At 42.1% G+C, this 72,089-nt stretch overlaps 1 protein-coding gene and 1 pseudogene across 1 annotated transcript; both read left to right on the top strand.

Annotated features, from left to right (window-relative positions):
- Positions 1-16,757: 16,757 nt before the first annotated feature.
- On the top strand, positions 16,758-17,354 carry LOC132220075 (ferritin, heavy subunit-like; annotated as a pseudogene).
- Positions 17,355-22,134: 4,780 nt separating this feature from the next.
- Positions 22,135-51,903, top strand: BPNT2 (3'(2'), 5'-bisphosphate nucleotidase 2). The gene is made up of 5 exons (XM_059673143.1): positions 22,135-22,779; positions 35,314-35,476; positions 37,225-37,320; positions 44,040-44,201; positions 45,946-51,903. The coding sequence occupies exons 1-5, from the start codon at positions 22,393-22,395 to the stop codon at positions 46,215-46,217; spliced, it is 1,080 nt and encodes a 359-aa protein (XP_059529126.1). The 5' UTR covers positions 22,135-22,392; the 3' UTR covers positions 46,218-51,903.
- The last annotated feature ends 20,186 nt before the right edge of the window (positions 51,904-72,089 follow it).

Raw genomic sequence — 72,089 nt, forward strand, 5'->3', positions numbered from 1 at the left:
TAGTCTCTCCGAGCCTCAGTTTGTTCAATGGTAAAATGGCAAGGGTGTTATTCTGAGGTCATTGTGGGGATAAGGAAGCCTCAATGTACCTTAGCAATTTTTATGATGAATGTTATGGATAATGAGCAAAATGTATCAACTAGAATATTTGATTGTGAGCATTAAAAATAGATTCTGATTAAGACCGAAAGATGGGGGGAGGAGTGGAATAACTAAACAAAAGTGAAAAATGAAACTATAAAAAAAAAATTAGAAAGCAGGGCAGTTCTGGAAACCTACATTTCATGAATTAAAAGCAATCTCTTCAAGGAGCCATTCTTAGAATAATTCAGCTCTTAATAATGGTTTTCCCACCCTGTGCTTTAGATTAGATATAGAAATTTTAAATTCCTAAAAGAGAGAGTCTGACTGACCTGGCCTAGGTTTTGGACCAGCCTGTTGGCATGAGCGATGGAGGTGTCTGGACTGCAGCACCTTGATTGACAGTTCCTCCAAGGACATTTTCAAAGGGGTGTGGCTTATTCTTCAAAATAAAATTGGAGTGCTGCTATCAAAAAAAGTAATGCTTTGCAAATAAAAAGAGCAGATATCCTCTAGTTTTATTATGTCATAAATTACACAGGCAACCAAAGGACCTGGATGCATGCCTATTAGCATAACCAATGGACACAGACACTGGGGCTGTGGGGGCTTGCCCGGGGTGGGAATGGCTGAGGTGGGGGGCGGGGGGAGAATCAATTGGGGAAAAAGGAGACTTATGTAAAACTTTAGACAAAAAAAAAAAAATTACACAGGCTGCAGTATTGCATAAGGTATAGATACATTTCTGTTATCTAATTCTGAAACGGAAGTAAGATGGGTAGGAAAGCTGCCTGCCCAGGATGTGGCTCTGAGATAAGGATTCCTGGAGTGGTTGAGCTGGGAGGGATGGTTCAACTTGAATTACGTTGGAAGGGGAGCCAAGATCCTAGATGGGAAGATCTGGGCATTGAATGCTAAAGAATGTGAATGAAAAATAAAGAGGTTGTGTAGACAGTAACAAGGGTGATCTGATCATAAATTCCTAACTGGGCAGGCCATGACCGGTAGTCACGCCCCAGGCATATAACTTCTTTAGGAGACGGCGTATCTTTGCCTTAAATAAAGCCCTGTCCATTGTTTCCATGCATCTAGGTTAACACACCTTTGAAATGCCTCTTTTCAGACCTCTTCTTTAACTCTTCCTAATTCAGCAATTTTCAACTGGTGTGCTGCGGCAAGCACACTGGTGTTTCCCAAGAATTTCTAAAACATGCAATACTGGACTATTTAGTCAGGGGCACTGACCTCTTTTCCCTTTGATTGTCAAAAAAATAAATAAATAAATAAATAAATAAATGACAACAGCCAACACAGCAATAGCTATCTGATGTGGATGAGTCAAAATTATACTTTTTTTTTTCAGAACATCAAAAAATACATTTTTTTGTGTGCCACAGAATTTTAATAGTTTATGTGTGCCATGAGATGAAAGAAGTTGAAAATCGCTAATCTTCACCTTGCTTTCCTCCCTCCTTCATGTAATCTTCCTTATGTTCCCTTCTTTATTCCAAATGCATAAAAGAAACTCCAAACTTATTCTTCTAAGCATTTTTTTTTCAGTCTTTTGAGATCTGGCTTCCAGGCATATTCTCTGTTTGACTCAAATAAATCTTTATGAAAATTCTCTACAGGTTTGGACATTCTTATATTGACAAGAACAACATCAAATACTAGTAAGACAATGAGGGAAAATTAGAGACTTTGAAAATAGAGAACAAGATAAATTGCTTTTGAAAGAGAGCATCCAGTTCAGAATTAAATCCATTCCTAGGAATAAGGGGATATATTTCTTGTTTTTCTGGTTCCCAGAGCATTTCTAATGGACAGAGATAGATGCTTTAAGGCATCACAAAAGGAGGTCCTACAGGGCTAGACAGATATTAACTTCTCTGACTCCAAACAGAACTGTGCAAACACTTCACCAGGTTGAAGCTGCTGTCCTTGTCTTTTCCAGATTCTTCACATCTTTCATAGTAAATTTCTCCATTAGCCTCGAACTAGCGTTTTCCAAATGCCACTCTGTAGACCAGTGCTGATCTGTGACAACATTTTGAAAGGGCGAGGACTGCGCCCTCCATCCTGCCCTGCGTCCTCCATTTGTGGGCAGAGCCATGTGCTCCGCGGGGCTTCTTCCCGGAAGAAGCCTCTGCTAGCCACACCCAGGATTTCTCTGGACTAACCAATGATAATCAAGGGAAGTGCACGCCATCACTATGACCACATCCTGTGTAATGAGACACCGACTCGCGCCTGGCCAATCGGCGGGGCCCACAGTCCCCTCTCCTGCCCTCACTCCACCCCCCTATAAAACCCACAGTCCCATCAGGCTTCGCTCTCTCGGCCACTGGGCTTACCGTTGCATCGGTGAGTGTGGTCGGGGAGCCGAACTAGTTCGAAATGAAGGACTCTTTGCTTTTGCATCGGACTGGCTGGCTCCCTGGTGGGCCCTTGAGAATCTTGAAATCTGGGCACAACAATTTCACTGATTGATAGTAAAAAAAAAAAGAGAGAGAGAGAAAGAAAAATTAAGATTACTGCTGTAATGTTTTTATAAAACTTGATTTATTCAATTTAAAGGGTTTTCTTTTATTCTAAAATTATATTCTTATGTATTCTGGTGTTAAAATATTTTTATTTTATAAAATAATGATGAAAATAGACGGCACAATAAATACTAGCAGCTCTATATTGTATTGCTTCTCTCTTCCTTTTTTTTCCCCCTTCAATAATGTTGATCTACAAAATACAAAATCTGGCAACTATATTTCTAAATGCTTCTGGGTCTCTGACCATTGGCTTCCCCCATGGTCATGCATGGGGAAATGTTGCTTCCGACAGTACCATCAGTGGTGACGGGCGTGTGCAGACCTAAATTCAAATCCTGGTTCTATATCCAGACAGGATTAGATCCATGGTATCTGGGCAAATAAGTATCAGTTTTTCACCAATAAGTATGACGTTGGCATCAGAATGAGCAGCAAGGGACCTGCAACCTAGAAAACAGAAAAGGCAGAAATAACCGGAATGAAACAAGGGACTATGAGCCCAGAGAGATGGTTCAGGAAGCATACACAGGGCTCTAACAAGAAGGAGACCTTGACCACAAACCATGTGTAGCTCAAAAGTCTGCACAGGTTTCTCGTAAAGACAATAACCAAATCCCAAACACAATAAGCCTGGGGCTGGCTGGAAGAGATAATATAAACACTTGGCTGGGACAAAAGACAAGTTATAATGGGCCGGGCACTTGTTCATTCATTTTTTTCATTTAACAAGTAAAATGTAGAGTTGTTATGTGCCAGAAAATAGATTTTATGTGCTGAGGATACAACAGCGAACAAAATAGATGGTTGCCCTGCCCATGAGGAATTTATGTTTTATTGAGAGTCAGATAATAAGCAAATGACAAATAATGCAACACATAATTTTAAGTAGAGATAAGTGCTAAAAAGAAAACTGAATAAGAACCAGGGAATGAAGATAATGGGGAGGAAACAAGTCATTTCTAATATGCTTATCATATCTGAGGGATAGCCACTCTGGAGTAATTTGAGGTGCGGCCTGAGTAAAGGGAAGATGCTGTGTGGAGGTCCCACGGAAGAGTGCTGCCGAGAGAACAGCCCGTGCAGAGGTCCTGTGGTGGAACTGAGTGTGGCACACTCTAGAAATAGTAAGAAAGCGTGTGCTGAAAACAGATGGAGCAAGTGCTGAGTTTGGAGAGAGGTAGTGGGCAGGCCCTGGTTAGGAGTGGGGATTTCATCACTGAGCTGTTTTCCTCCTTCATTCTTTCTTAAAATTAAAGCCCACCATTTCTTTTTCTTTAACAGTTTTTTTTTTAATTTATTGGGGTGATATTTTATTGTGACATTCACAAAACCATACAGGTTTCAAGTGTACAACTCAACAAAACATCGTCTGCACACCGCATCATGCACCCATTGCCCAAAGCAAGTCTATTTCTGTTCCCATTTTGTCCACCTCCACCTCCACCCCCCCCCCTCTTTCCCTCTGGCTATCATCACTCTGTTGTCTGTGTCTACACTAGAGGCCCGATGCATGAAATTCAAGCAAGGGGCTCGGCCCTCACAGCTTCGGCATCTGTGTCGGCCCTCACAGCCCTGGCTTTGTCTGGAAGGTTGTTCAGAAGGACATCCAGTCTAATTAGCATATTATGCTTTTATTATTATAGATATATGGTTTTTCACTTAATCCCTTCACCTTCTTTCATCCAGCTGTCAGTCTGTTCCATGTGTCCATTCCTCTGTTTCTATTTTGTCTGTAGTTTATTTTGTTCATTAGATTCCACATATAAGTGAAATCATGTGGTATTTGTTTTGTCTTCCTCTGACTGACACCATTTCTTAGTCACCACAGAATTTCACTCTCAGCCTAAGGACTCTTCATTGTTGTCACATGCAGCATAGCTACACCAGCAAATGATCAAAATCAGCATCAGTCACCCAGTGGGGCTCTGAGCAACAAGTCCATTTAGCTCCCTCTGCACCCCACAGGGGTCCCCAAATGGTAGTGCTGATGCCCAGCATGACATAGCTAATGCTATGTTCAGGATGCAATTACAAAACCCCAAACCAGTCTGGCTAAACAAGTGGGCCAGAGGGAAGCATTCCAGAAACACACAATTCCCATGGCCCATTTTATATTCTCAAGTGCATTCCCGTGAATTTAAAAAGGAAAAAAAAAAAAAAAAAAGCGGGATTAGAAGTCCCAGAATCCTTCTGTTTAAACTTATGGGGAAAAAATTGATTTATATGCTCTCCTGGATATAAGATATATCTAGAAAAGTAAAGCAAAAACAAAATAACTTCTAGGCCAGGATAGAAACTCAGAATTTACATATCAAAAGAAGAAAGTTGGGCCACAGTTAATTAACAAATGGAGTTAGATTAAGTAAGTGATTATGTTCTGCCTTCATTTTGGTATGTTTAGCTGTGGAGACCTCTGGATCTGACAAAATTTAGCCACCTGTTTTTATATGTGTAGGTGTCAGAGCTCCTACTGGGCATACAAGTATTTCAAGTTCTGGTACTTTTCTTTTGCTTTCTTATCCGAATAATAACAATTTACCAAGTGGTAGTAGGTGCTAAAGTGATAGGTTGTTGTTTAGAAAATATAGGGTAGACATATAGATAAGTGAGAAGATAGGGCTTGTGGAATCAGATTAACTTGAATCCATCACTTTCTAGTTTTGTGGTCTTCATTGTATTATTGTGTCTTTCAAATCCTTACTTTCCTCATCTGTAAAACTCAGACAAAAATACCCACCTTATCATGTTGTGAAGATTAGGGAGAGCACAGGAAAAGCACTTGGAGCCTAACAGGCAGCAAGGATTTCATCAATGGAGGTTGTTTTATAACAATTATAGATTCACAGGAAGTCACCCAGTTTTCCTTAATGGCTTTATCTTGGGTAGTTTGATAGAAAATTAACATCACTACAATGTATGGATATAGTCCTGTGTCATTTTATCATATCATATCATCACCACCACAATCAAAATACAGAACAAGTACATCACTACAAAGATCTCCCTTATGCAATCCAGAAGTCAAACCCACCCTCTTTGCCCCCACATGTTTACTCTTTGACAACTACTACTAATCTATTTTATCTCTATAATTTTGTCATCTACACTAATAAAAGAGAAAAATGGTAATTGATGTACGGCGATACCCTTTTCATTGGCTAATCAGGGCTATATGCAAATTAACTGCCAACTAAGATTGACAGTTAACTGCCAACTAAGATTGGCAGTTAACTGCCAACTAAGATTGGCGGTTAATTTGCATATGTAGGCACAATGCAGGGAGGCGAAAGGGAAAGCAGGAAGAAGCCCCCTGCCACTGACAGTGATTGGAAACCCAGGGGGGAGCTAAGAGCTGGGGGGCAGGGCAAAGGGGGCCCTGGGGCCGCCTTTGCTCTGCCCCCCAGCCATGATCAGAGAATCAGGTGCCTTTGCCGCCCTGGCCAGTGATAGCAGGAAGTAGGGGTGGAGCCAGCGATGGGAGCTGGGCATGGTCGAAGCTGGCAGTCCCAGGAGCTAGGGGTCCCTTGCCTGGGCCTAAAGCGAAGCCCACGATCGTGGGGCCGCTGCAGCTGTGGGTCCCCGCTGCCCGGGCCGGACGCCTAGGCCAGAGGTGTTAGGCCTGGGCAGGGGTGGAGCCTGCAACCGCGGGGAGCTGGGGGTCCCCTGCCCAGGCCTGACACCTCTGCCGGAGGCCTCAGGCCTGGTCAAGGGGCCGATCCGGTGATTGGTGATCGGAGGGTGATGAGGGTCAACTCCTCTGGCTGAGGCATCAGGCCTGGGCGGGGGCCAGAGCCAGTGATTGGAGGGGTTTGGGGGTCCCCTGCCCAGGCCTAATGCCTGGGCCAGAGGCATCAGGCCTGGGCTGGGGGCAAAACCAGTGATGGGGGGAAATGAGGGTCCCCTGCCCAGGCCTGACGCCTCTGGCCCAGGCGTCAGGCTGGGCAAGGGGCTGATCCTGCGATTGGAAGGTGATGGGGGTCAACGCCTGAGGGCTCCCAGTATGTGAGAGGGGGCAGGCTGGGCTGAGGGACACTCTCCCCCACACAGTCAGTGCACGAATTTCATGCACCGGGCCCCTAGTGTTTTATATAAATGGAATAATACAGTATTTCACCTTCTGTGATTGGCTTTTTTCACTCAACACAATGCCTTTAAAATCTATCCGAGTCATTGTATGTATCAATAGTTTGTTTCTTTTCATTCCCGAGCAGTGTTCTATGGTATGGATGGAACAGTTTGTTTAACCACTCATCACTTGAGAGCCATTTTGGTTGTTTCCACTTTGTGGCTGTGACAAATAAAGCTGTACTTATAAACAATCCTGTGCAGGTTTTTGTCTGGATATAAATTTTTATTCCTCTGAAATAAATACTCAGAAGTGTGATTTCTGGTTTTGTGAACTATTTTAACAATTTCTCCTTATTGTTATAACTAAGAGCCATGGATTTGCAACTGTTACAATATACAAGAGGTTGTCAAAAAACTCCATTAAAAAAACAAGTAGTGGAAGTTGAGTAAAATCCTTGAGTAGAACTTCAAAGTTATTTTAGTCAGGATAAGGAAGGCTGCTGTAATAGACAGCCTCAAAATTTCTGTAGCTCAAAACAATAACAGTTTATTTCTTGCTCATTCGATATCCATTGTGGGTCAGGCAGTGCTTCTAAGGGGCTCTTTTTCTATTCTGGGACCCCTTGTATGGTAGAGTTCCAGCATCTCTGCTTTCTTTGCTTGTAGTTGGACTTATAGGATTGGGGAGGAGTGGATATAAACAATAACTCTAAATGTTTGAGGATTCAGACCTACATATGGCTTATCTTGGTTTTGGCTGCATTCCATTGGCCAAAACCAGTCACATAATCTCTACCTAACTGTGGAGGAGGTTAAGACATGTGGTTTTCCAAGAAGAGGTGATGCAGCATCTATCTGGCTGGGCTTTGCATCTGTAGTGAACCTGTCTGAACAGATGGAAAGATAGACCATTCCAGGTTTGCTATCAACACATTGAAGGTTGAAGCACAAAACCTTGCTTGAGGACAACTCAGAAGTAATCCCCAAATCACTTCCTATGAAGATAATGCAGAGTTAAAGAAGAGGTAACAACTCTGTAATGTGCATCCTTATTTGGTAATTAGAGGCCCGATGCACAGATTTGTGCACTGGTGGGGTCCCTCAACCTGACCCGTGCCCTCTCGCAATCCGGGACCCCTCAGGAGATGTCAGACTGCTGGTTTCGACCAATCCCTGCAGGCTGACATCCCTCAGGGATCTAGTAGTGTGAAAAACTGCAGGCTGCTCCCGCTCATCCCAGCCCCACTGAACCTCCCTCTGCTGCTGGGTAGCACGCTGCTGTGGAGATGGGAAAGGCTCCGGCCGCCACTGCACTCACCAGCCATGAGCCTGGTGTCTGGTGCCCACTGTGGAAGCACACTGACCACCGGGGGGCAGCTCCTGCATTGAGCGTTCGGTTCTTCGGTCACTTAGGCTTTTATATATATAGATAATATTGTTAAAAGAGTTGATCATGCTGCATATATTAAACTCCCCTGACCAGAAGCTAACAATCTGTGGGAAGTACAGAAGTCATGAGGGGATACAGAAAGAAGAGGTGAGAATGTGTCAAAATAAGTCTCACAGATCTCACCTGCCGGCTCTCAATGGCTACGCTCATTGTACATGCTATGGCCAGGCTTCCGTTAGGTTAAGCCAGGATCAACAAACCACAGTCTGCGGGTCACAGCCAGCCCTCTGCCTATTTTTGTATGGCCTGTGTGTACGTTTTATATATTTAAATGTTTGAAAAAATCAAAGGAAAGAATTCTATTTTGTGACACTGGAAATTATGTGAAAATCAATTTCATCGTCCATAGATAAAGTTGTGTCTGAACACAATCATACTCTTTTGCTTATACACTGTCTATGATTGCTTTCACACCACAATAACAGAGTTGAATAGTCACAACAAAGACTATATGTAGGCCTACAAAGCCTAACATGTTTATTATCTGGTCCTAGTTTGCTAGTCTCAAGCATAAAACCATCTGGGCCTCACAGTTTTTCAATGGTTTTGAAAATATTAAGTTTATAGAAAGCTGTGCCCCTTTTAAAGCTAACATTGTTTAATGACTTTTTCACATTGGAAAAGTAGCCTTGTTATTTTTTTTTAAATCCACTTTAAACAGAACTTCATCATTTATTTGTCACAAGAGCGGTTTTCCGAGAACTAACAGTCTTATTGCTGAGCCTGAAGGGATAATGGTCTTATCCCTGAAATCCATCAGCATTGAGTCTTCAGTCTAGAAAAAGAACTGCCGCACGTCCAACTTTGAAGAGTCCTAAAGTATTACATAACCGTAGCGTAGTTATATCATGTGACTGAACCCTTAACATGAAACAATTTTCCCCAGGCATAGAATGTTCAGGTTTTGACCTGCAGTTAGAAATCTCTAGCTTTTTAAACTCGCTTGTTTTCCCATTGAGCTCAAAGAGTGTCAGCAAAAAACCAAAGTTTTCCCCCGAAAGAAAAAAAGAGTTCCCATTCCATTAGTGCTGTGAAATTCTTCATTTTAAAAACTAGCCTACAGAGTCTCAGCTTTAACATCACAATTTGCAGAAATGAACAAAAAGCAGCTGGGTTATTTTGATATCCTAGGAAAAGCACGTGAATCTTTTCCTCTAGCACCTTAGAAAAATCACCACATTTCCTGCCTCCTTAGCAACTTGCTGGATTTGTTTTTCTCTCCACATCTGATTTTGCATTTACATGTGTAGTTAATCAGAGCACTGGCTTGGAACTCAGACTGCCGACATCCAAATGCCCCTCTGGTACTTACACTGTGTGGCTTTGGGTAACAACATGATGTTCTATAATACAGTTTCCTTATCTGAAAAAATGGGGTCATCTAATGCCAACTTCATAGGCTTGTTCTAAGAATTAAACGGGGTATGACATGGAAAGTGCTTAACAGACTGGCTGACATGCAGAAAATGGTTAATAATATTGTCTAGAATTAAGAATTGCTATTGTCTCACTGGAGAATGGATAGACCAAAAAGAGTCTTTTGTTTTGATGCTGTAGCAAACGCCATGCCGCATGGCTGTAAATGTAGAAGTAGTGTCAGAGACAAACAGCAGTCTTTGTCAACAAGTCCATCTGTCAGTGGATTAAGCAAATTCAAACAGAAAGAGCCTCTCTGTTTATCAAGGCACCAGGCAAAATATATTAATTACATGGACAGCAACATTACAGGTATTAACTTAAGTCAACATGAATAGTCGGTTTGCATTAAGCTCTCTTAAACTGCCAGGAAATCTTAGAATTTACCCAGTTCGACCACCTGCCTGATGAAGCCATTCTGCCCCACACTCCTTCCCATGGTGAGGGAAACACTGTTCCTTGAAGCAATTCATTTCCTTTTGAGGCTCTTCCTTAGATTCTTCTTTCAATATTTACTACCCAGTTTTGGGGACCTTTATCACCCTGGCCACATATCCTATTGTGTTTTAAGTACAACAAAGCTCTTTAAAAAACAAAACAAAAAAAAAACAGCTCACCTTCCCTGGAATCTTCTCTCTGGTAAATATACAACCACATACATTCTCGAGGCTGTGTAGCTAGAGAAAGTATTCTAAATATGTCCGCAGACCCCTCCTTATGTGTAAGAGCAAAATTCAAAGAAAAATGATTTGATCTCTTCACTGGGTTCTGTTTTGCAGGTCCTAATAATAATAACATAATAACAATATTGAAAGGCAGCATGAGAAAGTGGGACTCTAGTCTGCAGAGCCTAGAGGATTTAAAATTGAATGTCTTGTTTATTTAGCTTTTCACACCTCTAAATGGAGTTGGAACAATATAGAACTGAGCGATTAAATAAATGTGCTCTCCTTTCCAACATCAGGTCAAGAATGGTGAAGGGTCTTGGGTTTTACTCTGCTTGCATGCTAAAAAGTGAGCCTGCCACAGTGTCACGGCTGCTGCCAGGAGACACTAGACTCCTGGGTCAGAGACAAAGAAGCTTATTACCCAACAATAAGAATGACAAGTAGCCTGAGCTACACGTTCCTGTTGTGTCCATCCGCCCCCCATGTCCACAGGGACAAGGTGGGATGGCACACGTGGATGCTGAGGACTCAGTGGTTTGCATCCCAGTTGAGAAACCCTGAGCTTAAATATCCCGCAATCTTTTATAAAGGGCTGCATACAAACTTACCCATTTTTTACCCTGTAGGGTGACATCTTCACTATACTGAGCAGCAAACAGACCTGCCCTCTGCTCCAGTGGAGTCACTATCTCTATTTTCCAGGCTGTTCTATATCAACCTCCTTGAAAAGGGAATCTAAGACAAAAGCTGTTAGTGCCTCTGCTCTGCAGATGTATAAAGTACAAGAGACCCATGGAGAGCGGTCTCCTAGTAGACTGCAGGATTTCATTAGGGGGAATACGTATTTCTCTAAAACATTAAACTAATCAGTAAGTATTTATTGAATGAACAGTGTGTGTTCAGCATTTCTGTAGGTATATTGTGGAGGATGAAAAGTGCATGGTCTCCAGGTTCAAGAAATTTAGAAGTTATCAGGGACTACTTGACCCAAAGCAATAAGGAGCAATACAAGATAAGCGAAAGTTAAATTAGAAATAATTTATTCATTTACATGCATAAATATTAAATTCTTAGTATAAACACTAAAATTTACTTAGCATGGATTGTATGACAGGCACTAATCAAGCCCTTTACACCTATATATTTTTTTAAATATATTTTATTGATTTTTTACAGAGAGGAAGGGAGAGGGATAGAGAGTTAGAAACATCGATCAGCTGCCTCCTGCACACTCCCTATTGGGAATGTGCCCGCAGCCAAGGCACATGCCCTTGACCGGAATCGAACCTGTGACCCTTGAGTCCGCAGGCTGATGCTCTATCCACTGAGCCAAACCGATATCCACTGAGCCAAACCGGTTAGGGTTACACCTGTATTTTTACTAACCACAAAACTTTATTGACGTGATATATATATATATGAATGTATATTCTTCTGAGAAATGTTTTGAACCATCCACTTGATAGTTACAAACACTTAAGGATCTGTTTCATTGGTATATATTGGTTTGTTTCGCAAGGGAAAATCATGAATCAAATCTAAAGTGATTCAATTAAATTGAGAGAGAGAGAGAGAGAGAGAGAGAGAGAGAGAGAGAGAGAGAGAATGTGTCACACCACAGAACAGACACTTGGCAGGAGCTGAAAGCCCAGGCCACTGCTCTTGCTGCCTTCCTAAGGAGGGTTATGTTGCCCGTATCTAAGCATGAGGTGAGAATTATACAGAACAGGAAGTGAGAGTCCAGGGTTCCTGGGGAACTCAGTGGGACTCACCCATAAATCAAGAGATGGAGCTGAATTATCTCTCTAGTGCTTTAACCTCTAGAAATTTCTGATTTGATGTTCACCTAGCAGGTGTTTGTAGCTTTGTCATTTAGTATAAGGATGTTAAGATGTTACTTGAGGGACTCGAATAGACGGGGACAATGGAAAACAACATCAGACTATTCTTCAAGTAGCTATGGCTTTTACCGTGTGTATGGAATTCAAATGAAAGTAACCCTGCTACCCTGGCTGAAATGACTAGCCCAGAGCCAAAGACACCCACATAATGTATGTGAGAACGACAGCATGACACAACTAACTTGGGGTGAAGCACTGCCAGTACAAGTGACCCAACCAGACCTCCTCCTGGCGGTGTGAACATGAGGCACGGAAGAAAAAGTGGATCACGGGAGCTGCTTTGTACTCTACGCGACCATGAGTCATTCTCAAAGTGCATTATGATCTGCTGGACATTACAATTTCAGAAGCACTGAGGCACAGAATGACTCTAAGATGTGGAGTATGTTTCTGGGGTTTCTCATTCCTGCAGCTATTCTTAGATAAACCCTTTTCACCTAGAGAAATCTGTGTGTGTTTTGTCTTTTCTAACTATGAAAACCTCCAGGACAGGCGGGACGCTCTTGGACTGAATGATGCTCACGGGTAGACAGATGAGTAAGAGGCTTCGCTCTGCTAAGAGAATCGTGCTTCTGAAAGGCCTTGTTGCATAATACAGAATTAGTAAGTTGATACTGCAAAACATATATTTTCTATTTGCTTTGCAACTAAGATGAAGAAATAAATTGGAAAAGTTGACTTTATGACTTAACTGATGATATGGGAATTGATGATATGGGGTCTGAGATTTCACCCTACTTGCAGCTAATACGGATGCTGGCAGAAGACACCAGGCTCCCTGGCTCAGAGACAAAGCAGTTGTGGCATTCAGGAAGTCAGCTTTTGCACTTGATTCTCAAGCCCCACTTCCCACAGGTTGACACTAAAAATGTTGAGATTCCTGCACACACAATGGGTTGCATTACAGAAGAGAGCCTTGAGCAAAGGGACCTTGAAGCTTTTATAACTGGCAGTAAGCCTGACGGACATAAAGGAAACAAATGTGACCCTTGCTCTGGAGAGAGATACCATCTTTGTTGCTCAAGGATGTTTGTATAGCAAACATCCTTGAAAAGGGAGTCAGTGCCTCTATTGGAAAGACAAGCAGAAATGACTCACAGAGAACTCTCTCAAATGACCCATTAATAGAATAATGAAATCAATTTAGTGGGTTTAAAACATAAAAGAATATTTCGTGTAATAAGGGTAAGCATTGTGTAGTGAAACTTTTCTTATAGCTACATATAAGATCTTTTAAAAGCTTTTTATTGGCAAACATTTGGGACACATTGGCTAAGATATTACTAAATATATTGAGTTCTTACATTCTGGGTGACATGACTTGCCTTACATAATACCCAAATCTGTGCAATAGCAATGTGTGTTATGTTGGGGTTCTTTCATAACATATAGTTAACCCTTGAACAATGTGGGAGTTATGGGCGCTGACCCCCAAGCAGTCAAAAATTGACTCTCCAAAAACTTTACTAATAGCCTACTGCTGACTGGAACACTCACTGATAACATAAAACAATCTATTAACCCTTATTTTGTATGTCATCCTATACTAATAAAAGAGAAAAATGGTAATTGGCGTACAACCGATACCTTTTTCATTGGCTAATCAGCGAGATATGCAAATTAACTGTCAGCCAAGATGGCGGCTGGCAGCCAGGCAGCTGAGAATAGGAGGCTTGTTTGCCCCAGCGATGGAGAAAGTCAAGGATCCCCGCAGTTGCGGGGCTCTGAGCTCCTGAAGCAACAACTCCAAAAGATACAATGTTTCAATTATAGAAGCTAAAAGATGGCGGTTAATTTGCATACTCAGGCTCCAAGCAGAGCGAAGCCAAACAGCCCTGAAGCAGCAGGGCAGAGAGGCCTCAGGGCCTGGGATCAGCGGAGCCGAGAGGCCTCCCGGCCCCAGTGATCAGCGGAGCCGAGAGGCCTCCCAGCCCAGATGATCAGCGGAGTCCAGAGGCCTCCCGGCCCGGTGATCAGCGGAGTCCATAGGCCTCCCAGCCCCGGTGATCAGCAGAGTCCAGAGGCCTCCCGGCCCGGTGATCAGCCGAGAGGTCTCCCGGCCCTGGTGATCAGCGGAGCCGGGAGGCCTCCCGGCCCTGGTGATCAGCGGAGCCGAGAGGCCTCCCGGCCCCTGTGATCAGCGGAGAGCAGAGGCCTCCCGGCCCGGTGATCAGCCGAGAGGCCTCCGAGCCCCGGTGATCAGCCGAGAGGCCTCCCAGCACTGGTGATCAGCTGAGTCCAGAGGCCTCCCGGCCCGATGATCAGCCGAGAGGCCTCCCGGCCCCCGTGATCAGCGGAGCCGAGAGGCCTCCCGGCCCCAGTGATCAGCGGAGTCGAGAGGCCTCCCGGCCCCGGTGATCAGCGGAGCCGAGAGGCCTCCCGGCCCCTGTGATCAGCGGAGTCCAGAGGCCTCCCGGCCCCTGTGATCAGCGGAGTCCAGAGGCCTCCCGGCCCCGGTGATCAGCGGAGTCCAGAGGCCTCCCGGCCCCGGTGATCAGCGGAGTCCAGAGGCCTCCCGGCCCCGGTGATCAGCGGAGTCCAGAGGCCTCCCGGCCCGGTGATCAGCCGAGAGGCCTCCCAGCCCCGGTGATCAGCCGAGAGGCCTCCTGGCTCCGGTGATCAGCGGAGCCGAGAGGCCTCCCGGCCCCCGTGATCAGCGGAGCCGAGAGGCCTCCCGGCCCCCGTGATCAGCGGAGCCGAGAGGCCTCCCGGCCCCCGTGATCAGCGGAGCCGAGAGGCCTCCCGGCCCCCGTGATCAGCGGAGCCGAGAGGCCTCCCGGCCCCCGTGATCAGCGGAGCCGAGAGGCCTCCCGGCCCCCATGATCAGCGGAGTCGAGAGGCCTCCCGGCCCCGGTGATCAGCAGAGTCAAGAGGCCTCCCGGCCCCGGTGATCAGCGGAGTCGAGAGGCTTCCCGGCCCCAGTGATCAGCGGAGCCGAGAGGCCTCCTGGCCCAGTGATCAGCCGAGAGGCCTCCCAGCCCCGGTGATCAGCGGAGTCCAGAGGCCTCCTGGCCCGGTGATCAGCCGAGAGGCCTCCCAGCCCCTGTGATCAGCGGAGCAGAGAGGCCTCCCGCCCTGGTGATCAGCGGAGCCGAGAGGCCTCCCGGCCCGGTGATCAGCGGAGCCGAGAGGCCTCCGGGCCAGGGATCAGGGGAGCCGAGAGGCGTCCTGGCCCTGGGATCAGCGGAGCAGCGAGGCTTCCCAGCACCGGGATCAGTGTGACAGGGTGCGGAGCCCCAACCCTCTGATCAGCCCTGCTCTGTGCATGACAGGAGTGGCGCTGCAACCTCCCTATGGACCCTGCCTTGAGTGTGACAGGGGGTGGTGCCCCAACCCCCCAATCGGCCCTACCCTGAGCATGACTGAGGGTGGCATGGCAACCTCCCAATCCGCCCTGCTCTGTGCATGACAGGAGGCGGGGCCCCAACTCCCCAATGGGCCCTGCTCTGAGCCCGACCAGGGGTTACACCTAGGATTAGGCCTGCCCTCTGCCACCCGGGAGCAGGCCTAAACCAGCAGGTCCTTATCTCCTGATGGGTCCCAGACTGTGAGAGGGCACAGGCCAGGCTGAGGTACCTCCTCTCCCAACCCCGAGTGCACAAATTTTTGTGCACCGGGCCTCTAGTATGTATATAATAGAGTTTTCTTATAAAAGAGTAAGCTAGAGAAAAGAAAATGTTATTAAGAATATCATAAGGTCTGGCTGCCAGTTTTTTTAAAAAATTGTCACAACCCTCCCCCCCGCCCCCAATTTCCAATATATGTGCTGAAAAAAAATATCTGTATAAATAGACCTGCACAGTTCAAACCTGTGTTGTTCAAGGGTCAACTATAAATTATGAACATAATTCCATAGACTATAATCTACTCATGATGGATAAACCCATTCAAATGCTATTCTTTGCAGATGAGAAAATTTTAGACACTGCACTGTATTTTTTAACTAAATGGAGTTTTAAGAATATGATTTTTACCTTAGGTTTCAGGTAGACAGTGTGCAAAATATGTAATATGAATTCACGTGACTGAGAGAATAAAATGTGGAAAATTTTACATTACTAAGTGAATTGATGTTTTGTCAAGCATTGAATTTAATGAAAAGCACACACAAAAATGAACAAATATTTGACATCTTCACAGCTCCAAAGCAAATATTTATTTCTGATGACTTACATGTTTGTGAAACAAATGTTCTGAACAGACAAAATGAATGTTTGGTCTTTAATGTACCTGTTAAATTCAATATTTTAAAAAATCCTTTACACAATAGACAAAATTTTATTAAGACTAGTTTTAAAAGTGCAGTTTAATAAATATTTACTGAGTTTGTACATGAGAAGGATCTGAGTTATGTCCGAGGATCGAAAGACATGTAAAATACCTACCTGACTTCATATAGTTTGTGTAGTTTAGAGTGATTATAATTTCAAAGGGTAAAAGAATATACGTAGTTTTCTATTGCATGTGCCTACAACATTGCCTCTATTTAATAAGAATCGCTATTATTGTTGCAAAGATCAGGGCCACAGTAGAAGGTTCTAATGCTAACATAATTATTTTATATTAATTGAAAAAGTTACCCACTTAGTTGAGTATTTCTAAATCCAGGTGGAAAACAATTTTAAGAATGGATGTTTATGCCTGGTTTCCTCTAAAGCTGAGATCCCAGGTCTAGAACCTCCTTTCTGAAGAGTGTGGGGTTGCTATTATTCACGTGACATCTTATGAGCTGCACATCAGTGATGCTTATTTATCTATGCCTGTTAATTACAATGAAGACATGGGCGCACCTCTTTCTGCTGCATTCTTCTAAGACCAAGCTCAGGTGAAGAGGCAACATACAAAGCAATTCCCGAGATATCTAAGAAAACCTGGGGTAAAATCTGCCTTCCAGTGATTAAGAGGCCTGAGATAGATAACTGGGGAGCTGGCCTACTGCTCTGGAGTCTGCTCTGGAGTTGGAGAACAAGTTAACTGAGCTCCTGTTAGACCTGACCACCGTGGCTTCTGCCAATGGTGAAACTGGTCTCTTTCGCTTCATGGGAAAGTACCTGGATAAACACTGGAGGAACGCAGGCTATCTGGAACACCAGCTTAGATATCATAAAGGATTAAAAAGCTGGCCCAGCAAGAAGACCCATTTAAAAGGCCTGCTGAAGGCAGCAAAGCAAGTCTTTCCATTGTAGTAGATCCCACAATCAGCTCCTTAATCTTCTCCATTTGACAGAAAATTGCTTCCCTTCATTATTGTGTGTATAAATAAATCTGGTTGTGCATTATAAAAAATAAGAACGGATGTAGATCATGCATTAGAAATAGACCATCCACAATCTTAACATATGAAAGCCACTGTCCCAGAATTGCTTATGCTGTCAAAAGATACAACTTTAATGACAGAACCAAACACAGTATCACTGGTTTATAAAAAAAAAAAAAAAAAAAAAAAAAAAAAAAAGAATTATCATTTTTATAGGATTGAACATTTAAGGGAAGACTACAAATAATACTCTTCTTGGAAGCTTAGTATTTAAACATGAAAAAATGTCATCAGTTTACTGTTTTGTTTTGCTTTCTCAGAATGGTAGCAAACACATTTTTACCTAGGGTCCAACTATCCTGAACCTTTCATTAATTATATTGTCCCCCTAAAAAGCACTTTAAAAAAAAAAAAAGAAAAATACAAGGAAACTAACTGGCAGATTTCTCTTTCTCTCACCACACACACATACACACACACTGTTTCTCCAAGGTAAATTTTGAGGTCAGGAGTCATTTAGACAAACCAAAATATCCTCATCATTTACGATGTTAATAATCTTTCACTAATAAGTATTATTTACTTCACATATAATGGAGGGCTTGAGGACAGATGGCATTTATAGAAAGGTTGCAAAATCCAGGCATCTAGAAGAGGCCCTTTGTTGGATGTAATCAGGACTGGAGTGGGTCAGTTAATTGAGAAAGCACAACTAATGTGGGAAATTATAAAAAAAAAAACCTAGACATCTTAAACACTTAAAAGATGTCCATATATTATCACTTGCTTATCTTTTAATATAAGACAGACTTTTCTTTGTATATATTCACTACTTGCAGTTCTTTTTCCCCCCTCATAAACACTAGTGTCTATTTCCAGAGCATTTCATCAGCTGGCAAAGAAGCTCTGGGCCCATTAGCAATCACCCCCCATTCCCTCCGTCCACCAGCCTCTTGTAGGCACTAATCTACTTTCTGTATCTGTGGATTTACCTATTCTGGATGTTTAATATAAATGGAACTAGAGGCCCGGTGCATGAAATTTGTGCACTGGTGGGGGCTGGGGGTCCCTCAGCCTGGCCTGGGCCCTCTCGCAGTCTTGGAGCCCTCGGGGGATGTCTGACTGACAGCTTAGGTGGCGGGCCTAAGCTGTCAGCCAGACATCCTTAGCTCACTGGGGAGATGGGCGAGGCTCCTGCCACATCCTCTGCCCTCACCAGCTGTGAGCCCAGCTCAGGGCTTCTGGCTGAGCGGCACTCCCCCTGTGGGAGCATACTGACCACCAGGGGGCAGCTCCTGCATTACGTGTCTGCCCCCTCGTGGCCAGTGCACATCATAGGGACCCGTTGTTCCGCTGTTTGGTCGATTTGCATATTAGCCTTTTATTATATAGGATTATATAACCTGTGACTTAAAAAATGTTTATTCCCATTCACCACCACCCTTGACAAACATCAGCTTGTTCTCTATATCAGCGGATCTGTATCTGTTTTGTTTTATTCATTTATTTTGTTTTTCTAGTTTCCACTTATACTAGTAAGTGAGATCATATGGTATTTGTCCTTCTCTGTCTCACTTATTTAACTTAGCATAATGACCTCAAGGTCCATACATGTTGTCACAAATAGCAAGATTTCAATCTTTTTTATGGCTGAGTAATATCCTGTTGTGTGTATACCACATCTTATCTTTTATCCATTCACTTATTTCAACCTTATGAGTAATGCATCATCTAGGATGATCACCTTAGGCTCTTATAAATTAAGCAATCTACTTTCAGCATCTGTTTAAACTTTTGATTCTTTTCTTCACAATCAACTACAGTTTTTGCTCCAAATCTAATTTAATGGCAATTTTTGTTTTTAAGCAACTCACCTATATCAAGTCATCCAAAGCTTTCAGCTTTATATTTACATTAACATTTGCTTATTTTACATAATACTTAATTTATATGTATTTATAATAATAGCCACAATGTCAAAATGGTATTGAAAAACTAACTCAAGAGTATATAAAGTTCTACTAGTGGGAGTGAAAGGGGGCAGGTGCCCGAAGAGCACTTAACCTTACTAGGTGTGACCACACAGGTGGTGGGGAGCAGTATTTAGTAAGCCGGTTAATTGGAAGGCGATTAAAGAAGTTCCTACTATAGCCCTGGCCAGTGTTTCTCAGTTGTTGGAGCATCGACCCTTGCACCAAAGAGTAGCAGGTTTGATTACTGGTCAAGGGCACATACCTGGGTTGTAGGTTTGATCCCTGGCCTCAGTCCAGGCGGTGCAGGAGGCAACTCATAGTCTCTCTCTCTCTCTCTCTCCTCACCTTCCTCACTTCACTCTCTCTAAAAAAAATCAATGGGAAAAAACATCCTAAGATGAGATTAACAACAACAAGTTTCTACTGTATGTCAATTTTTGTTGCTATTAGTATTTACACAGAAGAAATATTAGGTAGTCTACATCTTCCTCAACAACTAGAGAAAAGGTTGTTTTTGGAAGACCAGTTTAACTCAATGCACAAACCACAAATTAGCAAATTATTCTACATTTACTTTCATATAATTTTCATTCGTATAAACACATTTTTAAAGGTTCTAACAACTTGTTACTGGAAATGCAAGTTTCCTTTAAATTCCTATGAAGGTTTTATGACAGCATTACTGTCCCCCATGTAATTAATTAATATTTTCCTTTTTGGCATGAAGTTGCTAATGATTACATGTTATCTTTCATCAGTTGTCACCTCTTGAAACTCTGACCTTTAATCTCGCTCTCATTCTTTTCACATGCCTTGGCATCTTTTCCCTCAATTCTTAAATCCCCTTCTCATAGTGAAAATGCTTCAGAGCTTTAGTATCTCTCTAGTTGTCTCACTGATGCTTCGCATAGTGTCACGGTGACCACGGCTTGATACTCCTTTCCAATATCCTTGGAAAACAATGTTCAGTTTATTTTTACAAACCTCAACCAGGTTTCCAACAATGCTTTAAATATTTTCATAACTACTTACCCAACTCATACGTTTTGTCGAGCTCATAGCGCAGTTTCAGGGGGTTCTGTTGCATTGGCACCTTACATATTTTATGTCTTAATCTTTATATTTATCCTTGGATTTGGTGACCTTCACTTTCAGATTTCTACTGAGAGGAGCTTTGTCTAATTTTGGAGATGCTCCCAAAAGCTAACAAGGACAGTGCCAGTTCCTTTGTCTGGTGCTGCCAACACTCCAGGAACTGTTCTTTCATCGATTTGTATTTGTACTTGATTTTGTGCTGTGATTATTTTTAAGCTTGTTACAGATTGCTGGCAGGGAAACCAAGCGGTCAGTAGTCTTTGTTTATTGTATCTGTATATCCTTATGCAAATTATACAGATGCCCTGAACTCCAAGTGGTAAAGGTCAGGCTGTCTCGAATGACTTGCCTAGCAATGGATGTTTGGAATCCAAACTTGCAGTTTCTAATTTCCTTAATATTAAAGCCCACTTAAAACCAATGACTTTTGGCTTTCAACAGTAAAATAGGTTGCATTTTCAGTTCATTTTATGTAAATATTCTAACATTTAAGAATGATACTGCACATCTTAATATTCACTTTTGAGATGGATGGTAAACTTATCCACACTAATTATAACACTAATTAAAATTTAAATATCTACTATTCTTGCTAAGGTCAGCAGCATAGTAGAAGGCAGTTATTTCTATTAAATGCTTCTGTAAGTACATTTGGAGGGCTTACGTTGACTCAAAGATTGTATGTTCTATCTTGACTGACCATCCTGGGACAAACTTTATATCAAGCGGACTTGCTCAGGCAATTTCTCTGCCTCCTCAACCTCTGGGAGGAAAGTATAAATACATGTCCTTGAAAGTGAGAGATGGATGAAGTATTTTTTCATTATGAAAGCCCGGGAACAAGGTATGTTTTCTAGCTACATATAGCAGCCATTTTCAACCAGGGTGCTGCAGGAGGCACACTGGGGTGCCACAAAAATTTCTAAAACATTTCTAAACTATTTAGCCAGGGGCACTAACCTCTTTTCCTTTAGATTGTCAAATGAAAAAAAATAATGACAACAGCTAACACAACGCTGTCCGGTGTGAATGAATCTAAATTATATCTTTTTTTTTCAGATCTGCAAAAAAAAATATATCTTTTGGTGTGCCGCAGAATTTTAGTGATTAGTTTATGTGTGCCATGAGATGAAAAAGGTTGGAAATCACTGACACAGAGGATGGTTTATACTATCTGGTAGAGGTAAGGCATGATGTCTATATATACCGATAAAAACGCACAAGCATTTAGACGACAAGAGATGCTAACAGAATAAAGAGGCAAGTAAAATTCCTCCTGGCACCGCTCACCTATTGCTATGCCTGCAAGAGTGCAGGGAGCAGATTAAAAAACACAAGCGCGGATGAAAAAACCCTGCAGATCTCTCTTAAAATGACTTTTATTTCCCTGTGTTCCTTTAGTTCAGCCATACATTGGCGTTCAAGGGGAGATTAAATGTTCACAAGGCAGTCAGTAGCCTTCCCTGCGTGGAAGGCAGCTAGCTTCCCATACCCAGCAGCGATTTGCAAACCCATACCCTGCGCCCACCCAAAGAAAGGAGGCAGCGGGTCCAACACCTCCCGGAGCAGAAGCACGTAGCCAGCCGGCCCGCCCCGCCCCCAAACAGCCCCGCCCCTTACTCTCGCCCCGCCCCTTACTCTCGCCCCGCCCCTTGGCGTAACCCGGATACACACCCACGCTACCCTTTCACCTCCCGGCAGTTGGCGAACGTGGATGTGAGACCCGGCTGCACCGTCCTGGCAAGTGGGGCACGCGGGACGGCCAAGGTGCGCCCCGCGGCGCGGCTCAGCCTTTCCCGGGAAGGAGCGATGGGGCGCGCGGGCGCCGGGGAGCGGGCGCCGGTGTAGAGCGCGCGGTGCCCGGCCCGGGAGGGAGCGCGGCGGCTGCGCGGGAGGCCGGTGAAGGCCGCCGCCCGGAGCGCCCGGCCTCCGGCGCCATGGCCCCCATGGGCATCCGCCTGTCCCCCCTGGGGGTGGCCGTGTTCTGCTTGCTGGGGCTCGGCGTGCTCTACCACCTCTACTCGGGCTTCCTGGCCGGCCGCTTCAGCCTCTTCGGCCTGGGCGGCGAGCCCGCGGGCGGCCCGGCGGGGCCCGTGGCCGCGGCCGACGGCGGCACCGTGGACCTGCGCGAGATGCTGGCCGTGTCGGTGCTGGCCGCCGTCCGCGGGGGCGACGAGGTGCGGCGCGTTCGCGAAAGCAACGTCCTGCACGAGAAGTCCAAGGGGAAGACGCGCGAGGGGGCCGACGACAAGATGACCAGCGGGGACGTGCTGTCCAACCGCAAGATGTTCTACCTGCTCAAGACCGCCTTCCCCAACGTGCAGGTGGGTGGGTGCCGCGAGCGCCGGGCGCGGGGGGCGCGGCGGGCCGGGAGCGTGGGAGCCCGGGAGCCCGGGAGCCCGAGAACGGGCCCCAGCACGTAGGCTCCTGCCCACAGCCCCAGATCGGGGGCTCTCGCTCCCATTGCACAGATGGGATTGGAGATGGAGACCCTGGACTGGAGGTGCTCAAGGTCACACCGTTCCTGGAAGAGCCGGGGGGATGGCAGGCCGTCTAAGGGCCCAGGCCCCCTGGCCCCTTCCCGAGTGCGTGCGCGTGTGCGTGGCCGGCATTGTGCCTGGGATCCGGAGCTTTCACATCAAAGGGCCGAGCTTCCCTTCACGGCCTGCCTCGGGCTCCTCTGTGAAATGAAAGGGCTTGCACTAGAAGCCCCAAGGTCCTCCAGCCACCCCTGATTTCATTGCTGGAAAGATGGTGACTGGATTAAGACACGTTTTCTGGCCGACCTACCAGGAACCAACGGAAGGTCAGCAACCCTGGAGGAGGTGCCATGGCGCGCGGCCCTGGTGGGATGGCTACTTGGTTGCAGTGTCATCAGGACCCTCTGAATGGCACATATTCTGAGGGCCCTTCAAGGAGCTTTTGGGCAGTATATTTCTCAGCAACTTCATTTCAACTGCCTATTCCCTTATTTACGCCAGAAAATAAGAATTGAAGAGCATTGGCTTTTTTTGGGGGGGGTAGATTCCTAGTACGGAATCTTTCTGGGAAGGCATTGCTGTATTAGGGAAATTCAGACGTTTTTGGCTACTGGGAAGAAAAGTTGTTTCCGGTGGAGTGTAGTTAATTAGATCAACAATGAAATCTAACCCGGCGCTTCTTTGGGAGAGTTAGGAGAGTGTTGTCATTGTAGAATTACATAGCATGTGTGACCCTCATTCTAGTCTGTCTTATTATTTCTGTGGTTTTCTTTTTTCCTCTTCCTGTCTTTTTTTCTTTTATTTATTTATTTTTTTTTACAGCAAGTAACATTGGCTTTCATCATGAGCTGCTGAATACCAGATGTAATTAACACAGGAATTCTCAAACACAACGCACAACATTTTCCATTTTTCTTTGGCCCTACCCTGCCTTATCACAGTTTATACTTGCCTGTGTTTGCATCTCTCTGGTTCCCTAGAGTTGGTAGAAGAAACAGGAGTTTCAGAGAAGTTGACATAGTTGTAACAGTAGCAATAGTAACAATTTATTGAGTATATTCTAGGTGCCCAGATACTGGCCACACAGGACTTCATTTGATCCTCACAGCGACTTCAGAAGTAAATTTTATTTATGCCCACTTTACAGATGGGAAATCTGAAGCTCATGGCACTTTACTGCACAGTTTATATCATCAGTCTAACTTCATTTTAGCTAGATCTTTAGGAGGCTACTTAAAACAACGTATAGTGTGGTTTCCTAGGGAAACAAAATTGTACAAGCTTAAAAGCAATAATAATGGAATATGGTAAGCAGAGTTGAATTTTTTTAAGGTAAAGATAAAAATATTCTTAAATATTGAAAACATAAATCAGTTTGTGCATGTGTGTTCACATGCCAACTCCACCCCACTCCACTTCTGCCAAAGCTTTTGTCTTGGGTAACTTCCACAGGATTCTGAGTTTGCTTTCTCACTTATTAGCAAACACTAACAGCTGCCAAGGGTAGAGAGCTGCCTTTTATTAAACACTAAAGCTAAACTTTCGGAATTGTAGATGTTGAAGTCTCCTTGTCTGCTTGGAATTGTTTGAATGTTTGCATATAGTCTTTAGTGTTCATTTTGGGTGGTGATTGGTGGAATAGAGGAGGTTATGTTCATTTCCAGTGGTTCTCAAACTTCTGGCCCTTTAAATACAGTTCCTCATGTTGTGACCCAACCATAAAATTATTTTCAATGCTACTTTATAACTGTAATGTTGCTTCTGTTATGAATCGTAATGTAAATATCTGATATGACCCCTGTGAAAGGGTCGTTCGACCGCCAAAGGGGTCGTGACCCACAGGTTGAGAACCGCTGATTATACAATGCCAAAATAGGGTAGTGTCATGTTGAGCTATCTCCTTTTGTCGCTATGTTGTTAGACTAGAGGCCAAATGTTGTAGCCATCTAAGTAGGGACTCAGCCATGGATTCTTTTCTTTCTTCACTCCCTTCCCCCAACACGCAGAAGTACAGTCTTAAATGTCTGGTTGTTTTTGAAGCCTCACCTGCAATATTTTGGTAAGGGACTTAAATCAAATCCCACTCAGTTTATTTTCTTATGGAAAATCAGCATCAAGAAGCCCGTGCAAATGGAAAGAGGTCTCTTTTCTCCCACGACTTTCCTAGAGTAAGATGCTTGAGCTTTCCAATATATTTTAAACATCTATGCTTTGTTCTCATACCCTTTCTAAAATTACTTTATTTTTATTGATTTTGGAAAGGGAGAGAGAGATAGAAACATCAATGATGAGAGAGAATCACTGATGGGCTGACTTCTGCACACCCCTCCACTGGGGATTGAGCCCACAACCTTGGCATGTGCCCTGGACCAGAATCAAATCTGGGACCCTTCAGTCCACTGGCCAACGGCTCTAGTCACTGAGCCAAACTGGCTAGGGTGAGCTTTCCTAATAAAGTTCACCCCTCAGAAAAACAATATAGCATGTCACTCTGGAGCAAGCATGTCAAACTCACAGTCCGTGGGCCGCATGCCTCGTTTATTTGGCCCATGTTAGCCTTTTGAGTTTGACACGCTTGCTCTAGAGCAGGGGTCCTCAAACTTTTTAAACAGGGGGCCAGTTCACTGTTCTTCAGACCGTTGGAGGGCCGGACTATAGTTTAAAAAAAAACTATGAACAAATTCCTATGCACACTGCACATATCTTATTTTGAAGTAAAAAACCAAAACGGGAACAAATAGAATATTTGTGTTTGTATGTGGCCTGCGGGCCGTAGTTTGAGGACCCCTGCTCTAGAGCAACGATTTTCAACCTTTTTCATCTCATGACACACGTAAAGTAATTACTAAAATTATGCAGCACACCAAAATGTATATTTTTTGCAGATCTAACAAAAAAATAGGTAAAATTTTGATTCATTCACACTGGACAATTATCGTTGTGCTGGCTGTTGTCTTTTTTTATTTGACAACCTAAGGTAGTGGTCGGCAAACTGCGGCTCACGAGCCACATGCAGCTCTTTGGCCCCTTGAGTGTGGCCACGAAGTTTCAATCGTATTGTACGTGTGCGCCTGCACGTGGTATTTTGTGGAAGAGCCACACTCAAGGGGCCGCAGTTTGCCGATCACTGGTCTAAGGGAAAGTGAAAAGAAGTCAGTGCCCCTGACTAAAGAGGTATTTCATGTTTTAAAAATTCTTGTGGCACACTAGTGTGCCTCCTGCAGCACACCAGCTGAAAATCGTTGCTCTGAAGCACTAACTAAACCGGGGACAATTTTGCATCTGGGGGACATTTGGCAGTGCCTGGAGATTTTTGGTTCTCACAACGGGAGGTAGAATGCTATTGACATCCTGTAGGTAAAGGGTAAACAACCCACACTGCATAGAAAAGACCCCCATAACAAGGAATTACCTGGCCTAATTTTTCAACTTGTGCCCACATTGAGAAGCCCTACTCAAGTTTGTCCTAAGAAAACTAAAGTTTGGCCTAGGATACCTGGATTTCCTTTTATATTTAACTTTTTTCATGTTAGTGATCTTTGTTGAGCTCTCAGGGCAGCAGTTCTTAAACACATTGGCAGTGCTTGGTTTCACTGTGTGAAAATAATAAATGCAGCATTGGTATGACACAGCGTCTTGTGTATAATGATGAAAATGAAGGCTGAAGATTGCTGGAGTGGATTTGCAGAGAAACAGAACAGACAAATTTAGATTTATCTTTATGATTTAAAGTAAAGGGAATTCTTTAAAAAAAATATATATTTTGTATTGATTTCATAAAGGAAGGAAGATGGAGAAAGAGAGATAAATAGAAACATCAATGATGGGAGAGAATCATTGATCGGCTGCCTCCCTCATGCCCCACACTGGGGATTGAGCTCTCAACCTGGGTATATGCCCTATCTGGGAATTGAACCGTGACCTTCTGGTTCCTTGGTCGACACTCAACCACTGAGCCACTCTGGCTGAGCTAAAGGGAATTCTTTATTTGAGGGGCTCCTGTCCTCATCTCGACTTGTTCAGAGTTTTGACAATGATTTAAGATAAAGCATGATATTTCAAGCTGGTAGGAGCAGCTTGTGTCCATGTCTTCCTGACCTCTAGAATAGTAGTTTAATTCTTTCAACAGGAGTACCCACTAGAAAAGTTGACAAGTTCTAGTATAGTGCAAAGAACACTTGTCTTTGACATCTTGTCCAGTCTCCAGCCTAGGCCAATTATTAAACTTGTGTTACAATTTCTTCGCTTTTTTGAGGTAACTAGTAATCTATACTAATAAAAGGGTAATATGCTAATTAGGGCGGACATCTTCCAGACATCCATCTGGACAAAGCCACAGTGGCTGCGAGGCCCGGGGCTCAGGTAGCCGTGAGCTCCAGTGGCTGTAAGGCCCCGGGCCCAGGCAGCCATGAGCCCTGGCAGCTGTGAGGCCCGGGACTCAGGCCTCGCAGCCGGCAGTGGCAGCAGCAGCAGGGTGATGGGGGCGGCGCCTTCCCCTGATCAGCCCAGTTGCCTCCCGCAGAGGGTGGCCAAACTGTGGTTAGGCCCACTCCCTGTGCTATCAGTGGGACATCCCCTGAGGGCTCCCAAACTGTGAGAGGGGGCAGGCCAGGCTGAGGGACACCCCCCTCCCCCCCAGTGCACAAATTTTCGTGTACCGGGCCTCTAGTGTGATAATCAGTGCAGCAATAAACATTGCAGACAGAGAAAAAAAACATTCATTGGGATAGGCCCAATAGAGGATTTTACTGTAGTAAAATCAAGTAGCCTGATGAGCTTGAATCAGAAGCACATGGAAGAAAGGTAGGCAGGAGCTGTATCATATACCAAATTCAATGAAGTTTGGACCAGATCTTTAGTTCATCCTAGAGTATAAAAGATTTACCTGACTCTTCTTGAAGTTTACAATGTGCCATACTTTGTTTTGGCTTTTGGCACTTGGAGTGGGTGAGACCAGTCAAGGAGACTTTTAAAATAGGCTGTGTGGGAGATGAGGACCAGAACCTGGGCAATGGGAAAGTTATACTTAGCTTGATTTACTAGATGACATTTATTTAGTCCTCAGTAACTGGCAAGCACTGAATTGAGTTTCTTATTGCCTCTATTTATTTACTTGACAAAAAACAGGAGGTGAGTACTATTACCTCCATTTTGCACATAAATTGAGACTTGGAGAAGCTAAATAATTTGCCAAAGGATATACAGCTAGAAAATAATCTTAGGTTCACAGAGATTCACTTCATGAACTGAGAATCATCTCAGGTCTGTCTGATTCTATAGATAAGGTACTCCAAGAGGTATAACTAAAGTGTACTCTTAAACTACAGTTTTGAGTGATTGGAAGGGCTCAGGGTAGACGCTTGAAGAATAGTAGAGGTGGTAGACCACTTAGGAGGCTTTTTCAAGTGAGAGATGATACATTTTGAATTGGAGTTATGATTGTAGAGAAGTTAGATGTGGAAGGATATGAGGAAATTTTTACCGATGTGTCAAAAATGACTCATTTCTGGTTTTGCTCATGGTGAAAGGGAGTTAGGGATGTTAAGTACTAGAGGGCAGATTAAGTGTTATCTTAGACTTAAATTAGAGGTGCCTTGTATGTTCAGGGGAACATGTTAAGGAGATAGTTAAATACATATGGGTCTGAAGCTCTTGATATTTCTGAATTAGAAATACAAATTTGTGAGTCATAAATGTGATATTGATTGAAACCAGCTGTGGACAGGATTGCTTAATGAAAGAATATTGCATGAAAGGGAAAGATGAGTACCTACAACCAAGTATAACAAAGACTGAAAATAATCAACACTAATAAAAGAGAAAAATGGTAATTGGCGTACGAGCTACCCTTTTCATTGGCTAATCAGGGCTATATGCAAATTAACTGCCAACTAAGATTGGCAGTTAACTGCCAACAAGATGGCGGTTAATTTGCATATGTAGGCACAATGCAGGGAGGCGAAAGGGAAAGCAGGAAGAAGCCCCCTGCCACTGACAGTGATCGGAAACCCAGGGGGGAGCTAAGAGCTGGGGGGCAGGGCAAAGGCGGCTCTGGGGCCACCTTTGCCCTGCCCCCCAGCCATGATCGGAGAATCAGGCGCCTTTGCCACCCTGGCCAGTGATAGCAGGAAGTAGGGGTGGAGCCAGCGATGGGAGCTGGACACGGGCGAAGCTGGCAGTCCCGGGGGCTAGGGATCCCTTGCCTGGGCCTAAAGCGGAGCCCATGATCGTGGGGCTGCTGCAGCTGCGGGTCCCTGCTGCCCGGGCCGGACTCCTCAACCAGAGGCTTTAGGCCTGGGCAGGGGCGGAGCCTGCAACCGTGGGGAGCTGGGGGTCCGCTGCCCAGGCCTGACACCTCTGCCGGAGGCCTCAGGCCTGGTCAAGGGGCCGATCCGGTGATTGGTGATCGGAGGGTGATGAGGGTCAACTCCTCTGGCCGAGGCATCAGGCCTGGGCGGGGGGCTGAGCCGGGGATTGGGGGGATATGATGGTGCCCTTGCCCAGGCCTGAAGCCTGGGTCAGAGGTGTCAGACTTGGGCGGGGGGTGGAGCAAGCGATCAGAGGGAGATGGGGGTCCCCTGCCCAGGCATGATTCCTGGGCCAGAGGCCTCAGGCCTGGGCGGGGGCCAGAGCCAGTGATCGGGGGGAGATGGGGGTCCCCTGTCCAAGCCTGACACCTCTGGCGGAGGCGTCAGGCCTGGGCAAGGGGCCGATCAGGTGATCAGAGGGTGATGGGGTCTACGCCTCTGGCTGAGGCATCAGGCCTGGGCAAGGGGCAGAGCCAGCAATCGGAGGGTTCTGGGGGTCCCCTGCCCAGGCCTGATGCCTGGGCCAGAGGCATCAGGCCTGGGCTGGGTGCAGAACCAGTGATGGGGGGAAATGAGGGTCCCCTGCCCAGGCCTGACGCCTCTGTCAGAGGCGTCAGGCCTGGGCAAGGGGCCGATCCTGCGATTGGAGGGTGATGGGGGTCAACGCCTGAGGGCTCCCAGTATATGAGAGGGGGCAGGCTGGGCTGAGGGACACTCCCCCCCACACACACCCAGTGCACGAATTTCGTGCACCGGGCCCCTAGTCCTACATAATAAAAGCCTAATATGCTAAGTGTCCGGTCGTCTAGTTGTCCGTTCAACCAGTTAAAGCTTAATATGCTAATAATATGCTAAGCTCACTATGACTTGCACTGACCACCAGGGGGCAGACAGTCAACGGTCGACCAGTTGCTATGAGGTGCACTGATCACCAGGGGCAAACACTCGGACCAGTAGGTTAGCTTGCTGCTGGGGTGTGGCCAATCAGAACTGAGCAAGATAGGCTGGACATGCCCTGGAGCCTTCCTGTGGTCCCTCCCTGGCTGACCAACCTCCTGCGTCACTCCCCAGCCCTGATCGTGCCAGTGGGATCTCTCAGCCTGGTCTGCACCCTCTCGCAATCCAGAACCCCTCAGGGGATGTGGGAGAGCCGGGTTTGGCCTGATCCCGCTCAACACAGGAGCTGCCCCCTGGTGGTCTGTGCGCTCCCACAGCGGGAGCACTTCTCAGCCATAAGCCTGGCTCATGGCTGTCTAGCCGAGCGGCGATGGTGGGAGCCTCTCCTACCTCCGCGGCAGTCAGACATCCCCTGAGGGCTCCCGGACTGTGAGAGGGCGCAGGCCAGACTGAGGAACCTCCCCCACCCGAGTGCATGAATTTCATGCACTGGGCCTCTAGTTACTTAATAGTAGCAGCCAACTTTTATTAAATGCTTACTCGGTGTTAAGCACTGTACTATTTGTTTTACCTTTTCTATTTCATTAAGTCATACAAAGAACACTGTAGGGAGATATATTTGTCATCCATTTTTAGCACTTGGTAACTGCAGCTCAGAAAGATTAGTTGACTAGTCTAGGTAAGTCACATTCCCAATAAATAGAGGAGCTGGAATTCTGATGATAAAACACATCCTATCCTATATAAGAAAAGCCTAATATGCAAATTGACTGGACAGCGGAACGACCAGTGGAATGACCGGTAGCTATGATGCACACTGACCACCAGGGGGCAGACACTCAAAGCAGGAGCTGTCCCCAGCCCCCAGGCCTCAGGCCAGTCAAGGTGGGTGCCAGCGGGGGCCCCAATCACCCCGCCAGTCGCCCTGTAGCGGGAGGTGACCAGTGGTGGTGGTGGCAGAGGAGTGGGGCCAGCCTGTTAGTGGGCTGGCATGCTCCCTCTCTCCTCCCCCCCCCCCCCCCATCACCCTGCTGGTCGCCCCAGAGAAGGAGGTGACTGGTGGCAGGGCCGGTGAGCAGGCCAGTTGCTCCACAGATCGGCCAGGTCTAGGGACCCTACGCATGCATGAATTTCGTGCATCGGGCCTCTAGTACTCTTAATAATGGTTCTGAATGTAGGTCAGTGGTGAACTTTGTGAGAGTTTGCTTGGTGGCTCCATGGGGAAGGAAGCAAATTGAAGAAGATGGGAGATGGCGAGTAAAGACAAGTCTTTAAAGAAATTGTGCTTCTAAGGAACTTGGCTAGGGTGTTATGTGGGACTAAGAGGAGGTTCTGTGAAGTTTTGTTTTGTTTTGTTTTGGTATGTTTGTTTTTAAGATGTGTCACTAGAGCCTGTTTAATTATTTATAGGGATATAGTTGAGAACTAGTCGTTTATAGAAAAAGGCTTCTGAAAAGGGAGGAGAATAAGATAGAGCAGTGTTTATCCATTTAGAAAATAGTTATTGAATTCCTACTGTGTCATAGGTACAGCTTGAGACAATATATTCAAAAATTAATTAAGATTTAATGATTTATGTAAATTTTACCTTTTTAAGGTATTAACCAAAAGCCTCTTTAACCCCAAAGTAACTGAATTGTCATGTAAATAGCATTAATTGTGTTTTGAATTCTTGATTTCTTATTCAGTTCCCTGTTAAGGACTGGGATGAGATAGGCAGTAGAGATGAGGGAGGGAGAGTAGATTGAGTAGAATGGTTGTGAAGAAATGAAACTTCATTAAGTGAAGGACAATGTTGTCAATCAAGAAGTATTTAGCACCTATTATTAAGGCACTGGTTTATAAGGCAGTGGAGATGGGGCTACAGTAATGAAGGAACTGTGTCTTTGAACACACGGATCTTATGTTCTAGTACAGGGGTCCTCAAACTTTTTAAACAGGGGGCCAGTTCACTGTCCCTCAGACCGTTGGAGGGCCGGACTATAGTTTAAAAAAACTATGAACAAATTCCTATGCACACTGCACATATCTTATTTTGAAGTAAAAAAACAAAACGGGAACAAATACAATATTTGTATTTGCATGTGGCCCGCGGGCCGTAGTTTGAGGGCCCCTGTTCTAGTAGGCCAAGATAGATAGTTAACATGGTAACAAGTAAGTGACTTACACTGATAAGGTCTTTGAAGAAATAAAAGTAAGAACATGTGGGAGAGTGATGGGGATCATGCTTTGGCCAGGGGTAGTTGGGGAAGGCCACTCTGAGGCACGGCCATTTGAGCTGAGCGCTGAATGAGAAGCAGACATCATGCGGAGATTTGGTAAAAGAGAACATGAGCAAAAGAGTGCAAGTACAAAGGCCTTGAGGCCAATGGACAAGGAAGTCTGGGATGTAGTAAATAAGAGTCCAAATAGAGAAAGGTTACAGATCATCCAGGCCTTGCCTTGTAGATGATAAGTAGTCTGGATTTTGTCTCCCGTGTAATGAGAAATTATTGGAAGGTTTTAAGTAGGGGGTAATAAAATCAGTCTCATTTAGGAAGATGGCAGATTGCTGGGTTGAGAAGGACAGCTCCATAAAAGCAATGATTTTTGTCTCTTTTGTTCATTATTACAGTGGGGCCTTGACTAACGAGTTTTTCGAGATACGAGCTGTCTCTCGACCGATTTTTTGCTTTGAGTTGCGAGCTAAAATTCGGGTTACGAGCCAGCTTCAGATACCCCACCGCTAGTTGGCACAGTGAACGTCACAGTGAACGCCACAACATCAGCCCAGCATCACGTGTCTCACTTGTTCACTTTATGATTTGACATACGAGTAATTTGAGTTACGAGCTCCGTCATGGAACGAATTAAACTCGTAAGTCAAGGCCCCACTGTATATCCCAGTACCCAAAACAGTTTAGCTTGTGTAGTCATTAAATAGTGGATGAATGAATGAATGAATCCGAGAATACACTGTAGGAGGCAAGAGCAATCAAAGGCTATTCTAGGAATCCAAATATGGGATAGATGGGGGTTTAAACCAGAATTTTTTTAGTATACTGTACATGGTTTATTCTGTGGTTTTTGTATGGTGATACAAAATACTGTAGAGTGATGTTTGCGAGATGGCAGGAATTCTCTACTGACATTCCCTCACAGAACATAGATTTTGGCGGTTACTCATGAACAAGAGTACCTTTCTGGGAGTCTGAGAGTCCAGTGGAAAACTTACAGCACACCACTGAGGCAAAAAAAAGAAAAGAAAACCCACAGCAAGAATAGATGCATTAATGTTTTTGCTAATCTTCGGTACATTTATTTCTAGGTAATTTATTTCTGTTGTTAGTGTAAATGGTTTTCTTTATGTTAAATATTTTTAATATTTCTTGCTAGTATATAACAATACAGTTGATTGATAATGATTCACCTTGTATCGAGCAACTTAAATTTGTTCTATAATATTGCTGCAAATTTTTTTGAATTTTTCTTCAGTAATCAGATATCAATCACATATTTTGCTGCTTCTTTTCTAATCCTTGTCCTCTCCCATGCCCTCACCCTTCGTTAGCTTTCTATAATGGCTAGGATTCTCTGCACATTACTAATAGTGGTTGTGATGGAGGACAACTGACTGTTTCCTTCCTGCAGGGTCCTTCAGCATCTGGCTTCCATTACTGTCTGACCTCAGACCTCATCTTTAGCTCCTTTCTTAGCTCACTTGCTCTAGCCGTGCTTGCCTCCTTGCCGTACTCTGAATGTACCAGGCACACGCGCACCTCAGGCTGTTGCATTTTTTATTCCATGCGCTGGAGTGTGGGCCCTTTACATACTTGCTAGGCTCACTTCCTTTAGATTTTCACTCTAATACCACCTTTTCAGTGTTGCCTTTCTTAGCTACTTTGTCTTTTAAAAACAAACTAACATCATTGCAGCATATTTTACGTATCATATAATTTGCTCATTTCAAATGTCCAATTCAGTAGTTTTTGGTGACTAGGCCAAATTGTGCAACCATTGTCATTAATCAGTTTTAGAAAAATTTCATCACTCTAAAAATATCCCTGTGCCCATTTACTGCTACCTGTTCTACCCTCTGCCCCAGGCAACCACTAATCTATCTCCATAGATCTGCCTGTTCTAGACATTTCACATAAATGGAATCATCCAGTATTTAGTCTCTTCTGTCTTATTTTTCATTTAGTATAATGTTTTCGGGTTTATCCATGCTATGGTATGAATCAGTACCTCATTTCTTTTTATGGCTGAATAATGTTCTATGGTATGGATGTACCATATTTTGCTCATCCATTCATCCGTTGATGGACATTTGGTAGTTTCCATTTTGGGGCCATAATGAATAATCCTAGCCACCCTATCTTAAGGAACAATCCTTTTCTACTCTTCTACACACACTTCCTGTTTTTCCCTATTTTATTTTCTCTAGCATACCACATGCCTTATTTATTTATTTTGTATATTGTTTATCTCCTTCAATAGAATGTAAGCTCCACAACGACAGACTTTTGTCTCATATGGATCAACATGATGCATGTCTGGTATATAGTAAGAATCAGTAAACATTTGCTAAACCAACAAAGGAAAAAGTGAGTGGATGAATTGGATGTTTACTATACACTGTATTAAAAATATTTTATGATTTATGTGGCTTGGAGTTTCAGGAATATTACTATTTTTAAGGTCTTCGATGGCAATTTAGGATACATCAGGGTACTTTCCAGAGATTGCTGATAGCTGTGGGTTTTCACCCTGTGACTTTGCTCATGTACTGTTAGTGTTATAAACACTCTGTAGTAATGGTGTCTAGGCATGGCATCACATTCAGCATAAACACATTGATCTACTGGAAAGGGAGCTTGTCAGAAAGCACAGTATCCGCTTGTTTCTTTGAGGCTTTGTATTTCTCTATATTTGGAGTCTTTGCCTTTTTTTGACAACAAGGTAAGTTTGAATATTGGATTGGAAAGTACTTGAAGACAAAATATTGTTGTAATTTCTCTTACAATATAGTTTCATTTTGTAATGAAATGTCTTGAAATAAAAAAAAAATACTGATTTACCTACTTTAAATTTATGTGATTTTTATCTGAAAGGTTTTTCTCTTTTGTGCTTTCCTAGGCAGTGATTTTTTTTTTACTCTAAAAAATGTTTAACTTATCTCTTTTTGATGCAGATAAATACAGAAGAACATGTGGATGCAACCGATCAGGAGGTTATCTTATGGGATCGTAAAATTCCTGAGGACATCCTGAAGGAAATAGCCACCCCCAAGGAGGTACCAGCAGAAAGTGTTACTGTCTGGATCGACCCACTTGATGCTACACAGGAGTATACGGGTAATTTTAAAATTAAAATTGATCTCAAACTTTAGATTGTTGTTATATATCAGAAAATCAGAATGTGAGCAGGTGTTATGTACATGGTAGTAGATATTTTTCCAATCTCAGACAGCTTTTCCATTAGATTTTAAGACAGAGAGCTGGATTAATGCAGTGTCATATAACCCATTTGCACTGGATCTGTTATTCTCAATGCCTCCCCCCCCCCCCCAACCAATTTATGTCATACTCTTTTTTTATATAAATGTATATATTATTATTTTTAAAAAATTAATTTCAGAGAGGAAGAGAGAGGGAGAGAGATAGAAACATCAGTGATAAGAGGGAGTCATTGATTGGCTGCCTCCTGCACACCCCCTATTGGGGATTGATTCTGCAACCCAGACATATGCCCTGACTGGGAATTGAACTGTGACCTCCTAAATCAAAGGTTGATGCTGAACCATTGAGCTACACTGGCTTATTGGTGATGTGGCTCATTGTGTCACTGATTCTTCAGTGAAGGGGAGTTTTATCAGTTACAACAAATGGTTCCTATTTGGCACTTACTTATTGAGGTGCTTGCTTATATATTGAGTTATGTGTTATTTAGATATTTATTTATGTAGTCAGAATACAATATTTACCTGTGATAATGGGAATTTTGATTTTATTGCATATACCTCTACTGTTAAAATTCAAAATAGTAAACCCTAGTCACCCAGAGAGCAAATAATTAGCAAAATAGAATTACCACCCTACCCCTATTTTCATTCTTTTTACCTAGTGTTAGTTCAGATTTCATTTCTATGGATCCTTTCCTATGCCTTGCTTCTTACAGAGGTATCTAATGCTTGCCTTTTCTCTGTTCTCTTGGTACATATGTTAAAGTTGGTTGCTTATACATTTTTCTTCCTTCTAGGTGGTAAGTTCTCTGAATGTGGGGGCTTCTGCTTTGTCACCTTGATATTCTAGAGCTTAAGCACTGAACTTGACCCTTAATAGACACTCAATAAGTAACTATTTCGAGAACAGGGAGAATACACTCTATTGTATATCTAATAATAACTGAAATTATGAAACAATATTGTGCATAAAATGTTTTTCTGAAACTGAGATTGGCCTGATCATATAATAGTGATAATATGTTGTGAGCTCATCCCTTGTGCAGAGATGGTTATTTTTTTAAATTTAATACTAAAATTAAAAATAATTTTAGTATTTAAAGATGAGTACTTAATTAGTGTCTGTACTTTACAGATGAGGAAACAATTTAAATAATATGCTCAAAGAAATACAGCTGCCGAAACCGGTTTGGCTCAGTGGATAGAGCGTCGGCCTGTGGACTGAAAGGTCCCAGGTTCGATTCCGGTCGAGGGCATGTACCTGGTTGCGGGCACATCCCCAGTGGGAGATGTGCAGGAGGCGGCTGATCGATGTTTCTCTCTCATCGATGTTTCTAACTCTCTATCTCTCTCCCTTCCTCTCTGTAAAAAATCAATAAAATATATTAAAAAAAAAAAAAAGAAATACAGCTAATAAAATGGTAATCTGGGGGAATAACCCAGGTAATTTGCTTATAAAACCAAAACTCAACTACTTCCTTAAACTGGCTCTTACTTATAGACTCTTTGAGGGGATTGTTGACTGTGAAAGACATTTTATAAAATGTACATACATTTTTAATGAAGTAAATTATAACATTCTATCCTGAATTTATATGTTACTTTAACAATTGTGTGTGTTTGTTTGTTTATTTCTTACAGAGGATCTTCGAAAGTATGTCACTACTATGGTTTGTGTGGCTGTATATGGTAAACCTGTCCTAGGAGTAATACATAAGCCTTTTTCTGAATATACAGGTAAGAAATATGTTAGAGCAAGAGTTAATGTTATTATATCATTTGTCTATAGCAATGGTTCTCAACCTTCCTAATGCTGCGACCCTTTAATATAGTTCCTCATGTTGTGGTGACCCCCAACCATAAATTATTTTCGTTGCTACTTCATAACTGTAATTTTGCTACTGTTATGAATCGTAATGTAAATATCTGATATGCAGGATGTATTTTCATTGTTACAAATTGAACATAATTAAAGCATAGTGATTAATCACAAAAATAATATGTAATTATATATGTGTTTTCCGATGGTCTTAGGCGACCCCCAAATGATTCGAGACTTACAGGTTGAGAACCGCTGGTCTATAGTATTTACCATCCTGTCAGAATCTCAACTGTAGCTCAGTAATTATTAGAGTCAATCCCCTCCCCTACCGCACCCCTTCACTGGCTACAGTAAGGATTTTATTGTTGGTCCTCAGAATACATGACAAAGCAGGGCTGTCTGAACTTTCTTTAGCGTATAGACAATGTGTAATGAAGATGAGAGATTCTTAGTGTATTGAGATGCCCCAGTAGCTGAGGTCCAGGGCTCTTACACGTTGGATTCTGTGTGGATTCTGAAATCCACCCTGAAGTGGTCTTAACAAAATCTGTTGTCATATCAGGAAATGAGCTTGATCCTGTGGTGGTTATGGGCATATTATGGTGCTTAAGGGCATTGCCAGGATGTGAGGGCGATCTGGCTGCGACATCTGTCACCCCATTGATTGCCAGGGTTGATTCGGCTGATCTGGCTGGCTAGGCGGGTGTCCCCCTCCTCCCTCACCGATCCATGTGCGTCCCTCCCGAAGCTGCACGCTCGGTCGAAGAGGACGACCTTCCCCCCCCGAGGAGAGGACCGGTCTTCGGTCAAGGGTATACGAGTAGCTGCGCTCCCCTGCTAGAACCTCCAAACAAGCTCTCAAGGGCATTGCCAACCTCAACACATAAAAAGTGGATGGTGTCACTGTGAAAATCTCAATGGCAGTACTAATACACTTAATATAGTATGTGAGTGAGGGATACAATTACTATTAGTATTCCCACTTAGAAATGAGAAAAATGAGACTGAGAAAATTGATACATTCCTCAAGCTCATCCAGCTAAATTAGAGGAGGAATTAACCCAGGAATTTTGTGCAAATCAGTATAGCACATCACTTTTATAATTCCATGAATACTAACATTTGTATAGTATTTAGTAGTTTGTAGTATACTTAAAGCTATCTCAGTTCAACTTTTTGATAACTATGTGATAAGGAAAAACGTTACTGTCATTTATAGATGGAAAAGGGGCTTACCAGCTCTTACAATGAAAACCATACATTTATAAATGTTACTGTAAGAGCTAACTACTCTTTTTGAATATCTCACATTTGTTTAGTATTTTCAGTTTATAAAATGTATTGACATAAAATCACTTCAGCCTTAAAATAACTCTGGAAAGAGTGTAAAATAGGAATTATAGTGACAGCGATGTTTTTAATAAAAAAGAAAATAGATATATTAAAGTTCAGGACAGGGCTTAAGTCTTTGAAGCCCTCATTCTTTTGACAATGTCCCTTATTGCCTCTTCTATAGCAGGATTTCCTTTAGCTGCATATAAAGTAAATCTGGTTACAGTGGTTAAACAAATATAAGCTTTATTTTCTCACCTAATAAGACAGCCAAAGAGTAGGGATTGTTTAGTGGCTTTATAATGCTGTTAAGCTGACTTTTCTGTTTTTGCTTTTTTTCTTAGAAGATGGCTTTTTATTTTATACTCGAAGTTTGGTGCTTCCAGTTTCCATGGGTCTATGCTAGGCAGGAAAAAAGAGGAAAGAAGATACACAAAAGATCTATTCTAGCCATTCTTTGTATTAACTTGGCCCTCTCCTTCATCTCATTGGCCCAATGTCACATGGCACCCTTAGCTACAAGCTGAGCCTGCTACTTCAAAGAGAATTAGAACTGTAATAAAGGGAATGCAGAGGAAATTGATGTCAGATAAGCAAATAGATTCACATTCTTTGGGCCCTAGATTCCACATCTGTTCATTTTAGGGGGAAAAATTGGGATAGGAAACTGCCCATTGAAAAAAAAAATCTTTATTTTATAAAAATATGTATTTCTCCCCATAGGCTTATCTAACGCCTTAGAATAAAAAAAGCCAAAAATCTCTAACTTAAAGGAATAAGTTGTGTTCCAAAAAACTCTTTGTAAATTACTAATGAAATGCCCTGTTCTTCTGTGATACAGCTTTCTTGCCCAGCATACTGGAACATAAGGTGCTTGCTAGTCAGCAGATACCCAGAATAATCCATAGTCCTTAATTAGGTGTAGGTTGACCTACTATTCCTGGATCAAAGGTTTGTTTGGTGTGCCTTATTCTTGGACGGTTATTTTCAGATCTAGACTGTATATTGATGTTTGCAGAATACCAACTGTCAAATAGTGTGTTTACCAGAATTTAGCAACACGACTATAATAAATGGGAGGTAGATATTATTGGTGGCAGTTTTTTCAAAGCTGACGAAAATTCTTACCAGATTTAATTAGAATTAATTCATTGAATTTGAAATTCTTAGAAGCAAGAGATACTTGAGTAGTATTTTAATAAAGTAATGTATAAATGTATAAGTGTAGTATATCCATGCGGTGAAAATTGTAGCTATTAAAAATAAGTTGTAGCCCTGGCCAGTGTGGCTCAGTTCAATTCCTGATCAGAGCACATGTTATTTTTGTTGGACTTTTTGAAAGCATATCTTACAGAGAGAATAAACACATTCTGTAAGCTGTTATTTTACCTTTTCACCATTACCTAATCATCATCAATCATTAGTATTTAAGTACCTACTGTGTTTTTTAAGGTGATTGAAATAATTTTGTTCATAGAAATGTTATGACAATGTATGGAATTTATGTAAGATGAAATATATTTTTAAAAATACTAAATTAGTAATTTTTATCTAAAATTATTCTGGTATGCCCTAGCTTGTTTGGCTCAGCAGATAGAGGGTTGGCCTGTGAACCGAAAGGTCCCAGGTCCGATTCCAGTCAAGGGCACATACCTTGGTTGCAGGCTCCTCCCCGGCGGGGGCCTTGGTCAGGGCATGTGCAGGAGGCAACCAATCGATGTGTTTCTCCCACATCAGTATTTCTGTTTGTCTTTCCCTCTCTCTTCCACTCTCTCTAAAATAAGTGGAAAAATATCCTCAGGTGAGGATTAAAGAGTAAATAAATAAAATAATTCTGGTACTATCTACTGAGATAATGCTATCTTAATTCTCTTACACAATACTGACCTCTAGAGATACAGCATTGTAAATTCACTTCTTAGTAAAATCATATTTTTGGATCATTTAAAAAAAAAATTAGAGGCTTTTTATTTTTTTCTTCTCTGTCTTTTTAAATTTTTTCTTTTTAAAAAATTTTATTAAGAATAATTTCAAATATAAAATTGTAACAAATTTTTATATACAGTAGTCTCCTCTTATTGCAGTTTTATTTTCTGTAGTTCAGTTACCTGAGATCAACCACGGTCTAAAAATATTAAATGGAGAGTTCCAGAAATAAACAATTCATAAATTTTAAATTGCTCTCCCTTCTGGGTAGTGTGATGAACTCTCATGTTGTCCTGCTCTGTCCCACCCAGGATGTGAGTCATATTAAACTTTTCACATAATAATTCTATGATCTATTAAAAATGAAAATGGGATTTTCTAACTTTTTTTCTACATATAATAGCTAGAATTTTTCTATAAGGGAAATTTCTCCACCAACTGAAGTTATTAATTTGTCTTGAAATATTGTTCTTACAAGATAAGCGTATAACTCTTTTCCTAAACCAGTTCAGTTAAGGAGTTAGGGTGAAAACTACCTGCAGTGAGAACAAATGTTATTTTCAGGTGGGGGAAAGAGCAGGCTTTCTCCTTTTTTATATATATACTTACGATCTCATGGATTTTTATATATTCAGTGTGGTTCAGACTAGAATTACTGTTTCTTAGGTTAAATTTGTTTGTTTACACCTTAATATTATACGGTTCCTTTCTTTAGGAATTATCTGTTGGTTCTCTCCTGTGAGCAACAATTAAGTCAGCTTCTTTTAGCCTTCTTGTCCACCCACCATTCATATCTTTTTTTTTATGTTTATCTTTCTACACTATTATTTAACTCTTCAGTTTGAAATGGTATCTTTTGAGCCTCCCAAGCAACTCTGAGATAACATTTACATATCTTTATTCTTCCATCTTTTTCTTATCTTTGGTTTCCTCTTAAATTCATTAAATTTATTGATTGCACCCTTTTTTCTTGGATAATGTAGACATTGTTGAACTGCTGTGGTATTTGTGTGGGCACATGTTGATTCTTGTTGGCAAAAAGGCTGATAATTGATTTTCTTTCCCTTGGAAGGGGCTTGGTCTTTTTTGCCTGGAATGCCAAAGAGCTTTATCTTTGTAATCTAATAATAGAGCAATGCTCTATCTCTGATTCAGATTTGGCATTCTGGTCAGATGTCTACATAGTATGTCTCTCAATGTGGACAATTAGGTCTTTTATTTCAGGAACATTTTCTTGAATCATAATTTTAAAGATTAGTTCTCTTTCATTATTTTGTTTTTCTTTCTCAGGGACTCCTAATGTATATTTGTTTTCTTTCACTGACTTCTATATCTGTCACTTTCTCGTTCCTTTTATTTGTTTAATTTGTTTGCTTGTCTCATTGCTTGCTATGCTTTTGGACAAGTCAATTGTCCTTTGTGTATTCTGATTTAGTGTGGAGTCTTCAGTGATTTTGTCTTTTATTTTTCTTGTGTTATGAGTTCCCATTTTATGTCTTTCTATTGTTTGTTCATCTTTTCTTGAGTTTTTGTTTGTTCCATAGCAAACAAAAACATTTTTAAAATGTTTTTATTGATTTTTTTAGAGAGAAAAGAAGGGAGAAGAACAGAGAGATAGAAACATTGTTGAGAGAGAAACATCAATTGGCTGCCTCCTGCATGCTCCCTACTGGGGATCCAGCCCCCAACCCAGGCATGTGCCCTGACTGGGGATCAAACCAGTGACCTCTTGGTTCATGGGTTGATGCTCAACCATTGAGCCACCCCAGCCAGGCTCTTTTTTAATGTTGTTGCTTATTTATTTTTAATAATGTTGGAATGCTGTATTATAGTTTTTCTCTGCTTTGTATAAATTTTCAAGTAGCCTGAAATGTTTTAATCTTTATTCTCTGTTTTCTAATATTTTTCAATGGACATTGTGGTTTTACATTTTTTTCATATTTGGCCAGCTACTGTGGAATCATTTGGAGGCTGGCAATTCTCAGTTCAGGAGCTCTTTTCTGTTAGCATGAGGAAGGCATTATCTTTATTGTCAGGCATCTTTTGTTTTCTTCTTTCTTGTTCGATCCCATCTTGTTTCAACCCCTTCCTTCTCTTTAGTTTTGTTTGCTGTCTTCCAAATTATCTCTCTTTTCAAGAGACATCCTAAAATATGTTGTACAGCATCACTTTTGGTTTCATATCTTCTCTAAGCCTCTTCTCACTGCTCTATTACCAAGTTTCAGGACTTTTTCCTTCTGGGAATAAATCCTGGCTGACTTTCTGTCACCACTGAGGTCCTCTGACCTCTTGGTACTTTGTGAAACTCCTGCCATGTTCCCCACATGGGTCAGTTGCAGCTCTGATTCAGCCATCTCCAGTATTTATTCCCCTTATTATGAATTTGGGTTGATAGCTATCCTCTCTCTGCTACTTATAGGCATTGATTAAGGGAGTTTGTATTTACTCTCCTTGTTGCTATGTGGGGTTTTTAGAAAGAAGTGTGAGAAGAGTCCAGGAGACTGTCATCATCCTTGGGGAACTCAGAAACCCAGACTCTCTTAATTTTTTTTTTGATTTTTCTTTTTCTGCAGCCAGGAATATGTAGTAATGCAGCTGCTTTCATTGCTAGCCATGGTCGACTATATTTTATATCATAGTGAGTGACCAATAGAACAACAATCTAATTGGGATAATTCTGAGTAAGTTTTGTTTTCTTGTATAGTTTGGTAGACAGTGAAGAACACTTCTAAACCAAGAAAAACATTTCAAGTCATCTCTGGAGTCTCCCCTTTTTCTTAAAAACTTCTGTTCCTTTTTGAAATCTAGTACCTTTTTTATACTGTTTGATAAAGCAGATACGTAAACCTAACTCACCTCTTTAATAATTTTAAAATTTAAATTATCCAGGGTAATTAGTTGTGCTTATGTCATAGGTTGTCAGGGGTTGGGTTCTCCAGGAATGAGACTTTGAGAGAGAGGTTGGCATGCAGAATGTTCACTAGGGGCGGCTCGGGCTTACATTTGCGAAGGGAGGAAGGGAGCTGGCTCAGATGCAGGGAGCAGTTGAGTTGCAGTGCGATCCAGTGAAGAAGTCTCAGCTGCCACCCGACAGGGAGTGCTGGAGCTTAGGAGCTCTTAAACCAAGTGTGTGTCGTTACCTCTGGCTGGGCAGGGTTATATGGCCTTTTTTAGCTTTGTCTTAATACGCGCCTATTTTAATGTAAAAAAAATAATAAACATAGTACTCTGTCCTCAGGGAAAAAATAAAGCGTCTGTTTTAGAAAAGAATATAAGTAACTCTGTGGAAGAGAGTTTTTTTCAGTCTCTCTTGGTACTTTGAATTGAGGAGTTTAAAACTCCAGTGCTATTAATTGATATTATATTTGCTTTTCAGCTTGGGCAATGGTAGATGGTGGGTCGAATGTGAAAGCCCGCTCTTCCTACAATGAGAAGACCCCAAGGATTGTTGTATCTCGCTCCCATTCAGGAATGGTCAAACAGGTTGCTCTTCAGACTTTTGGAAACCAGACTACAATTATCCCGGCTGGTGGTGCTGGTATGTTTCTGTTCCCCTTTGCTGCCTGTAAAGTGTTCCCAGCATGGTCCAGGCTATGTCCAGAGAAAGATTTGGTTGCCACATGCTTGGGAAGAAAATGCGAGTAGACAGTGTACTTTCAAGACAGTCCTAGTCTCCTGCTTGGTTATTTCTAGGGTGGGATTTCAGTCGTACATGCTTCATTGATAGAGACATATCTCCCAATAGGAACACAATTTCACAATAGTGATTTCTGTTCCTCAAGTAACAAAAGCATCTTCCTGTCAGTGATGTACTGTAATGGTTGTTTTATGTATGATCTGATTTCAAAATAGTTCTCCTATTAGTTTAACTCAGGGAGAGGAGAAGAAAAGATCCAAGTACATTATGATGCTTCATGTGGTAGAAGGATACCAGAAATGATCATAAGTGTTGTTACAATGGCTAATCTCTGGATCATTTTTAACAACACTGAACTCTTTAGCTTGCATGTCTGGGATGAGCCAGAGTCTGGGGCCCACCCAGCTAGCTTAATACATATTCCTCACTATTACCCGTACTATAGGTGAGGGGTCAACTGGCTTTTTCTGGAAGGTAGTACATATTTTAGGCCCTGTGAGCTGCATATGGTCTATATTGCATGCTGGGGTTTTTTTTTAATATATTTTATTGATTTTTTACAGAGAGGAAGGGAGAGAGATAGAGAGTCAGAAACATCGATGAAAGAGGAACATCGATCAGCTGCCTCCTGCACATCTCCTACTGGGGATGTGTCCACAACCCAGGTACATGCCCTTGACCGGAATCGAACCTGGGACCCTTCAGTCCGCAGGCCGACGCTCTATCCACTGAGCCAAACCGGTTTTGGCATTGTTTTGTTTTTTTAAACTACCCTTTCAAAATATAAAAATCACTTATAGCTTGAGGTATATATAAAAATAGGCCATTGCCTGGATTTGGCTCATAGGCCATTTGCCCACCCTTGTTTTAAATACTGTTTAGTATAATGAAAGTCTTTTAATTCAAATAAATAGCAAATAATTGTCAGAAACATTTGTGTTTGAAAACCTTTTCAACACAGTACTAAAGGGGAAATAATGCTTATTAACTTCTAAGCTTGTAGTTTTAGTTTGTTAGTTATATATTTCTGATTTTCTTAATATGACTTTATTCTTTTCTTATAGGCTCTCTCTTAGGTTGGTTAAGAAAGGTAATAGCCAAATACTCAGTAGGAATGGAATAAACCAGGTTCTAGACCCAGTTTCTTCTACAGTTGTCTTATTATTTTATTTTTAAACTGCCTCATTACAAAGAGGGCATAAGATAGTAGTGTTATTTTGTATTCTCTTTCAAATTTAACCTTTCTAGGTATTTAGGTGAAACCTATGGGTGTTTAGTTTGAGCATAATATTCCATAGAAAATGATATGTACTGAATGTATTATTTCATAGAAATCAACCACAAAGTAGGTGTACATTTAAAAATTTTAGACATATATTTGATTATACTTGAGAATAACTTAGGTTACTTTGCAGTATATTTTTTATTCATTTGGGTTTAGTGTCTATACTGTTACTTTGTTAAAAAACAAAAAAAAACAAAACCCAAACACCTATTTTGAAATAATTTTAGACTTGGCAGTTGCAAAGGTAGTACAGAGAGCTCCTGCACACCCTGTGCTGTTGTTTTTCACAGTGTGCTCAAAAAAGTAAGCTACTTTTCTTAAATCTTTCCAACAGTAACCTAAATTCTGTTTATCTTTTAGGTTATAAAGTTTTAGCGCTCTTGGATGTGCCTGATAAGAATCAAGAAAAAGCTGATGTATACATTCATGTGACATACATCAAAAAGTGGGATATATGTGCTGGCAATGCTATCTTAAAAGCCCTCGGGGGACATATGACTACCCTGAGTGGTGAAGAAATCAGTTACACTGGTTCTGACGGCATTGACGGTGGGCTCCTGGCTAGCATCCGAATGAACCACCAAGCTCTGGTCAAAAAACTCCCGGATCTAGAGAAGACGGGACATAAATAAGCAAAGTTGATTGTAGATGACAGCTCTTCCATTTGGAGGCTTCAGATGATCGGTGGAGACTATGCATGGTGAAGGCGATCCCGAACTTTTTAAAGTATTTATGAAGCATCAGAGACTTATTTTCCCTGTGATAGGGTACACGATCAGGGGAGATGGGTTGCTTCATGTCTCAAGTATTGTCTTTATTTTTGAGACTATTTTCGTACAGTTGTCATACACAAGACGTGCAGAGGTGTGTGTGTGTGTGTGTGTGTGTGTGTGTGTGTACGCACGCGTGTACGCGCGCGCGCGCGTGAATTAAAATCTATAGCTGAGTCTTCATTGTTATGAGTCACCATTTTCACACGACATCATGAATCTTCACTGTTAGTACTTTCATGTAAAATTGGGCTGAAGAAAGGATTGATTTCCTATAGATGTTTAATATTACCTTTTACTAATATCTCATTAAAAACAAAGTATGTTGGGGTTTTTACCCTTAATTCAGATGGAAAGCACAAGAAGCCACATGTTCATTAATATGCAACAAATGTTCTATTTATCTGTTCCGGAATATTTCTTATGGGTTAAATAGAATAAGCTTAAATTGTTTTTTTTTCTTTGAAATTTTAACAACAAGTTCACCAGCAGGTAGAGAATATAGATACGTGGTGGTTGCTTGTAACTTTGTGTGTGTGCTTTGTTTCTACAAAGAAAAATGTGTTTGTACCCAGGGGTTCAGCTTTCCTGGCGTCTTGCTGTTGATTCTCATTTGCCCTGTAGACAGTGCATGATTTCATTCATTCCCTCTTGACTACCATTTTAGTCTTTTATGTGTAAGGTTTGGATTAAGATTTCAGGGATAGCATTAGCATTTTAGTATATTTTTTCATTAGGGACAAAATATGCTATAAGGCACTACAAAAATGTAAAGAATTCTATTAATTGAAAGTTATTTGACACTATATGAATTGAGCTAGCTTTCATTATTTTCAAAAGCTTTGTTTAAGTACTTTTAAAAAAATTTGACAGGTTTGTATATAGAGATTCTTTCATTGAGAATGAGTTATGGTTGCTCTTACCATTAATAAATGGATCTAAACTTACCAAACTCTCAAAGTAGTAAATTTTGAGATATTTTGTGGTTTTCCTTCAGATTAAAATAATGAAGGTTGATGTTAATATTTGAAGCATTATTTTTCTATTCAGCATGCGAAATCTGGTTGGAAGAGAGGTTGTGGCATATTCACTGTTCACTAATTGGAACCTTGCTTTGTGAAATATCATTGGGATGTCTGATTTCTCTCATTGTGATGTCTGAAAACTTCATATATGCAAACAATACCATTATTTCACGTGACTTTGCTGTCCTTGTGTTCCATAACACACTGATCAAGAGAGGGATTTCTCATGATTTCTTCCCTCCCTCCCTCCTCCTTCCCTCCCTTCTTCTTTCTTTCTTCCTCTTTTATAACCTTAAAGCAACCTTCCATTTATTTCCTATCTTGGAGATAAAATTGACCAGAGTGGACATCCTCACTTGTGGAATGTGCATACAATTTCAGGTTTGGTTATTACATTGTCCAAAGCGCTAATTCCTCATTAGGAAATTGAATTTAGTATGTTGCACATGTTTCAACCCAATCTCTAGCAACTGGTCACGAATCTGGGCCTCAGTAGATAGGTTTTTGTTCAGTGTAAATTTATTCAAGAATTTTTGTAGTTGGATTACTTGATATTTAAACAGGACTTAGGAATGCTGAACAAAATATTGAAGATCTCATATTTTTACTTAGTAGCTGTGAGATGAATCCTTTTTTCTCAGGAGAGATGGCAAAGGCATATGCTATTTCCAGAGTATCATGGTATAAAAGCATCTGTGTCATTGTAATTTGTCATACTTAGGGAAATAAGACTAGCATAGTAGAAATGGAATTGGAGTTCGTTTTTCTGCAATATTATGTGGAAACTTTCTGATTTAATGGAAATGGAAATAGTTAATATTAGCAAGCATGATTACTTGGTTTTATTTTTAATTACATTAATCTGCGTGTAGATAATGACTATGAAGGACTTGTGTGCAAAAATTAAGATATTGACTCAAATGTATTATTTTTATAATTTGTTGGGTACAGTCTAGTTACTAATGATTTTTAAGTGTTTTTATTGAAAGTTTGTTTAATTTTGTTGTGTCTAAAAGTCAGTATACATTACAGAACTAATATTGATAAAGAACAGTATTGATATTTATGTGAGACAATAGTATGCCAGAACATACCAAACACCTTCATGAGTGAGTCATGTAATATCTTCCAGGATTATATAAATTATTTCTAAAATGTAGCAAAAACTAGAGTTTACTTTTAGTGATATTCACTTCCCCATCTCCTGGTCTTCCCTGTCCCTCATTGCTCTTATTTAGAAGATAATTTTCCCTTAAAATTGAGTTTCACACATCACAGTCAGTAAGAAGCAGTGGCATTAATAACCTCAGTAGCCATCAGCTGTCCTTCCTCTGCCTCTTCATTCCTACCTCATCCCCTATCTCCCTAGCCCCTTAATGTTCTCCTTTTGTTTCTGCTCTTCTTTCTTAACTAATATACTCTTCCCAAACCTTATCAAGGAATTCTTTCATAGACCTATTTCTCTCAAGATTAACTGCTGAAATCTTACAGTAGAACTGAGACTCCAGTAAAGATTCCAGTGAGAGATCAATCCTGGTGAAATCCTAGCTGACCATTACTTTTCAGACTCCTGATAAAGCAAAGGAAAATCACCTTAAAATCACAGAGCTTTATGCTGTCAAATCTAATCCATGCTTCAGTTTTCACAAAGCAAACCTTCCAACCCACCCTTCAAAGAATGAATATGCAGGAAATAAAAGTTTGGGTATATACTAGTAAGCCTGTTTGAGAAAACTTGCTTTTTCTATTAGTTTTCATACTTGAATCCTTATTTCAGTTGAGATTACAAGGGCCTACAAGATAGGTCATCTATGTCCTTGGTATTCAATTGTCCCTCTCCCCCAAATTTTAGTTTTTATTAATATTAAAATGAATTGCTTAAAGCTGTATAATGAAATGAAATAAGCATTTTGATTTAGTGTTTAAGTAACAATTGTGCAAACTTCCAGTTTGCTGGGTGCTCCCTTTCAAGATTGTGTAAACTGGGGCAGAGGAAGTGGGGGAGGGGCAGTGGTAGGAAACTGTTGGTGAGAGGAAGGATACTCAGGGAAGGGTAGCAGGGGGAGGATGTAAAGCAAACATCTGCTCTGACCCCTGTGATCAGGAACTCTGCCCTTGCATCAGGCACTTGTCTCAGATGTTTAGTTCAAATATTGGGTTTCACTCAGGCTTTCAAGGGACACCATCCCTGGTGGCCCAAGCATAAAAGAAAGCAGGAGTGCCAACCTGTTCCTCAGAAAAGAAAATACCCATCTTGCCTCTCCTTGATAACACCTTGAAATGGCCTTATGGATAACATTCTAGCAAGTTAAACACAGGAAACTGTTTGGATTATCCTAACTTAAGCTCCTTACCTTGGTTATGTGCTGTTTGCCCCTGGATCGAAACAGTGACTTTTCATTTTAGATCTTGGTTGAATTTCAGACATATTTAATTATTTTTAGTGTGTGCCTATAAAAAGTCTGTCTTGTAACTGTTTCATGAAATAAGCCTAATCTATGGTTTCATTTTATCCTAAAAAAAAGTTGTGCCTTAACAATAGGGCATTGTATGTTAATAAGGGAAAACAATCTTTTTAACAGATGGGGAAAATAGGAACCTTTTGCCATTAAAATTTAAGTTATTTTCATGTTTTTAATATTAGAGTTGGGGAAAACTCATTAAAATTACTTTTGCTTAATCTAGGATTTACAACTAAAGTACATTTTTATAACTGGCGTCTATCTTGATGTATAATAGATTTGAAATGATACTTTATCCTTTGGTTTTTAGTTTCAGTTAATGTAAGGCCAGGATAGATTACATTCTTTTAAATTTTTACTGTTAACTCATTTTAGTGTGCTATTGTATCTGTTCTAGTCCTGAGTCACTTTGGTTAAAAAAAAATATTTATTCTTTGTGCCACATCAGTAATTTATTAATATTAAAAAATATGTTGTGTTACACACCAGAACAGTTCCTAGGTAGAGGGGTGTTCTGGTTAACCAGTTACTATGAGGGCAAGAAGAATTAAACTTTCTACTTCAAAAGGAGGTTTTGGTTTTATGAGATGCTGGTTTTGTAAGTTGTTGATTATTTCCTTAAAGCCTCGCAGCTGTTTGCATTACAATTTTCCATTGGTAAATGCTGACAGGAAAGCTTTTTCTTTTGTTTAATAATTTTTAAAGTTTGATGGTGATTTAGTTCTGTGAGAAAATGAGACAGTTTTCCTTTGAGATAATATAAGCCAAACTTTCAGAAGTTAAGGATGATGAATAATAAAACATCTTGTTATATATTGTGTTTGTAAGGGTTCCCAAAGTGTTATAAGGTAATTTGTGTAATTGCAGAAGCTGATGTTTGATTATTATAATGTTCCGTTAAAATTCTCTTTGAGGTATATGTTACACGCATAGTAAATTATTATTCAAGAAAGATTCTGTATTTTTTTAAATAGGAAATATAGCATACCAAGTCATCATTAGATCAGGTAGCCTACAAAGACTTCATCTTTCCCTGAAATGAAGCCCTCTTCTTCATTTATGTTGAGTTAAGGAGGGAATGTCTATGGAATTTAATTTATGTGCAAAATATGGACTTCAATTTCCATCTACCCTGATGTCCACCGTTGGCAGTCGTCAAAGCTAGCTTTACAGCCTAATGGGAGAAACCATAGTGAACCGGTGCTGCCGCTGTTTTTTCCCATTTGATGGCGTTACTAAAGCTACTGAATACACACATACATATACAAGGGGTTGAGTTTACACTAAAACTATGAAATGGCAGTCTGTGTCCCTGCCTCTTCAAACTTTTTTTTAAATCCTCACTTTCTGTCAATCTCTTGTTGATGAGAGTGGTTAAAAAAATATACACTTTTGAATACCCTTCCCCTCACACATTTAAAGCTGCAGAGGAACTAGACCACTTCCTGTTGCCAAGACATGCGTAGGCACCAGTTTTCTGTACTTGGCATGCTGTACCCTGCCTCACCCACACCACCAAATTTAAGGGCAGGGGTCCCAATTTCAGACGGTAATCTCTCTCTACAAGGAAGTAAAACTATCCCCCTCTCTGTTTTTAGAGCAGTTTTTTTTTTTTTTTTGGTTTTATTTTTGTTGTTATTGTTCCTCATAACATTAATTTGTACATGTGCTGTTGTAAACTTTTAAAAACAGGGATTATATATTTTGGTGAATTTTCTGTTTCCACTTCAACCCCGACAGCTGGTCCAATGTCTTGAACAAATTAGGTGCTTACTGTATGCTGAACTAAATTGAATAAAGGGTTATGACTAGCATTAACATTTCTTATGCCTCAGTTGTGTACTAGTAAGCTGGTTGCTTGTTTTGTTTCCTCTGCAAATATTTATGATTATAACCCCACACACTAAGTTATTTTTTAAAGTTGTGCTTCAGTTACTACCCCTTGGCCAATTAGCTCTAGAAAATGTGATTGCCTCCAATGAAATGATTATTCCAAACTCTGCCCCTGGATATACATTGCCAAACAAATTTTAATTTTCCAAATAAATTGGTCATGTCTGATACAGTGTGTCTCATCTTTTTTTTAAAACTATGCTAAAATTTATACAACAAATTTACCTTTTTAACCATTTTTAAGTGTACAATTCAAGGGGCATCAAATACATTCACGATGTTGTATAACTGTCACCACTATCCATTTGAAGAAGCTGTTTATCATTCCAAACTGGAGCCATTAATCAGTCACTCTCCATCCTCCCTCCCAGCCCCTAGTAACTCCTGCTTTCTGTCTCTGAATGCATCTACTTTGGAACTCAGTTATGTGGGATTCTCTGTTCTCTCTCACCATGTTCACAGCAGTCATCTGTTTGAGAATGGGTGTATGTGACAATCATAGCTATAACAAGGTTATAACTTGGATCATTTTTAAAGTATAGGGAGGATAGAAAAAAAAAAGACAAGGACACATTTGTAGGATTGTGGTAATAGAAAAAAGTACAATGAGAAAGATATCTAAGACTTTTGTTTCAGTCTTGTAGAAACTAAGAAGAGGTCATCTAGCTCCTTTCAGATGTTTTAGTTTTTAATTTGGTTTCTTCTGAGGATAAATAAAGCAAACCAGATGAGTGAAGACCTTTCATTCTGTCACTGGCATAGTCCAAGTTTCTCTTTACCTCTACTGATTGCTGCTTTTCGTTACATTATTTCAAGCTCATTAGCTACACTTTTTAAATATAAATTAACATTCAAATTCTACATAATTTTTCTGAAATTTTGCTTGTTACATTTTCTGAGTACTTCTTGAAAAATTATTTGTCAGCTTTGCAGATTAGCATTTCCCACTTAACAAAGTTGATTATAAAAATGACAGGGTGATATTCCATATTACATTAGTTTTAAGTGTGCAATATAATGTTTTTACATTCTTAATAAATCAACAATATATGTTTATTATAGAAAATTATTGGTCAGCCAAATAGTAGAATCCCACACACATAATCAAACACAGTGAACACACGTGTTGTAAGTCTGGGAGGTTCCAAGGCCACTCTCAGATTCAGTAATTCCCTAGGAGGACTCAGAACCCAGTAACGCTGTTGTCCTCATGGTTATTGTTCATTCCAACAACGTGACACAGATAAGATGAACAATAGGAAAAGGCACAAAGGGCAGGGCCGGAAGGGTGCCAGTGGAGTCCTGTAGACGGTGCTTAGTTCTCTCATCAGCCATGTGAACAACATGCACAGAGGATTGCCAGCCAGGGAAGCTCATCCGCGCTTTGGTGTCCAGGATTCTTTCTGGGGCTGGTCATGTAAGGACCACTTCATGGCCTTAGTCTCCAATGCCTGTGGAGGTCTGGTGATACCCTTGACCCAGAGGCCTCAGCATAATCACATTGTTAACAAAGACCATCCAGTATGGCCCACGGCCCCCTAGTTCTTTACGTGTCTACCACCCGTTGATTTCAAGAAATAAGCCTCTGGAGCAATGGTTCTTAAGAACTATCAGAAAATTATGAGGAAGTAAAGCATGGTCTAAAAATATGGTAGTCTCTTTACTATTCTTTTTTTCTTTGAGACATTGAATGATGAGGGCATTTATAAATAATCAAATTTTATGATCACTGTTTTGAGAATTAATCTTACTTTTGAGATTAAATACATATACCCTAATAAAATGTCAGGATTACTATGATGCACATATTTTAAACTATGTAGCCATTGGAATGTAAAATATTTTATACTCTAGACTTTTGTTTCCTGAAGATGAACCTCCTCTATTTTTATAATTTGCATGAATTTGAGTAGTATAAGTGTTTCCAGCCAGAAAAAAATACATTTTTGCCCAGAAAGAATACCATGTTTCATCTTCAGTTCACTCAGAGACAAAGTTTAATGACTCCAGCAGTTTAAATATTGAAGTCTTAGAAAAAAGAACATCTCTGAATAGTCATGAAGGCCCAAGGCTACTTCTTAGAAACGACTTCCTGGCTTACGTGGACAGAGAGATTAATAACGCCTGAAAGCACTGGACACAAGAAAAGATGTTGAAGACAGCAAATGCTAAAGCAAAAGTCAACAAAAATGTCAAGACAGTGACTTCTGGGCAGCAGGACAGAGAACAGCACATGCCAACCACTGGTGACAGCAGCCCAGTGTGCGTGGCCGTTGCCTTCCACTCACTGTCCCGCCCACTCTGAGACCTGGCTCTGCTCCATGATGTTCACAGGAAGAGCACCATCTAGGTATTTATCTGCAACAAAACCTAGTTTGGGACTTTATGAAAACAATGGCTTTCCAAGGACTGCTTCCCTACCCTATAAATCAAGAACTTCACAAGTTTTAGGTAAGGTATGTTAATCATGCCAGCGACCACAAAGGCTATTCGGTGGGATTCTAATTGTAACTTATTATTCCATCTCTCAAATAACTATTCAAACAAATACAAACCTTTGTGGCAGATAAAGCGGCCCAGGGAGATTTTCCTTCTTTGGGGAGGCAGTGTGGTGCAGTGGTGAACACAGGTCTTAGACTCAGATGGGGTAAACTCAGATCTGGTTGAGTGACCTTGGACAAATAAGTTTTTCTGTATATGCTGACCTGAAGAGCAGTGACACCGAGGAGGCAGTGGGGTGTGAAATAAAGACAATGAGGGTGACAATGAAATATTCTGCTTGTACCATCAGCCCTGGCAAAGCTCAGAACCGTAGCGCCAGGTGGACTGTGAGCAGTGAGCTAAGGTGCCTATGCGCAGCAGTGGCTGGAGGGTCTTTACTGAAGGTTCCACAGTATATTTGGGGCATTGTTCCTGGCTGTGTATCCTTCAACTCTGATTCTCTGCCTGTGCTGAGATTCTGGGAGCTTCCCATTATTTTCTTTTTTTTAAAAAAAAAATATATATATATATATTTTTATTGAGTTCAGAGAGGGAAAGAGAGAGAGAAACATCAGTGATATGACAGAATCACTGATCGGCTGCCTCCTGCATGCCCCACACTGGGGATCAAGCCTGCAACCCGGGCATGTGCCCTTGACTGGAATTGAACCCTGGACCCTTCAGTCCGCAGGCCGATGCTCTATTTACTGAGCCAAACCAGCTAGGACACTATATTCTTTAATGATTTTTGGGGGGGTTGAAACATGCTAAAGTGTGTTTATTTGTGGCTAAGAATCCTATCAAACACTTCCTCGACCATTGCTAACCTGTTTTTCAGGGACTCCGTGGCCCCAACAAAGAGGCCAGCTCAGACATTAATTGCTAAAGGGCTTCCTGTTTTTCAGGTTACACCCTGGCACCTTGGGCAAAGCACTTAAGTTCAAAGAGAAACAGCTACATTACAGTAAGAGGTAACCTACACACAAGTCTCTTGACATGGAGCAAGAGAAAACAAGTTACAGTCACACTGAACTAGAGAACATGTATACTTTCGTCAGATGATCAGAAATACCCACTGGTGATGTTTGCAGGCACATAAGGTTGGGGGTGGGGGTACAGCGATGCTAGGTGAGTGTTAAACAACAGGATGGCAGCTCTCTGATCTGGAGAACCAGAAGCTACTATATTGAGAACTGCTATGAGCCAGGCACTCTTCTAAGCACCGGGCATTCTCCGTCTCATTTAAGTTTCTCCACAGTCCTCAGAAGCAGTATCATACACTCATTGTATAGATAAGAAAATTAAGGCATAGAGAAATTAAGGTCAAAGTCATATAGCAGGTAGGTTTGGAACCATGACACAGAAAGGCAGGAAAGATGAGGGAGAGAGATAAAGTACCTGCTGTTCTTTTAAGCTCAAGCTAAGAATAGGAATATGTTTATTAAATAAAGGTTCAAATAAGCCTGCAAGGCAGACATGCCTTCACCCCTTACCTGAAAGAAACGGGATGTGTGAGAGAAGTGGGGCTTCCCTCGTGAGTCCGTGAGGAGAACATGTTCCCTGCAGTTTAGTTTGTTCTTCCAGTTATAGGGACTACGGATTCCACAGCGTTGTCCGCAGCTGTTCATAAACAACTGCCAAAAGCCCAACTCCTAGTGAGCATCAACGTTTCAGTGCGAGGCTAGCTGAGCTTTATTTCCTCCTACAATATGGTTTGATTTGGCAGGCCTCTGACACCCTGCACGTTCTTGTATCCTCTCAGGCATCAACCTGTGCACATCCGCAGGCCGTGTAGAAACAGGTGGGAAGGACTGCTTCATTTGTGGCAAGTGCTTTTCTTGCTTCAGTAGTTGGCTGTGTTTGAGCGGTGGTTTGCAAAGTATAGCATCAGGGTCACCTGTAAACTTAGATATGCAAACTCTCAGGCCCTGCCCCAGAACTACTGACTCACAAGCCATAGGATGAGGTCCACCATCTGTGTTCAAACACATTTTCCAGCTGATGCTGATTGTTTGCTCATGTTTGAGAACATTGGAGTCAAGGTTAAATATAAATCCCTAAATTTTAGTTTTTAATTTTTAATATCAGTTTCATTGAGATAAAATCCATAAGCCATACCAAATCACCCATTATAAAGTATATCCTACAGGGTGTTTTAGTATGTCTACAGAATTATGAAACCATCACCACAATCATGTTTAAAGCACTACCATCACCCCCAAAGAAACCTGTGCCCATTAGCAGCCCCTCCCCACTTTTCCTTCAGCTCCCAGGCCTCTGAGTCTAGGCAATCACTAACCAATTTGGTGTCTGCAGATGTGCCTACTCTGAATATTGCATATTAATTAGATCATTCAATATGTAGTCTTTTGTGACTAGCTTTTTTTCACTTAGCATAATGTTGCAAGAGTCATCCTTGTTGTAGATGTATCAGTAATTCGTTCTTTTTATGGCTGAATAATATTCCATTTTATGGATATACCATGTTTTATTTAACCATTCCTTAGTTGATGCACATTTAGATTCTAATTTGTTTTTATTAAATCCGTGGTGCAAGCTTCCTTCCAACTTGTGTTAAACATCTACATGTGAAAATTTTGTATTTATACACATTAGTAATTCTGAATTGTTAATTAGTGCCAAGTGTATCATGAACACTTATGAAGGTTCTAATTAGGCTTCCCCTGCCCCTAATAGATTTGGGGTTTGTAAGACTATTCTTAAAGCTATTATTACTGCCACCAAATCAGAAATAAATGGAGCATGTGGGATTTCATAGGATGGCTGTTTATGAGTTCCTCACTGCATCTGTTAGCAGGGGCAGCCTCATGGGTGCTGGGGGCTGAGCTCTGAGTCCTGGTTCCAGTGCTTAGGTGAACCGTGCACATGAGCCTTGTCTGGGTATCATGACTCCTGCCCCTTCCTGATGAATCAGAAGTTCCTTAGAGATCGTGGCACCAAATGTTTAACTCAAATAAAGAAATAACATTGTCCCTAACCCTTTTCTGTGGCATGTCAACAAGTGGATTTAGAGCTTATGAGGTTGAGACATATATACGCCTTACAGGTGGAAAGGCAATTCTGACTTAAGACATATACATTGGAGAGGGATGCCAGGTGCCAGTGACAAAGGACACAGAGGACTTGCATCTCAACAATGATGGCCACTGTAGGACACCTATATAAAGCCAGGTGAATAGTCTGTCTCCACAGGCTGAGACTATCCAACAAAGGAGGCCATGAAAATCTCTCTCCAACAGAAAAAACATTCATTTCTAAGCAACAGATAATCAGAGGCACCTCCAAGAACTTATTGGTTATGGATGTGAAACTCAACTCAATGTAGTTCTGCATCTTGGAAATTTATGATCTTAGAAATCACTGATGTAGAAGTTGAGGATATTAAATAATCAAAATCATCATTGAAATTTTAAAAATGCTTTCATTATTCTTATAAATAACCAATAAATTTTACACCCTAATAAAAGATGAGGAGCTAGACAATTCATTTAAAAATTGCTTTTAAAATTTGAGTATTTTGCCCTAGCTGGTTTGGCTCAGTGGATAGAACATCAGCCTGCAGACTGAAGGGTCTCAGGTTCGATTCCGGTCAAGGGTACATGCCTGGGTTGCAGGCTCGATCCCCAGTGGGGGTGTGCAGGAGGCAGCTGATCAATGATTCCCATCATTGTAGTTTTGATCTCTCTCTCTCTTTCCCTTCCTTTCTCTGAAATCAATAAAAATATATTAAAAAATAATAATAAAATTTGAGTATTTTGAAATCACAGAAAGAATTTTCAATGCGTCAGCTCTTTAATAACTTCTAGGACTATTCTCTTCCCTCCCCTTTAACTCTTTTGATTGGATCTTATCAGGAATATTACTGCATAATTTCCCCTCCAAAAAAATTCAACATGAATTCAAGTTTTCCTAAGGGAGGAATGACCCTGTGAGTGCCAGCTACCCCCTGATATTTCAAAGATCGCATTTGATTTTTTTGCCACTTCCAAAAGGCTTAATGTCTTGTTGAACAGTTAGTTTGAAGCTTGGAGCAAATGGAGAGCAACCATGACTCACAGTGAATTCAGTGCCGGAGGCCAGCACTTCATGGTCTCTGTTTACCCTCTAGACCAGTGGTTCTCAACCTTCTGGCCCTTTAAATACAGTTCCTCATGTGGTGACCCAACCATAAAATTATTTTCGTTGCTACTTCATAACTGTAATGTTGCTACTGTTATGAATCGTAATGTAAATATCTGATATGCAGGATGGTCTTAGGCGACCCCTGTGAAAGGGTCGTTCGACCGCCAAAGGGGTCGCGACCCACAGGTTGAGAACCGCTGCTCTAGACAGTCTAGAACTCCTGTCCCTTCCTCCCAGCCAGCCTGTTTGCCAGCCAATCCTGCCTCGGGATTACGATGAGAACATCAGGCAAGAAGGACTCCCTCTCGTTGGACAGAGAGCAGAGTGGTTTCTTTCCTAAGCCAGATTTCTGATCGTGGAGCAAGATTTCCACGGCTCTGGTGGGAATTCTTCCCAGATATGTCCTGGGTCAGATCTTATTTCACAGTAGGAATGCAAACGGCACACTTGCGAAAGTTTTTCTTTCTGTGTCCAGTGAGTTTAGTTCTCTAGCTGGATTAAGATCTTTGGTTACATCAAATCTCCGGTTGGCAGCGGCCCAGGCCTAATTTTTCAAAGAGAACATTGTCGTGAGAAATATTTTTTAAAGTGGCTGTAATTTTGCCTAAAGCAGCTGTCGGCAGGGAAGCAGTGGGGTGGCATGGGGCCGCAGTGAAATGGTCTTTCTCAAAAACACTTTATTCTCTGGAGAAGTGATAAAACATTCTTCAGTGTGTCAAACAGTTGTTTTGGACTGCAAGCCAAATGCGTCTTGGAAACCTCAGCAGCTTAAGTATCCCAACAAAAGGAAACATGTAAAATTGTAAGGCCTGTCAGGCAACAAAATGATACAACCGCTAACAGTAAGAGCCGAACTGCCAGGGTGATAGGTCACCCTCAGCCCTGGACCCCTGGTGAGTGACGGGGTGGATCCGCTAACCTGGTGGCTGTGTTTAGTTGAATGGTTCAGGAATAGTCCTTCATTATACAGCCCTGTCAGGGGCAGGAGTTAGGGCCCTCCAGAGACAAGGGTATTTCCTATGGAAGTTCACCACCAAGGCTCTGGGGTAGCGGTGTCTGTATTTCAGTACCCCTCTGTCTCTCATTAGCTGCATGGTCTTGGGCAAGGTAATCAGTGAGAAAGGGACATAAACACAGCACCAAATAGTGCTATTTTAAATAAGGAAAATCACACAGCACTAAAAGATGAGGTTAAATGATGTCATCTCTCCCCCTCCCCTCTCTCTCTCCCTTGGCTCTCTGTCTGCCTGTGTGTTGTCTTCATTCTCTCCTATGGACCGTCTTTCTCCACAAGATGGGTATATGGTTCTCAGCGAGCCCAGACCCACGTTCCTCTAGCAGAGCCCACCAGCATGGAAAAGGTTTCCATGCTAACTCCACAGAAACGTCCTGGAAAGGGACAAGACAGGGCCTGTTGAAGAAGGAAGGTTAGACAGGGGAAACGTAGCTACTCAAACCCAGTCAGCAAGGATTTATCTGTGAGAATGAGGTGAGCCCCTAGTCAAGGGCAGCAGACAACCATCCCCTCCTCAGGCTTCTCACTTGTTCTTTCCTGATGGAAGGCCCAGGCCTCCACACCTCCGTTCTGCAGCCACAGCTTTCCCTCTTGGGTCCTGCGACCACACCGGACACTTTCTCGGCACCTGGCTCTTCTGTGCAGTATTGGGCTGGGGAGGGACAGGAAATCCAGATTGGACTGCATCTCTGTTTTTATGCTCAGAATTTATATCTCTGTCAAGTTCCCTGGTCCTTCTTCTTCCATAGATTTCCCAGAGTCAAGGCTAAGCCGTTATCACTCTGTTAGTCCAAGTAGCAGATGGCTGTGTCCCTAATGGCCAGTAGGAACCTGTGTGGAGGGACGTGGACAAGGCAGACCGCAATGGGAAACAGTGATCACTGAATGTGATGAGTGCTGGGTGCCAAGGGCCCAGGTCCCAGGCTTTCCTTCTTATTCCTAGTAGTTGGCACCATTCTGGCAAGAGGAGACGGGAGGCACCAAGCCCTCTAGTGGGCTGTCAGTATGGCAGATATGACACTCAGATGAACTATTAGGAAAGACTGGGGTGGTAAAAAACCTGATTTGTCCCATCTAATAATTTGGGCAATTCTTAACCTAATAGGCAAAGTTTAAGCACAAAAGGGCCCTGAGCACTGGGCAACAGACGAGGGCAGAAAGGCCCTGGAGTCAGCACCAGCCCTCCTGTGGGAAGACTTGAGTTCATGGTGAAGATCTGAGGGAACAGACATGATCTTTTTGATAAGAGCCACCCACAGAGTTAACTCCTTGAGTAGTTAAGACCTTTAGAGAGTTTTCTGTGCTTTCACAGTACTGTCATTTAGAAGTGATTTTTAAAAGTAATGGTCTACATCAGTGATGGCGAACCTTTTGAGCTCGGCGTGTCAGCATTTTGAAAAACCCTAACTTAACTCTGGTGCCGTGTCACATATAGAATTTTTTTGATCTTTGCAACCATAGTAAAACAAAGACTTATATTTTTGATATTTATTTTATATATTTAAATGCCATTTAACAAAGAAAAATCAACCAAAAAAAATGAGTTCGCGTGTCATCTCTGACACGCGTGTCATAGGTTCACCATCACTGGTCTACATCCTAAAATTTTTCTATTATAATGAGAAAATAAAAATGCATGTTTAAAAACCTGGTTATGAATTGTTTACTTACTATCCTTATTTCTGCATTAGCAATTTCTAAAATCATAAAGTCAAGTTTCCCATCTATAAGCAAAACTTCCAGGGAGGTACCCCTTATTCTCTGTTGCTTACAAATAAATATTTTATTTAGTTCCATGGACTCAGTCAGCTATTACATTCTTCCCCCAAGTCCTGGTGGGCCTGAATTTTGCCCACACTTGTCTGAGTAAAGTGAGTGAAATTGTACCTGCATTAGTTTGCTTGGGTTGCCCTAACAAAATCCCACAGATGCAGTGTCTTCGATGATAGAAATTGATTGTTTCACAGTTCTGGAGGCCAGAGGTCCCAAATCAAAGTCTAAATTGGGTTGCTTCTTCCTGAGGGCTGTGAGGGAAACTCTGTCCCAGGCATCACTCCCACTTTCTGGAGTTCGCTGGCATTTTTGGCAGATGGTGGCTTCAGCCTGATCTCTGCCTTCATCTTGCCATGGTGTTCTCCTTGTGTGTTTGAATTTCCCCGATTTATAAGGACATAAATCATATTGGAGTAGGGCCCACCCAGTGTGACCTTACTGTAGTTAACTACACCTGTAATAACCTCATTTCAAAATAAGGTTACATTATGAGATACCGGGGAGTAGGACTTCGATGCAGAAATTTTTAGAGGAGACAATGCAACTCATAGTAATACTCCTAGGAAAAAACAGGATCAGGAGAAGAATGGAGAGACTAGGAAGAAACACTTTTAAGTCCATGGATATAACAATTTAAGTGAAATTAAAGAGTTGTTTTAGTTATTGTGTTTTGTTTGCTTTTTAAGGGCTAACATATTGCAGAGCAGTTGACATTTGATTTTTGAAAAAGTTCAAGTTTTCAATTAGTGTTTACATGCTTTGAGATTCCTAATTTGTTTAAGTCATCTACTTTGGTGTATTTTTAATGTAAATAGTATGAGCATATTTAGATGAATTAATTTAAAAATAAGAAGTGAATATTAGAAAAACAGCATTGAGTGTTCCATAGAAGAATGCCCTGCAGATATTAATAAATATGTTAATAGGAGGCTGCAGTAAAATCCTGATATAGAGTATCATTGAATCCTCAAAGGTTCCTGTCCATTTTCCAGGTCTCTCAGTACAAATAAGAGCCACCCTATGGAATTCTGTGTTCCAGGCTGAGTAAAGATGGCAGGAGGTGGGCCTGAGAGGTGGATGTAAAGGACTTTGAATGCTAAGCTAACACCAATTTTCAAACATATTTTTTAAAAAAATATTTTTATTGATTTCAGAGAGGAAGGGAGAGGGAGAGACAGAAACATCAATGATGACAGAGAATCATTGATCGGCTGCCTCCCGCATGCCCCCTATTGGGGATCAAGCCTGCAACCTGGGCATTCGCCCTGACCAGGAATTGAACGGTGACCTTCTGGCTCATAGGTCAATGCTCAACCACTGAACCACCTAGCTGGGCTTCAATCATCTTTTAGCTGCGGAATCTTTTGTGTAGATAACATATTACACATAAAACTGAATCCATAAAACAGATTAAAATGAACATTCTCTGTTGTTATTGGGCAGAATGTTTTTGAATGTCATTCTTGTACCCCTTGCCTCAGAAACACCTGGAAATAATAGGTAAGAAGCAGATTTGTGGGCCTGTGGTAGACTTCCTGATTCAAAAGTTTAGCACTGGGGCTCAGGAATCTGCATTTTAACAAACATCTAAGAATATGTCATACATACACGAAAGTTTGAGAATTGCTTCTTTAGCCTATTATATGTTCTGGCACAAATTTGCCTTAGTGCATGTTAGACTCAGAATCTGGGTTCAAATCCTGCTTTTCCCATGTTGTAGCTCCTTGATTTGGGCACAGTGCTCATTTCGCTATACCCCAGTTACCTGACCTTCCATGTTCTTGCAAGTGTCCAATTAAACAATGCACAGAACGCCCTCAGCACAGGCCCCGCATGCCACGGCTCACTAGGTGTCCATCGCCATTAATCACCATTACCAGGGCTGCTTCCTGCCACTGCCATCTCCCGACGGTGGACCTCAGAGGGACAGCTCAGGACAGTTCATCATCACTGCCATCTCAGGAGTGCCTGCCTCTCCTCCCCCTGGAAGTGTCCACGCTGTCCCTGGGAGACCCATCACAATGCCCTCCGTCCCGTTGGATGCTCCCCTTGTCACTGTAAGTGTGGGGCTCACATTTTCATCATGGTTATTTCCTCTGACGACCAGAACTCATTCCCAGTTGGTGGGTCTTGGTTGTTTCAGTTCTTCCAGTGGTTCTCAACCTTCTGGCCCTTTAAATACAGTTCCTCATGTGGTGACCCAACCATACCATTATTTTCGTTGCTACTTCATAACTGTAATGTTGCTACTGTTATGAATCGTCATGTAAATATCTGATATTCAGGATGGTCTTAGGCGACCCCTGTGAAAGGGTCGTTCGACCGCCAAAGGGGTCGCGACCCACAGGTTGAGAACCGCTGTATGGTTCTCAGACATGAAAGTGTATGTGAATCATCTGGGTACTTTTTTTAAAAAAATGCAGCCTCTGTGTCTGTAAAGTCTGGGATGAGGCTGAGATGACACCTTTCCAACAAGCCCACAGGGACGCCCCCGCTGCGGGCCCAGGAAGCATAGTCGGAGCAGCGAGGCTCAGGAAAGTGGGGCATCTCGGCCTGGTTCTCCCCAGATCCCCCGCATTAAGTGTGGTTCCCGCCACACCTCAGGTTAAATCACCCAAGAGACCTGGCTGCCTGCCCTCAGTCTCAGCGGTTCAGGAGAAGGCTCCTAGGTACATGGTGCTGTCCCTACTCCCAGGACTTCTACACTCCCGTGTTCTGCGTGCCACCAACACCATTTTCTGGTGAATAGGAACTTTATTTATATGATATCATTTTAACCACTATTGTTGTTATTTTATAAAATAGAAGGCCTGGAGAGATATATGAACTTATGGTTGACTTCCCCTTGAGTGTTACGTCAACTAAAAAGAAATCTTAATGTTCTTGGATTTTACAGTTATAGAAGGCTGTTTTAACTGACTTTATTTTAACCCTCACCAGATGATATGTTTTTTATTGATTTTAGAGATTTCATTGATTTTAAGAAGGGGAGAGAGAGAGAGAGAGAGAGAGAGAGAGAGAGAGAGAGAGAGAGAGAGAGAAACATTGATGTGAGGGAGAAACATTGATGGGTTGCCTCCCATACATTCCCTGACTGAGATCGAACCTGCCACCTAGGTATGTGCCCCGACTGGGAACCAAACCTGCAACCTTTTTGGTGTACAGTACGATGCTCCAACCAACTGAGCAGCCCAGCTGGGGCCTGACTTTTGAAATTTAGAAGAAAAATAAAAAGAATATTTTTCTAAAATAGCTATTGGTGTTTTTGTTTCTCTAGCCTTTTTCTTCAGAAATGAAAGTCATGATATGGGTAATTTAAGAAAAATAAATAACCCTCTTGATTGCCTTGCTTCCTGCTTTTGTTTTGACTGTAAGCCTGGTTTCTATCGAGGGAAATACCAAACTGCACCACACGGGGGAAGCAAAGCATCGTTCTTCCTACCTCAACTAGCAAGCTGTGCTTTCAGTTTAGGGTTGAATTTCAAAACCTTGAAAATAACAGAAATTATTTTCCTAATAATAAACCTGTCCTGCTGGTTGAAATTCCACAGGTATAATCTTCTAACTTGAAAGTTTGTTTGAAGAATCATGTTTTAGGTAAACTCTATTATTAAGGGAAACACCGCACTTCTTCTTGTCATTGTGCCTAACCCCACCAGCCCCGCAGGCAGGCAGGTCAGAGGATGTAGGGCATATTAATTTAATTCCAGGCCAGGATAGCACTTTGACCACAGCATCCGGCAAAATGCAGAGGCAGGGGGGAAAAGGACAAAAGATCTCTGAGGAAAGAAAACTGATTTGGATGGGTGCTGTGTCTAACGAGCTAAAACACAGGCAATCCTGAAGAATCACTTAAACACACACACACACACACACACACACAAAGAACTTTGAGAAATTATTTCAGAAACCGTTTAAATATTATTCGAGCGAATATCTAGACTACCAGCTATTTCAGGAGGTGATAGGTTTTATTTTTATTTGTCTTATTTGATACTGTGAGCTTATTCTGTGGACATGCTTCTCTTTTGTCTCCATGCAAACTGACAAAATCTCGTTCATCCAGAGGAAAAATGAGGCAAAAGAGTGATGATTTCGGATTTCATACATCATACATGCACGCTGGTTCGGTATCCTGTCATTCATTCAGCTGTGGCCTCACGTCACACAGAAATGGCTAAATTCTAAAGGGAGACACGAGCTCTTGCATCCCATTCCTCTTCTTCTTTAAGGCTGAAGGTTGAACACAAAGGAGAGTTTTCAAAGCAAATCCTGGTCACGGAATCACTGTCCTGATGTCTTCCTCGATGGGTTCACGTGTTAGCTCATGCAAGAGTGACCAGGCCGGCTGACCGGGCCTCAGGAAGTGGGGCTGGGCAAGGCACTCGCAGTGTCAGCCCTGTAATGTGGGTGAAACTGTGAGGAGAGAGCAATCCCAGAGACAAAGTTCCAAGGATACATGCAGCCAGAGGGTGCTAGAGCGTGTGATTGCCAGCAAGCAAACTCACTGACTTCCTCAATTCCATTATGTTGTCATTAGCCCTGGCTTGGCTTCTGAGTTCCAGAACCACATATGCCAACTGCCTACCTGAGACCTCCACGAAGACACTGCGGCTTCCTGCTCGCTCCCCACCCCAGTGAAAGGCGTTACAATAGTCATCCTGGGTTCTTCCTTTTCCTCATTCTCACCTGTAAGTAACCAGCAACATCTTCTGTTTCTCCTTTAAAATGTATTGTGAACCTATTAATCTCTCTCCATCTCCATTATCATCATCTGGGTCCAACAACAATTCCCTTCACCTGCAGAACTGCACACACCCTCTTATGACCGTCCTCTCTGGCTGCCCCTAACCCGGGCCATTCTCCACCCAGAGCTATGGGGCGCGGCTACAGTGTTTTGGACAGGTTCAAGCCTTGGACTGAGGAGAGGGCACAGTCCTCTCATTGCCACGTGCAAGTCCCAGCTTGGAGGGCAGAGCCTTCTTAGTGCAATTATAGCCAACAGCTATAGTTGCAAGCTTGAACCTGTGGTCCGAACACGTGGTGGTCCCATGTGCCTGAGTGATAGCGTTCAGGTGCATGTAGTTGAGTGGGACTGAAACCCATGAGAATGTTGTAAACATCTTGATTACGCCCTTACTTTGCCTCGTGGCATCTGCTGTAAGTTAAAGACATGGCTTGTGGACGCTGGCGCTGTCCATCAGAGGGGCAGCATCCCACGGAGATCCAGCTGTCATTCTCTTGTCTGTCTTTTCTAAGCCCTTCACCGCCCCACTCAGGGTCACTGAACCAGGCTGAGCTGGCATGAGTAGGCCATGGCCGTGCCGGCTCCCCACACAGAGCTATGAGTGGTCCTGGGAAATAGAAATTGTACCAGATTTAGGCCCTCCTTAAACCCCTTTAATTTAAGCCCATTGCTCTTCTGATCCAAATGCCTCCCCTTGGCCTCTGGTGACCATCCACCGGCCCTGCAGGATTTGCCTGGGACTCCTCTGGTTTTACTACTCAAACTCCTATGTTGCAGGAAATCCTTCATCCCCCACAATCCAGGGCAGCCAATCTCCCAAAGCCCTGATAGGTTCATCTCCTACCCACTTCTCCAACCACATCCCGTTCCACTTTTCTCCGTACTCACGCGGGTTGAGCCACACTGACTTGTATTGTCCAGTAAGCGGCAAACTGAACTCTTCTTGCCCTCAGCCTCTGCCCTGCTCTTTCCTGTGTGACTCCTTTTCCCTGACCTTCACATGCTGGCTTCGCCACAGCCCTCAGGCCATGTCCCCAGGATCCTTCTTCGTGGATCTTCTGCTCTTACCTTCTACCAAACAAGCTGATCTTATTATCCAGGTAATTGTTTTATGCAATTTCCCTATTAGAAGATACGCTTTTAACATTAGAAGCATAATCTAATTTTTTTTGTTCACCACGGTGCCTAGAACCGTGCCCAAGACATAATTGCTGTTAGTTAATATTTGTTGGGTGAATTTTACATGTGAGCACCCCAGGTATCTTTTAAAAATATATATATATATTTATTGATTTTAGAGAGGAAGGGAGAGGGAGAGAGAAATAGAAACATCAATGATGTGAAAGAATCATGCCCGCAACCCAGGCATATGCCCTTGACTGGAATTGAACCCGGAACCCTTCAGGCCACAGGCCGAGACTCTATCCACTGAGCCAAATCAGCCAGGGCCTAAGGTATCTTTTTTGTTAGTTCTAGTTGAATTTTTCTACTCATCTTACATTTTCAACTTACTCTACATTTTCAACTTACTCTTCTCAGCTTAGGTCAGTGGCTCTAAAACTTGGATGTGCTGAGGTTCATTAAATAACTCATTTGTGAGTCTCATCTGCAGAGATCTGATCCCCAGGGGAGCAATAAAGCCCAAGACTGCACTTTAGCCACCAGCCCCACCACTCACACCAGGGGGCGGGCGGGGGGGGGGGGCGGCCTGTAGGCCACATTTTGAACGGTGCTGTGTTCCACCTTTTGTAAAACTCCCTTCTGTGCCTGCTCTCCCATTCCAGGTTTATTTCCCACTTAATAGCCACCCCTGCATGCCATCCAATTCTCAGATTCTCCTCACTCAAATTTAATTTAACAAACACCCTCTCTTTATTGGGAACACAAGGACAAAAGACACATGTTTTTACCTCAATTATTTCTAGCATTTCTATATATTTTCTAGGAACCAACTTAAATATCATGGTTCTATGAAGCCTTCCTTAAGTTCCTTCACAGAATTATTTGATCTGCCAAATCAAATTTGATCTTCATTATTTTCACCACCAACAACCTATTTTCATATTTTAAAACAGGAAGCATGGATTTTGTCTGATTACAGGTCTATCTCTTCCAAGAGACTATGGCTTCCTTGAAGGCAAAGATCCCATGTTACCCATTTTTATTGTTTCCAATTTTAGCAAATAGTAGGAGATCAAAAAACACGTGTAGAATGAATAGGTAAAAGGGTAAACAATGCATTCACTGATGAGCTTAGGGCGAGAAACAGATAAGTAAGTAGCCACAATACCATGCAATAAATGATACATAGAGAAGCAATTAGTTGTGCCAGGCTGTCAGGAGGTTATGAAAAACTCAAAACTCAAAAAGAGAAGCTAATAGTTTTCAGGTGAAACTGTTTGAGAACCAGATGGAGGAAGAAGAATGGGTATACCAGGAAGGGGAACAACAAGAGAAAAAGTTCAGAGTCACGATTTGCTGGAGAAACAGCGGATCCACCTGTGTGGTGTGGGTGCACTAGGCGCAGGGCCTGCAGAAGGAAGGGAGAAGGCTGTGCCGGCAGAGGCCACTAAGTCCAAGGTAACTGTGAGCAATGGGGGAGGAGATGAAGGACAATAGCGTAATTAAATCTGCTTCACAGAGATAGCTAGTAGCAATGTAGAGGATTGAGTATCAAGGAGAGACTAGAGGCAGGAAGACCAGTTAAAAGGCTTTTGTAAAAGACAGTAAATTAGGGCTGAAACTAGGTCAAGGGCAGGGGTCATGGAGATGAGGAGTGTGGTAAGCAGAATCATCACCCCCAAAAAGGCTCCGTCCTGAGCCCCAGAACCTATGAGTGTGTTGCTTTACACACCAAAGGGTACTGTAGGTTGCTTATCAGTTGGCTTTCAGTTGGGGAGATTGCCGTGGGTCATCAGGGTGACCCAAAGATGGCAGTACGAGATGGACTCAGCCTCATGTCCTTGCTGGCTTTGAACAGTGGTTCTCAACCTTCTGGCCCTTTAAATACAGTTTCTCATGTGGTGACCCAACCATAAAATTATTTTCGTTGCTACTTCATAACTGTAATGTTGCTACTGTTATGAATCGTAATGTAAATATCTGATATGCAGGATGGTCTTAGGCGACCCCTGTGAAAGAGTCCTTCGACCATCAAAGGGGTCGCCACCCACAGGTTGAGAACTGCTGGCTTTGAAGGAGGGGGAAGGGACCATGAGCCTAGGAAAGCAGGTGGCCTCAAGTGGTTGAACAAGTTAAGGAAACAGATTGTTCCCTAGCCTTGAGAAAGGAACCCAGCCCTGACACCTTGATTTTAACCTAGGGACACGTGTCAGACTTCTGAACTATGACACTATAAGACAATAAGTGTGTTGTTTAAGCCATCAAGTTTTTGGTAATTTGTTACATCAGTGACATAAAATTAAAACAAGAGGTTTATTTGAGAGACACACAGAGGTGGAATTGAAAGAAAAACACATTAAATGTTATTGTCTATTATTTTCTAGTCTTCAGTTCTATAGATAGAAGTTAATGAGATTATTTATTAGAGCAGTGGTTATGGGAAGAAATGCAAATATGTTTGTAGATGCTAAGGGAGATAGAGGTATGTAAGATTATTATAAAACTCCCATAATTTTGCTTACCACATCCCTCATTTCCATGATCACTGCCCCTGACCTAGTTTCAGCCCTAATTTACTGTCTTTTACAGTAACTGCAGCAGGGAAAGGAGGAGGAAGAGCAGGTTTGTGGGAAAAGAATGGGAGTTCAGTTTCTGACATATTATCATTGAGATGCCATGGGACATCCAAGGAGAGCCAGCGGCCACACAGTAACCAGCTGCAAACATTGGGTAAGAGTTCAGAGGAGAAGTCAAAGCTATCAGAACACAACTAAGAGTAACAGGAGGTTCTTGCAAATTGGGATCTAATGAGGTCCCTCATGGAAGTGCCATGAATGGGAAGAGAAAGCTGAGCCCAATCTTTCGGGTAAACCATGCTAAGGCGGACACCAGACAAAAGGAAGAAAGCAGAAAGAAACAAGTGCATCCAGACAAAATGAGGTCAGAGCAGGAAGGGAAATCTGGAGAGAGTGGTGTCCTGGGATCCAAGAGAGGAGGAAAAGATCCATTGTGTCCAAGTTTTAGAAAGGCAGGTAGGATGGGGGCAGGGCAGGGGACATTGGCATGGCTCTGGTGCTGACTTAGAGCTTCAGGTAAGAGTGGCCTGGTTTGCAACTCTGCCTCTGTCACTAAAGTTGTAGGACTTGAGGCAGTGACTTCACTGGGTTCCTTCATCTGTAAAAATCAACACTACATTACTTTCCCGGGGCTTTTATAACAAATTGCCACCATCTATGTAGCTTAAGACAACACAGATCTATTCTCTTCCAGTTCTGGAGGCCAGAGGGCCAACATGATCCTGCCTGTTCCAGTTTCTGGTGGCCGCCAGCACTCCTTGTCCGGTGGCAGCATCCCTCTAGTCCAGTGGTTCTCAACCATCCTAATGCCATGACCCTTTAATACAGTTCCTCATGTTGTGGTGACCCCCAATTTCACTGTTACAAATTGAACATAATTAAAGCATAGTGATTCATCAAAAAACAGTATGTAATTATATATGTGTTTTCCGATGGTCTTAGGCGACCCCTGTGAAAGGGTCGTTCGACCCCCAAAGGGGTCGCGACCCACAGGTTGAGAACCGCTGCTCTAGTCTCTGTGCTCACGTTGCTTCCTCCTCTTCTGTGTGTAACCTTTCTCTGCCCCTCTCTTATCAGGACACTTGTCATTGGATTCGGGGCTCCCCATGTTAATCCAGGCTAGATGCCCACTCTCAAAATCCTTAACTTAGTCACATGTTTTGGCCCTATAGAGTAATATTCACTCTGTTATCATATCCAGTAAATATTCACAGTTTCTGAGGACTAGGGCATGCACAGATTTTGGGGGGGCTACCACTGAACTCACCACCAATGGACTGGAGGGCAGTCAGACCAAATAATCTCCAGTCCCTCGCCTCATTGATATTTGGTGATTCACCAATAGGCCTGCAATGTGGGAAACTATTATTATTTACCACAGTTCAAAGTAATTGACAGAATCAATGAGTATTTATTTTAACCACGAGAGTAGCTTATATCTGGTTTGCATTAATTTTTTAAAAGACTGTCACATGCCTCACTGTGGTTGGTGTGTCCCTGACCCGCACATAGTGGGGCCCTTTGGAGAGCTGCATACTTTTCGTTTATTTACCTGACTTCTCTTATCTTCCTGTGGCTTAGTCTGCAAATTCTTTGCCCAGTGAAGTTTGGTGACTATCGATGTCATAAGGGAAAACTTCTGATTTTAGAACAGTAAGAAAGTTTACTTAATTTCTTTGAAATACATTAATTACACCATGTGAAGATGCTGGTGGTTAGGAAGGGGAACCCCTATGTCAGTAAATACTTGAATGAATAGATAATTTATGAGTGTGTTCAGTGCTCCCGGGGCAAAATTTACATATAAAGTGGTTTTGTAAATTGCCTTAAAATAGTTTTGAGCCTTAAGCATTTTCCTTGCTTACATTTTTAGATTGCTTTGTAAGCTCTTAGTTCACAAAAAGTACAAAGGTACACTTTAGCCCTGGGAGCAGGAGTTATTTCAACACCCGATTTAAAGGAGTTTCAAAAACAAATGATGTTTTCTGCTATAGTTAAAAGAAGCCAGGGTGCATTTTTATGTGGATTTTTGTGCCAACTGAGACAGGAGCACCCCTTCCCCACTTTCAACCATCTCTTCCCTAATTTGGGTGCATTGAGAAGATTTACTGTTCTAGTTCGCCTTTCCTTTTGCTAATATTAAATTTTATCAAGGAAAAGAGAAGAAAAAGTCCAAGTCATCTAAGAGTCTGCAAGTGCTTCGTAGCACACACACCACTGTTAGTATTTGTTTAGGAGATGCGAGGACAACTGTCCACTAGCATTTTTTAAAATTTGACAAATATAGAAACTAGATATTTCTATCCACAAGTTCCCAATATTTGCGCTCTTTACTCTGTAGGAAATGAGAAAGGCAGAACTATAGTCTCTACATCCATCAAAGGCTAAGAAACAGTTTAACATCTCTTAAAGCTGTATGCTAGAGAAAGAACAATGGAAACCCCCTGCACAATTGTTTCAATACAAATTGTAATTAACTAAGTGTTCCTTTCAAAGG

Source organism: Myotis daubentonii, chromosome 17 (genome assembly GCF_963259705.1).
Source record: "Myotis daubentonii chromosome 17, mMyoDau2.1, whole genome shotgun sequence".
NCBI lineage: Eukaryota > Metazoa > Chordata > Mammalia > Chiroptera > Vespertilionidae > Myotis > Myotis daubentonii.

Coding starts and splice junctions, on each gene's coding strand:
- BPNT2 (XM_059673143.1), top strand. CDS start 22,393: ATGGCCCCCATGGGCATCCGCCTGTCCCCCCTGGGGGTGGCCGTGTTC. Junction 35,477..37,224: donor TGCTACACAGGAGTATACGG/GTAATTTTAAAA, acceptor TATTTCTTACAG/AGGATCTTCGAAAGTATGTC. Junction 44,202..45,945: donor TATCCCGGCTGGTGGTGCTG/GTATGTTTCTGT, acceptor TTTATCTTTTAG/GTTATAAAGTTTTAGCGCTC.